Genomic DNA, 71,778 nt, shown 5'->3' on the forward strand with positions numbered 1-71,778 from the left:
TTATTATAGTTTTAAAAGCATTTAAACTTCAGACTCGAACAAGGGGCTCGAAGGTAAAAATACAACTTTAAATACTCTATTTTTATTTGTTGTTCACAAAGTTTGTATTGTTTTTATCATAGAAACCAACCTTAATAGTAATTGATTAATTGTATGAGTAGTTTGGACATTTTTATGCCTCTTAAATTTTAACAAAGAGGTCTACTTGTAAATGTGTAAAAAAATTTAGGGAAAGTGATTACAATTACCAAAATTAAGAGAGGTTTCAACAATGGTGAAAACTTCGGGAGAGGTTTCAGCAACTTACCCAAATAGTAATTGAGACAATTACCTCACAGTAACGCCTCACTTTGTCATTAATTCACTTATTTTCAAGGTTTCTAACCCACGTAACCGACCTGATCAGGATCGGGTAAATCTTAACCCGATCCAACCCGGCCCTAGTTGGTACCTACCCGGATACCCGGATCGAAACCGGTGAACGGTTGAAGCAGTTACAGTTGATCGGAGTCATCGGACATGGCCGGTTTCCGATAATGTACCCCTTCATAGCATCCAACTTCTCACTTCCATTTCATATAATTCTTGAGAGTCAAGTAGCTTCTCAGCTGCGATTTGAAACTTCAAAGTGAAGGATGGATAATGAATTGAGGTATGAGATCGGACAGAGCGCTTACATCAAGCTCGTGCTACATGCCCTAAAGCACAAGACCTCCGCCGTTAATGGCGTTCTCCTCGGTCGTTTCATTAACGATGGCCTCGTTGAAATTTCCGATTCAGTTTCTCTCTCTCACTCATATCGGTCTTCTTCCAGCTCTCGAAGTCGCTCTACTTCAGGTCAGATGACTGTTCTCTACTCACTTGTCTCTCCTTTCTCTAGTTCTCCATCTAGGGTTTATGATTCAGTAAGTTAATCGATGTGCTTGCTTGATTATCAGATAGAGGAGCATTTTGGTGAGCAAGGGTTGAGTGTTGTGGGCTATTATCACGCGAACGAGAGATACGATGATCTCGAGCTGGGAAACGCAGCCAAGAAGATCTCCGATCACATTTGTCGCTACTTTCCCCAGGCTGCCATACTTTTGGTAGGTCCCACTGTGCATTTCTGCCTCAGTGCTTCTGCGTTGGTTTTGGGAATTTTGATCTACTTGGGTTTGATTAGTAGTTGCCAGTTTGTTCCTTGTTGATTTTTATTTTCATTTTTGCAGTTGGATAACAAAAAACTTGAGACAGTACCAAGGGGGGAGATCGGAATCCTGTTGTGCAAGTTAGTTTTATTTATTTATTTTTTCTCTTTCTTTTCCCACTTCTGGTGCCCTTGTTTTCTAGCAAACATATAGACTGCACTGTGCACCTACTTTTTTAATTACTTAGAGATCAACTACTTCTGATGTTTTTGTTTCATATTCTACAAAGTTGGCTTCAGGCAGCATTTTATGAAGTTTCTGTGTAACTTAATACGCATGTTATATGGAGTTGAAGGTCCTTTCTAGATAGCATTTGCATGGGAAAATTGTTGCCTTCACCTTGTAAAGGCATTTATACAATCAAGTAATCAACTTTAATAATTATTGACTTATGATGATCTTTTATACTTACCCCAATTTGTGCTTAAGTTTCTATTCCTTTTGAATGAATCTTACTTTAAGTCATAATAATGCTTTACTTGCCAAGGCAGAGTCAGTTATAATCTTATAGTTGGGATGGCGAAACAAGATTCATGTTGTTGAACCCATGTAGTTGGGATAAGACTAATGATGATGATGATAATGGCCATGCTTTGTTGAATCAATGGTTCTTATTGAAGTATAACAATGAAGGTGGGAAGTATGGAGTCATCATAGTATCTTGAAGGAGGAGGCATTTTCATTAGTCAAATTGATAGTCTACCAACATACTACCTATCCCTTTCAACAGTTCCCAAAGAAGTGGCTTTGAAAATTGAGAAAATCCAGAGGGACTTTTTATGGGCCAAAATCAAAATTCTCAGATCCGACAATGCAAAGAAATACTTTGCTAAGCCATTAACTTCTTACCTCCTTAATCATGGAATTATTCACCAGAGCACTTGTCCTCATACACCACAGCAGAATGGGGTTGCTGAAAGGAAGAATAGGCACATCTTGGAGGTGGCTAGAAGCATTATGTTTCCTCCAATGTACCTATTCGCTTCTGGGGTGATGCTATCCTCACGGTAGTATATCTCATTAATCGGGTTCCTTCCCGGGTCCTTGATATGAAACCCCCTTTTACACTTCTATACCCAGACGAGGAGTTGTTTACTGTTCTTCTTGAAACCTTTGGTTGTAGTTGCTTCGTTCAGCTTATCGGGCCCCATCATTCCAAGTTTGACCCTAAGGCCTCCAAATGCATTTTCCTCGGTTATGCACAAACTCAAAAGGGTTATTGCTGCTATGATCCTGTTTCCGGGAGGAAGTTTGTCTCCATGGATGTCACCTTCTTTGAAGAGACACCCTATTATCCTAGGGTTTCTCCTCAGGAGGAGAGCAGTGAGAGTGGGGATTTGGGTCTTTTTCCTCAGGGGGAGCGCAGTGAGAGTGGGGTTAACACATCTGAGGATGTTCCTTTACCTATTCCATTGGGTGATGAAGGTTGTAATGGTGATGGCTATAATGGTGAGGGTGGTCAAAGGGATCAGGAGTTGAAAGTCTATCACAGGCGATGCAGGCAGGTTGATCCCGGTCATCGGCAGTCCAGGCCAGCTTCAGTTCCTTCTACGGCTCCAGATTCAGGTATTACAGTCCCAGGGCCCACTGAGACACCTTCCACTCTTGCCACTTCCTCTCCTGCAGATGACCTTGACCTCCTTATTGCCATCCGTAAAGGGAAATGACATTGCACCACATCTACAGCTCACTGCATTTCCTAGTTTTTATCCTATGATCGCCTATCTCCCTCTTACAGGTCCTATTTCACTTCCATTGCCAATGTCCCTATTCCCAGAACAGTGCAAGAAGCCTTATCAGTTCTAGAGTGAAAAGATGCAATGCAAGTTGAAATGGATGCCCTGTTGAAAAATAACACTTGGGAGCTAGTTGACCTACCCAAAGGAAAGAAGCCAGTTGGATGTTAGATGGATATTTACTGTGAAGCATAATGCTGATGGCTCCATTGAAAGGTACAAAGCCCGACTGGTTGCAAAGGGGTTCACCCAAACTTATGGTATAGACTACTTGGAGACCTTTGCCCCGGTAACCAACATGACCACCATCCGAGTTCTATTATTCCTTCCAGCAAGTTATTCTTGGCCCTTGTTCCAGATAGATGTTAAAAATGCTTTTCTGAATGGAGACTTACAAGAAAAGGTCTGCATGCAGTTGCCTCCTGGATTCTATGATACAGAGACAGGTAAGAAGCTTTGCCGATTGAATAAGGCATTGTATGGATTAAAGCAGTCACCTAGAGCTTGGTTTGATAGATTCAGACTAGCCCTTGGAAAATTTAGTTATGTACAGGCCCAGTCAGATCATACAATGTTCATTAAAAAGGTGGACTCCTCTTTGACCCTGCTTGCTGTATATGTGGATGATATTGTAGTGACAGGAAATAATAGTAGTGAGATCGAGTCCCTCAAACAGCTCATTCATCAAGAGTTTGAGGTGAAAGATCTTAGTGCACTACGGTACCTTTTGGGTATTGAGGTTGCTAGATCTAAACAAGAGATCTTTATATGTTCTAGATCTGTTGGCGGAAACTGGAAAGTTAGGTGTCAAGCCTGCTGATACACCCATTGAACAGAATCACAAGATCAGTGCAGAGGGCGAGGGGAGCCTCTTGAAGACAAAGTTATGTTCCAACGGTTGGTTGGAAAGCTCCTATATCTCTGTCTCACTCGGCCAGATATCAGTTATGCAGTTAGTATTGTCAGCCAGTACATGCATTCCCCTAGAACTACTCATCTTCTTGCGGCAGAGAGAATATTAGCATACTTGAAGAGATGCCCGGGTAGGGGTATACTATTCAAGAACGATAATCACATGAATCTATACAGATGCTGATTAGGCTGGGAGTGCTGATGACAAGAGGTCTACCTCTGGATATTGTGCCCTTGTGGGAGGTAACCTTGTCTCTTGGAGGAGTAAGAAACAAAGTGTTGTTTCTCGCTCTAGTGTCGAAGCTGAATACAGGTCAATGGCTAACGGAGTGGTTGAAATTCTATGGCTGAGATCACTACTTGAAGAGTTGGGTATTGATTTTGAGAAGCCCTTGATGCTGTATTGTGATAATCAGGCAACTATTAATATAGCTCACAATCCAGTGCAGCATGACAGAACTAAGCATATCGAAGTTGATCGACATTTTGTCCGAGAGAAGGTCTCATCACAAGAAGTGTGTTTCCCGTATATCACATCCAATATGCAGCTCGCAGATATCCTAACCAAGGCTGTACCAAGGAAGAAGTTAAAGGTAGACCTATCCAAGTTGAGAATGATAAAAATCTATTCCCAACTTGAGGGGGAGTGTAGAGAACACTGATGTGGGCCCCATAGCTGTGGTCCCCACTTTGTTCGTAGGACAGTATGTGCAATTATTTGTTTCAGTCATGTTAGTGTTAGTTGGTGGTTAGCTGTTATGGGCCCGAGCGTAGGATCGTGTCACGGGTCGTTCCGCCGTCAGAGCCTCGGACCTTTCCTTGCCCTTGGCCTTGCGTACAGGCCCTATTTTGACTGTCGTGGGGGGTGATTTGTCCAAGAGATCACCGAACTCTCCTTACTTCCTTTCTTGATTGCAAAATTCGATACTTCATTCAGTAATAGCATCTCCTTAAATAGGAGATTACAAGAGGAGGTTTCCTTGTTGGATTCGGCTAGACTAGTCCTAACGGACTCAAACTCCTACTCCTAATTAAACTACTTGCTTTTAATGGTACTAAAAATCCTTCTAAGAAAAGGGGATAAGATAAGGACGAATGGGATAAGGGATGAGGGAAACATGCGTTCCCTTGACGTTTTTGGATAAGGGTGGGCCCACCCTATGAGCTGTCGTGTGGGCCCCGCTCTGCTGCTGCTGCGTGTGCGCGCTCATGGTGCTGCCGCCGCGTGGTGTGCGCGGTGTTGTGCGTGGTGCCGCTGCCGCGCGGTGCCGTGCGCGGCTCAAGGTGCCGCTGCTGCGCGGTGTGTGCGCGCGGTGCGTGCGCACGGTGCCGTGCGCGGCTCATGGTACCGCTGCTGCGCGGCGTGTGCGCGCGGTGCCGCTGCTGTGCGGTGCGCGCGCGCGGTGCCGTGCGTGGCTCATGGTGCCGCCGCTGCGCGGTGCCTACCGTGCGCGTGTTGCTGCCTCAACTGCTGCCGCGTGGTGTGGGTGCTCATAACATCACTCCCCTCCTGGACTACGAGCTTGTCCTCAAGCTCGAGGTTTGGATAAGCGTTGTGGAGGTCGGTCCAGGGGATCCAAGTTGCCTCTGCTGGGGGAAGGTCCTCCCATTCGACCAAAACCTCGAGGGTGCCTTGCTGGACACGGGACCCGACGAGGGCGCGGGGCTGGAGGATAGGTCTGCCGTCCTGCAAAGGGGGTAGGGGAGGTACATGGTCGGGCGGAGTGCCCACGTAAAGCTTTAAGAGGGATACATGGAAGACGTCGTGGATCCTGCTGTGCTCCGGAAGCTCGAGTTGATAAGCTACCTTTCCTATCTTCCTTAAAACCTTGAAAGGCCCGTAGAATTTGGGGGCCAGCTTAGGGGGCCCCCGGCGCCTGAGGGACAGCTGCCTGTATGGTCGGAGTTTCAGCCAAACGTACTGCCCTGGTTCGAAGGTGACTTCGCGGTGCTGCTGATCATAGGCATTTTTCATACGCGTCTGTGCTTGCTGTAAGCACAAGGAGACCTCGGCCAGGAGGGCGTCGCGAGCTTGCAGGCTGCGGTCCACTTCTTCCAGCCGCGTTGAGCCCGGTTCGTAGGACAGAAGGCGCGGAGGGTCTCGACCATACACCACTCTGAAGGGGGTCATTCCAAGGGAGGAGTGATAAGATGTATTGTAGCAGTATTCAGCCCATGGGAGGTACTCCACCCAGTGCCGTGGCTGGTCTCCCACAAAGCAGCGTAGGTACATCTCAATTGTCCGGTTCACCACCTCTGTTTGGCCGTCTGACTGTGGATGGTAGGCTGAGGAGAAGGAGAGGGCCGTGCCTTGTAATCTAAAGAGCTCCTTCCAGAATGTGCTTGTGAAGATTGGGTCCCGGTCACTGACGATGGACTCGGGGAGTCCATGTAAGCAGAAAATGTGGGTGAAGAACGTATGGGCGACCGAGACTGCGGTATAGGGATGGGATAACGGGAGGAAGTGAGCATATTTGGAGAACCGGTCTACTACCACGAACAGTACTAACTTCCCTCCGACCTTGGGCAGCCCTTCGATGAAATTTATGGCAATATCGGCCCATATCTGTGTTGGGAGGGAGAGGGGTTGGAGCAGGCCTGCGGGGTGCAGATTCTCCCATTTTTGTTGTTGGCACACCGCACAGTTCTGGATAAAGTCCCGTACCGAGGCCCTCATGGCTTGCCAGTGGAAGTCAGTGTGAATGCGATGCAACGTTTTCTGAATGCCCTCGTGAGTCGATTGGTGTATGCTGGCGATGATGGAGGGGATGAGGGGGCAATCGGCTAGTAGGTATATCCTCTTTTTGTAAAATATCAGCCCATCGTGGAAGGCCCAGTTTGGGTTAGCAGACCCTGACTGTATTTGTTGGACTAGGTCGTTCCATTCGGAAGACTGCGGCAGTGCGTTCCGGATGTCTTCTAGCAGGGTGGCTCTTGGTTGGGAGATTGCATGGAGGACCATACTGTCTTCCTCTCGTCGGGATAAGGCATCTGCTGCGCCGTTCAGGGATCCTGCCTTGTAGTCCACTCGGAAGTCAAACCCCAAAAGTTTGCTGACCCAATGTTGCTGTGGAGAGGTGGTCAGCCGTTGTTCCAGCAAGTACTTGAGGCTATAGTGGTCTGTCTTGACGACGAAGGGTCTACCCCACAAGTACGGCCTCCAGTGTTGTACTGCCTTGGCCAGGCCAATGAGCTCGCGTTCATAGGCGGGTAGTTTGAGATGGCGGTCAGCTAGCTTGCGACTGAAAAAGGCTATCGGGTGCCCTTGCTGTTGAAGGATGGCTCCTATGCCCGTGCCAGAAGCGTCACACTCGACTGTGAACTCAAGGTCGAAGTTCGGTAGCTGGAGGACTGGCGTGAAGGAGAGGGCTTCCCTTAGGCCTACGAAGGCTGTCTCGGCTGTGCTATCCCAGTGGAATGCGTTTTTCCTGAGCAGGTTGGTAAGCGGGGCTGCTAGCAGGCCGTAGTTCTGGACGAACTTTTGGTAATACCCTGTTAGCCCTAGGAACCCGCGGAGGGCCTTGGCGGACTGTGGCCGGGGCCAGTCCTTAATGGCCTGCACCTTGGAGCTGTCTACCGATACACCTTGTCCACTGATTACATGTCCAAGGTAAAGGACTTGGTGTTCCCCAAAGGAGCACTTGGATCTTTTAAGGAAGAGTCGGTGTTGCTTAAGGAGCTCGAGCACGATCCTTAGGTGTTGTATATGTTCCACCCACGACTTGCTATAGACCAAGATGTCGTCGAAGAAGACTAGTACATACTTTCGGAGTTGAGAGTGGAAGACTTCATTCATCAGAGCCTGGAATGTGGAAGGGGCGTTGCAGAGGCCGAATGGCATAACTAGGAACTCGAAGTGGCCATGATGCGTCCTAAAGGCTGTCTTCTCTACATCCGCAGAAGACATCCTGACCTGGAAATAGCCCGATCTGAGGTCTAACTTTGAGAAGAACTGTGCGCCGTGGAGTTCGTCCAATAATTCATCTGCGATGGGGATCGGGAACTTATCCTTGATGGTTCGGCTGTTGAGTTCCCTATAGTCTACACAAAATCTCCAAGTTCCCTCCTTTTTGGGTACCAACAGAACTGGGGAGGAAAAAGGGGAGTGGCTGGGTCGAATGATCCCTTGCTGTAGCATGTCTGCGCATTGCTTCTCTAGCTCATCTTTCTGCCGGTGGGGGTAGCGATAGGGTCGCACCACGACCGGGTCTGACCCTACAATTAGAGGGATCCGGTGGTCGCAGGCTCTAGGAGGGGGGAGGCCCTTGGGTTCTTGGAAAACAACCGAGTAATCGGTGAGAAGTCTCTCCACATCCGTGGCGTGCGAATTCTCCCCCTGGAGTGCATGCAATTGTGTCTTGGTCCTTGTCCTGGTTCCCTGCCAGGTAACTGGTTTGCCATCCAAGTGGAAAGTCATAGTCAGGGCAGCGAAGTCCCACAGAATTGGGTCTAAGGTGATCAGCCATTTGACGCCTAGGACGATGTCAAATTCGTCCAAGGACAGTACAAATAAATCTGCCCGGAAGGATTCTTTTCCCACCTGAATTTCGGTGTTCCTGCAGATACCGGGGCTGTGCACTCTTTCCCCATTTGCCACGGCTACCTGTAGTTGTGGCCTGGCTTCCATGGGCAACTCTAGCTCGCGGGCCGCCTGATTGCTGATGAAGTTGTGGGTGCTCCCGAGTCCACCAGAATGCGCACGGGTCTCCTCGTCACTAGAGCCTTTAGCTGCATTGTCTGGGAGGTTCTGATACCCGTGATGGCGTGGAGCGAGATCTCTGGTTCAGTTGGTGACGGCTCTTCCTCATCCTCTTCTGTCTCGTCTACTAGAAGGCATAACAGTTTCTTGCATCTATGCCCTGCGGAGTATAGATCATCACAGTTGAAACAGTGTCCCTTCGCGCGCCGTTCTGCCATCTCGGCTCGGGACAGGCGCCTAATGGGGGGTGACACCCTGCTGCTCCCTGTCTGTGATACCGGTCTGGAGGGGTAACCCGGGTGGGTCCTCTGTTCTCTGCTGGGCGCAGGGGTAGACACTCCCGCTGGCCTCGACGGTGCCCATGGCTGGCCGTCTAATGCTAGAGGGTCCCTGAGCGAGCTGCATCTTTCGCTCAAAGGCGCGGGCGAGGTTCATTGCTGTAACCAGATTAGGGGGATGCTGCATCTCAACGTCTACCCTTAGGGGCTCTATCAGCCCTGCTGTGAACATGTCCACTTGCTGATCCGACCTAACTGTGGCTGCTCTGGCAAGCAGGGTTTGGAACTGGCGTTGGTATTCAGCCACGGTTCCCCCTTGCTTGAGATTGATGAGCTCTCCCAGCGGGTTGCTCATCATTGGGGGTCCAAACCTAAGGAGGCAATAGGACCTGAACTGCTCCCAGCTGAGCCCTGGTTCTTCTTGCTCCACGCGGTAGAACCAAAGTTGTGCCTCTTCCGTAAGGTGGAAGGCTGCCAGGCTGACCTTGTCTCTGTCATCCGTGCGCTGGCTGCGGAAGAACTGCTCGCAGCGGTACAACCATCCTAATGGGTCTCCGGTGCCGTCGTAAGATGGAAATTCAAGCCGGCTGTATTTGGGAACAACTGCAGCCATCGGTGCTGCGGCTTGATGTTTGTTGGCTGATCCTGTCCCATCCGTGCGGCGACTGCTGGTAGAGGCTAGCCCTTCCGAGTTCTTATCTTTGTTGGAGAGGAACGCTTCTAACAGGCGACGTAGCTCCCGAACGTCCTCCTTGACCTCTCGGACCTCCATACTGGTTTCAGTGAGCCTATGCTCCAGTTCATGGATTCTGCAAGACAGCGGCTCCTGTTCTCCCATGACGGTTGGCTCTGATACCAAGATGTTATGGGCCCGAGCGTAGGATCGTGTCACGGGTCGTTCCGCCGTCAGAGCCTCGGACCTTTCCTTGCCCTTGGCCTTGCGTACAGGCCCTATTTTGACTGTCGTGGGGGGTGATTTGTCCAAGAGATCACCGAACTCTCCTTACTTCCTTTCTTGACTGCAAAATTCGATACTTCATTCAGTAATAGCGTCTCCTTAAATAGGAGATTACAAGAGGAGGTTTCCTTGTTGGATTTGGCTAGACTAGTCCTAACGGACTCAAACTCCTACTCCTAATTAAACTACTTGCTTTTAATGGTACTAAAAATCCTTCTAAGAAAAGGGGATAAGATAAGGACGAATGGGATAAGGGATGAGGGAAACATGCGTTCCCTTGACGTTTTTGGATAAGGGTGGGCCCACCCTATGAGCTGTCGTGTGGGCCCCGCTCTGCTGCTGCTGCGTGTGCGCGCTCATGGTGCTGCCGCCGCGTGGTGCGCGCGGTGTTGTGCGTGGTGCCGCTGCCGCGCGGTGCGTGCGCGCGGTGCCGTGCGCGGCTCAAGGTGCCGCTGCTGCGCGGTGTGTGCGCGCGGTGCTGCTGCTGCGCGGTGCGTGCGCACGGTGCCGTGCGCGGCTCATTGTACCGCTGCTGCGCGGCGTGTGCGCGCGGTGCCGCTGCTGTGCGGTGCGCGCGCACGGTGCCGTGCGTGGCTCATGGTGCCGCCGCTGCGCGGTGCCTACCGTGCGTGTGTTGCTGCCTCAACTGCTGCCGCGTGGTGTGGGTGCTCATAACATTAGCTTGTTATTTCAGTTTGTTATTTGCTTTATTTGTCATGTAAGTATTAAGGGCAGATCTGTTCTTTCCTCTATGTACTGAACACAACCTATAAATACTAAGAGAGTGGCGGCAGCAGATCAATTAGAAAATTTGTCCCTCATTTCAAACCTTTGTGTTCTCCTGTTCTTCTCCTCTCTTTTCTTCTTTTCCTTACTTTTCTTCTAACTTTTCTAATCTGAAATCCATTAGGATTCAAGGCTGATTGTAGTCTTGATCGCCTACTCTTATCTAATGCAGATTTGAAAAGTAGAATTATTTATTTATTCTCTTAAAATGTACAAGATACTAGCATGGGAAAGGCAAGCTGAAACCACACTTGGTTAATTGGAGGAAGGTGTGTAGTCCCAAACATGTCGGTGTGCTGGGGATGAAAATTTTGTGAACATTCAACAAAGCCATAATGCCGTATTAGGCAAATGGCTTTGGATATTTAACAAGAAGTGGGATAGTTTATGGAGGCAGGTGATCGTGTCTAAATTTGGGATGAAAAACCATGAATAGTACTTTGGAAGGCGAATATCCACATAAGGCTGTTCAGCATCCTATGAGAGATGGGTCACAAATACAGTTTTGTAAGCTGTCTCATGCACCTGCCGCTTAGGGACTTTAGGGCTGTAATCAGGTCTGGTTCAGATTGGATCCAGCCACATCTGAATCCAATCTGTTCTGATATGAAATCTTATTGGATCTAGGGCTCGGATCAGATTTGGGTTTAATTAGAGTCTACTTTATATTCTTTGAAATAAAGAAAAAACAAAAAATTAAAAAGTTGTTTACTTATTAATTTATATAAATATGAAATATTGAATTTAACTGGACCTGGGTCTTAATTGGATTGGGTGGGGCTAAATCCACATCCAATCTAATTATTGTTGAAAAATACAAATCCAATCCAGTAGTATAAAAGGATCATATGAATCTGGAATAATTAGATCTGATGTCAAATTGGGTTTTAGACTTTTGTAGTTGATTGACAGCCCCAGAGGCATTCCCCTCCATATATTTGGCAGTGTGTGACAGAGAGGCTTTGGCCAATGACTGTTTTGAATTTGTGAATGTTGCTGTTGTGTGAAACCCTGCAATTAGGAGGAATCTAAACAACTGGGAATTAGAACCCATGGTCGAGCTTCTGTTCACAACCCAAGGCATCATTCCTCAACTAAGAGCAGATGATAGTAAAGTGTGAGTTTGGGAGAACTCAGGCTCCTAAGTGAACTCCTTTTTTCAAGAAGCTAGACAGCTAGCCTATGAATGACTTCCCTCATAATTAGACCCGGCAAAAAGTTGACCCAACCCAACCCGAAAAAACAGGGTTAGGGTCTCATATTTAGCTACCTTAATGTGAGAATGGCCCAACCCAACCCAACCTAACCCAAAAAAACTGGGTTGGGTTAGGTTGGGTCATGGGTCAACCCGCTGACCTGATTGTCAAAGTCTAATTGGGACTATTTATGCATTGTTAGAAGTTTCCACTCTTTAATTTTTTCTATTTAGTCTTTACTCTTTATTGTTTACTCTTTAAATTGTTAAATGTTCAATTTTTTTATTTTATATTTGGAATTTTAAGGTTAATTCCTTTAACTTTGGCATTTTCATAGTTTTTCTTTATTTTTTTAAAGTTTAGTTATTTTTTGGGATGACCCAGATTGATTCATGGGTCAACTCTAACCCGAACATTTAGGGTTAGGGTCTAGCATTTGATAACTCAACCCGGAATTCAGCCCGACCTGAAATCAACCCAAACTGTCCTGACCCAACCCGAACCCGACCCACCCACACAATTGCCAGGTCTACTCATAATCTCATATCAAGTTATGGCGGGCTCATGTACTGTCCAAAGTTTTTTCTTTTTTGGAGGGGGGGAGATGGACTGTAGTACCAGGAAAATGCCTCACTAAGGGCAGTCTCATTAGGAGATGTATGGCATTGGATAACCCGCTGTGCTCTAGAATTATGAAGATGAATAAGTGAACTGCATCTTGTATTGTTACTTTGCTAGGCTAATTTGGGTACTATCCCTCAGCTTATTTAACTAGAAGGGGTGCTTCCCAGAGTTGGTGGTGCAGCTGTTGAGAGCATGGCAGCTAAGTGATAAAGGCAGAGTGTTGTGGAGAATCTTCCACTAGTGACTTTTAGAATACTTGGGCTGAAAAAAAAGAATGTATAGAAGTCATTGTGTGCTCTTGGTTTTCTACTCATAAGCTGTTGGGAAAAATTTGAGACATCTTCACTGTACAGTCCCTCGGTGTACAAAGGAACTTTTATGCTTTTTTTTTTCTTTTTAGCAAGTATAATATGTCACTGTTAAAAAAAATACTCCACTGTTTAGAAAAAGATCTAACCTATAATATTTTTAAGAAGAAATTGATGTACTTAATCAGTAAGTAAAATTGGAAAAAATAACATGTGGTAGAACTGTGCTGTCACTTCAAAGCTTCAAGCTTTGTGCTTTCAAAATTGTCTTAATGTGTATTCATGGAACATTAAAAATTTCCAAAAAGTGTTGAAGACTGTCTAGTTAGCGATGTTGGGATTCTATAACTTAAGATTAATCTCAGGTTTGAAATAGCTTTCAGCCTTTTGTAGGTCCTACAATGAAGAATGTGGATATAGTTTCTATGGGACATATCCTAACCATCAATCTGAACTACAGTTTGTGAAGTTTGACTTCAGATAGTGGAGAAAGTGGATGGGATTATGCATCTCCTTTACTCCCTTGTGAAACTATTGATCTCTTAAAGGTCTTTTCTAGGAGATAGGATTAGCTGAACATAATAGCTGTTCAGCAGGCTGTGGAACCACTAATAACACTCCACTCCAGTCATAAAATACATGGGGCCCACAACCATTCAACCACTCACTGTGGGATCCATGTATTTTATCACTGGGTCACTGGCGTGGGGTGTTATCTGTTGAGAGTGCAAGGGCATTTATGTCATTTTACTTGTTTTGTATTTGGGTGCCTATTCAAAGGCCCATTTGTAATTTCACTTAACATTCTGCTTTTCCTCAATCACATCAGGTATGACCTAAACATGGGGAATAAAGTAAGACTTTGGGTGGTTGAAAATCCCTAGAGGATCTCATTTCCCTCTTTGTTTGCTTTATCATCTCTTAAGGGTAAACCTATTTTTGACTTCTTAATTCCTTCTCCCTTGCTCTTGGGGTTTGGGTGGAAATTAGGATTCCAGAGAAATGTTAGAGACTTGGAATTGATTCATGTGTCCAATCTCCTTTTGTTGTGGGGTGTACCTTGACTGCAGTAGAAGAGAGACACTCAGATTTGGACTAGTCATCCTTCAGGGATCTTTAGTGTTTCGTCCTTTTTTGAAGCCTTGACTACCCCACAATCCCCTTCTGTCTCATTCCCAGTTAAGGAAATTTGGAGCCGTCCTGTCCCCCCCCCAAAGTGGGTGCTTTTTGCTGAGAAGTTTACCATGGTGCAATCAGCACATGCAAACAGGTGTATCTTGTGCAATTTAGATGGTGAAATTGCCTTTCATCTTTTCATTTATTGCCCCTTTGCAGGTCATATTTGGGAAAGAATTTTTGCATTTTTTGGTTGTAGGTGGACTACTCCGAGAAATTTAGATAGGCTTTTTGATCCATCTACCTTATAGATGGCCAAGGAAAAGGGGGGATGATGTGAAGATGTACAAGGGCTATTGTATTATGGTTGATTTGGGAAGAAAGAAATCTCAGAATTTTCAAAGGCAAGGAAGATGTGTAGATTTTTTTGCTCGACAACGTGCTGGTGAAAGTAGTGCACTGGGTAAAAACAGTGAATTTGTTTTCTGAATTTACTGTTGACGACTTACTCAGAAATTGGAGGGTGATTGCAGGGTCCTTCTCTTCCAAGAAAAAACTTACGCAACAGTGGGATCCACCAACACCTGATTTCCTTAAACTGAATGTCAATGGTAGCAGTATTGGCAATCTAGGCCCTTCTGGAAAGGAGTGTTAAGAAATGATAAGGGATAAATTTTGGGGTTGTTCTCGGGACCATGGGGAAGGAAATTCCACAAAGCTGAGTTGGAGGCAGTTTTGTTTGGCTTACAAAAAGCAATGGAGTTAGGCATTCAGAAATTGGTAATCAAAGGGGACTCTAAAGTGATCCTAAGCTAGCTGAGAGGAGAAGAAAAGAGTCCTTGGTGGTTCAGAAATGAGATAAAAAAAACAAATCAGAAGACTGTCAAAATATATGCAAATATCAATCCTGTGGATTCCTAGGAAGTATGTTGTGAAAAATCAAGTTTTTTATGTTCTTGCTGGACTGAATGCTGATTATGACTTCACCAGGCAACATATCCTTTGTGCTAATATTTTGTCACTCTCCACAGCATATTCTCTAGTGGAGAATGAAAAGAGTAGGAGGAATGCCATGATGCAAGTACCTGTAGGTGAGCACACAACTCTTGTGTCCACAAAACCCAAACAGAGTTCTAGTAAACAGTAGTCGATCAAGACTACAGTCAGTCTTAAATCCCAAAAAGGTTTTGGATTGAGAAAAGTAGAAGGAAAGAAGAAGAAGAAAAGAAGAAAGCAGAAGTACACAAGGGTTTAGGAAAAGAGGGACAGGTCGAATGAATCTGCCGCCGCCACCCTCTCAATATTTATATGTTATGTTCACTAATTGTAGGAAAGGACAGAATTGCCCTTAATGCTTACATGGCAAATAAAAACAATAATAAACTGAAATAACAAGCTGTCTGAAATAACTACCAACTAACACTGATATAACTAACAAAGGTTATATGTGCTGTCATACAAACACAGTGGGGACCACAGCCGTGGGGCCCACATCAGTGTTCTCTACACTCCCCCTCAAGTTGGGAATAGATATTTGTCATTTCCAACTTGCATAGGTCTGCCTATAACTTCTTCCTTGGAACAGCCTTGGTGGGAAGATCTGCGAGCTGCATGTTGGAGGTGATATACAGGAGACACACTTCTTGAGATGAGACCCTTTCTCTGACAAAATGTCGATCAACTTCGATATGTTTAGTTCTGTCATGCTGCACCGGACTATGAGCTATATTAATAGCCGCCTGATTTTTGCAATACAACATCAAGGGCTTCTCATAATCAATACCCAACTCTTCAAGTAGTGACTTCAGCCACTCCATTAGCCATCGACCGGTATTCAGCTTCGGCACTAGAGCGAGAAACAACACTTTGTTTCTTACTCCTCCAAGAGACAAGGTTACCTCCTACAAGGGCACAATATCCAGAGGTAGACCTCCTGTCATCAGCACTCCTAGCCTAATCAGCATCTGTATAGACCTCCACCTTCATGTGATTATCGTTCTTGAACAGTATACCCCTACCCGGGCATCTCTTCAAGTATGCTAATATTCTCTCTGCCGCAAGAAGATGAGTAGTTCTAGGGGAATGCATGTATTGGCTGACAACACTAACTGCATAACTGATATCTGGCCGAGTGAGACAGAGATATAGGAGCTTTCCAACCAACCGTTGGAACATAACTTTGTCTTCAAGAGGCTCCCCTCGCCCTCTGCATTGATCCTGTGATTCTGTTCAATGGGTGTATCAGCAAGCTTGACACCTAACTTTCCAGTTTCCGCCAACAGATCTAGAACATATTTTCTCTGAGAGATAAAGATCCCTTGTTTAGATCTAGCAACCTCAATACCCAAAAGGTACCGTAGTGCACCAAGATCTTTGACCTCAAACTCTTGATGGAGTTGTTTGAGGGACTCAGTCTCACTATTATCATTCCCTGTCACTACAATATCATCCACATATACGGCCAGCAAGGTTAAAGAAGAATTTACTCTTTTAACGAACAATGTATGATCTGACTAGGCCTGTACATAGCCGAATTTTCCAAGGGCTAGTCTAAATCTATCAAACCAAGCTCTAGGGGACTACTTTAGTTCATACGATGCCTTATTTAGTCGGCAAACCTTCTTACCTGTCTCTACATCATAAAATCTAGGGGGTAAGTGCATGTAGATTTTTTCCTGTAAGTCTCCGTTTAGAAAGGCATTTTTAACGTCCATCTGGAACAAAGGCCAAGAATAACTTGTTGCAAGGGCTAACAGAACTCGAATAGTGGTCATCTTTGCTATTGGGGCAAAAGTCTCCAAGTAGTCTATACCATAAGTCTGAGTAAATCCTTTTGCAACCAACCGGGCTTTGTACCTTTCAATGGAACCATCAACATTATGTTTCACAATAAATACCCATCTACATCCAACCAGTTTCTTCCCTTTGGGTAGGTCAACTAGCTCCCAAGTATTATTTCTCAAAAGGGCATCCATTTCAACCCTCCTTGCATCTTTCCAGTCAAGAACGAACAAGGCTTCTTACACTGTTCTGGGGATAGGAATATCAGCAATGGAAGTGAGAAAGGACCTATAAGAGGGAGACAGGCGATCATAGGACAGAAACTAGGAAATGCAATGAGCTGTGGATGTGGTGCAACGCCGTTTCCCTTTACGGACTGCAATAGGGAGGTCAAGGTCATTCGAAGGAAGGGAAGTAGCAACAGTGGAAGGTATCTCAGTGGGACCTGGATCTGATAAGGGGACTATAGTACTTGGATCTGGATCCGTAGAAGGAACTGGGGCTGGCCTGGACTGCTAATGACCAAAATCAACCTGCCTCCACCGCCTGTGATAGACTTTCAACTCCTGATCCCTCTGACAACCCTCATCACTCAATGGAATGGGTAAAGGAACCTCGGATGAGTTAACCTCACTCTCACTGCGCTCCCCCTGAGGAAAAAGACCCAAATTCTCACTACTCTCCCCCTGAGGAGAAACCCTAGGGTAATAGGGTACCTCCTCAAAGAAAGTGACATCCATCGAGACAAATCTCCTCCCGAAAACAAGATCATAGTAGCAATAACCCTTTTGAGTTTGTGCATAACTGAGAAAAATGCATTTGGAGGCCTTAGGATCAAATTTGGAATGATGAGGTCCAAGAATCTGAACAAAGCAGGTGCAACCAAAGGTTCTAAGAGGAACAGTAAATAATTCCTCGTTTGGGTATAGAAGGGTAAACGGAGGCTTCATGTCAAGAACCTGTGAGGGAACCCGATTAATGAGATACACTGCCGTGAGGATAGCATCTCCCCAGAAACGGATAGGCACATTGGAGGTAAACATAATGCTTCTAGCCACCTCCAAAATGTGCCTATTCTTCCTCTCGGCAACCCCATTCTACTGTGGTGTATAAGGACAAGTGCTCTGGTGAATAACCCCATGATCGAGTAGATAAGAGGCCAGTGGCTTGGCAAAGTATTCTTTTGCATTATCAGATCTGAGGATTTTGATTTTGACCCCAAACTGGGTTAAAATCATCTGACGAAAGGTTTGGGTCAGAGCGGGAACCTCATCTCGAGAACGCATAAGGTAAACCCAAGAAAAACGGGTATAGTCATCAACAAACAACAGGAAATATTTGTACCCCCCCCCCATAGAAGGGATGTGATACGGGCCCCAAACATCGGTATGCACAACATCAAAAGAATTACTACTTCTTTTATTACTCAAGGAATAAGATGTTCTACAATGTTTTGCAAGCTCACAACTCTCACATCTCAAATTTGACACATCAATAGACTCAAACAAATTAGGAAAGAGACTCTTCAAAGACCGAAAAGATAAATGACCTAACCGATTATGCCAGAGCATAACCGGACTCATAGACTGAGAAACAAAAGACTTCTTATCCACAGGCTCTTTCCAATGAGAACTCTCTCCAAGCAGATAGATCCCATTCGTCTCACGGCCAGTCTCAATCACCTTCCTCGTCTCCAAGTCCTAAAAAACACATCGGTCAGGGAAAAAGGTTAATGAACAGTTCTGTGTTTTGTAATACTACTGACTGAAAGCAAATTAGTATCAAGTTTAGGAACATGCAAGACTGAGGATAAGGAGATAGTATCAAATAACTTGATGTCACCCTTGCCAGAAATGGGAACAAGGGAGCCATCAGCAATGGATATTTTATCTCTACCAGAAGATAAGTGATAAGTAGTGAACAGTGATGGAAAGCTAGTCATATGGTCATATGCACCTGAGTCTATTACCCAACAATGTTCAGTATTACCTGGAGCTGAAGCATGGTAAGCTAAGGCCCGAGTACCTGAATGAGCAAAGGCTGATGTGTTAGGAGCTGATGATGACTGAGATGACTGAGCTGAATTCCCAACCTCCTTTTCCAACTGTATTAGGGCAGCCCGAACTGCAGCTAAGGTGTCTAGGGGCGTGCCTTTTGTGCCCGATGAGGATGCAGAATCAGTATTCACAACCATATGAGCATTACCTCTTTTATTCTTCAATTTTGCTGAGACTAAATGAGGATGGAGCTTCCAACATGTATCTTTCGTATGCTTGGGTTTCTTGCAATGTTCACATACCAGATCCCGTTTATCTTCCTTCTTCATGTCCCTTTCTGTATCACCCCCAGACTTAGGTTTAACTACCGCTAGGGCTGGGGGAAAGGGTTGATGTTGCATCATAACCTTCCTCTTGGTCTCTTCACTATGCACCAGGGAGTATGTTTGAGAGAGGGTCACACTGTCTCTTGTCAGTATCTGCTGGCTCACAATGTCATAATCTGAATTCAGGCCAACCCGAAATTCAAACACCCTATTGGTCTCGACTTGCTTTCTATGGGTCTATGCATCTTTCGGACTTTCCCACTCAAGAGTCTCCAGATGATCAATTTCATGCCATAGAGATTTCAAGGTAGAGAAATAAACAGAGACTGGTTTCTCTCCTTGTTTGAGGTTATTTACCTCACACTTCAATTCATAGGCTCTAGCAACATTAAGGGGTTGGGAGTAGGTCTCTTTCATTACATCCCAGATCTCCTTGGCTATTTTTGCCCACAAATAATTTCGGCTGATATGTGGCTGCATAGAGTTGCACAGCCATGTCATAACCAAGTAGTTCTCCTGAACCCACTTGGTATACATTGGGTCCTCCTTGAAGGTTCTTTCACATCTCCCAATAGGTAGCTAAGTTTTCCTCTTCCCCCAATAGCCATCATGGCCGATTGGGCCCATTCCAAGTAATTGGATTCGTCAAATCTCACAGTTGTAATCTAAAACGCAGTCTCAGACATATTACCAGAACTGTTGTTCCCAAAGACATCTTCCCCCTGATTTTTGAACTCCATTCTTGGTTAAGAATCAGTTATTAAGAACTATTAGGGCTACTGCAATAGAAAACAACACTTAAATAACTGATCACAGTCAGAAATCTGTATGAGATCAGTTCAGATCTGATCTAAAACCAATCGACAGTCAGAATATAAGCAGTCCGATAACAGTTCTCACCCCCAAAACAGGCTCTGAAGCCGAAACAGGTCTAGAAACCACTTAGAAAACAATGGCTATTTTTGCCCACAAATAATTTCGGCTGATATGTGGCTGCATAGAGTTGCACAGCCATGTCATAACCAAGTAGTTCTCCTGAACCCACTTGGTATACATTGGGTTCTCCTTGGAAGGTTCTTTCACATCTCCCAATAGGTAGCTAAGTTTTCCTCTTCCCCCAATAGCCATCATGGCCGATTGGGCCCATTCCAAGTAATTGGATCCGTCAAATCTCACAGTTGTAATCTGAAACGCAGTCTCAGACATATTACCAGAACTGTTGTTCCCAAAGACACCTTCCCCCTGATTTTTGAACTCCATTCTTGGTTAAGAATCAGTAATTAAGAACTATTAGGGCTACTGCAATAGAAAACAACACTTAAATAACTGATCACAGTCAGAAATCTGTATGAGATCAGTTCAGATCTGATCTGAAACCAATCGGCAGTCAGGATATAAGCAGTCCGATAACAGTTCTCACCCCCAAAACAGGCTCTGAAGCCGAAACAGGTCTAGAAACCACTTAGAAAACAATGGCTATTTTTGCCCACAAATAATTTCGGCTGATATGTGGCTGCATAGAGTTGCACAGCCATGTCATAACCAAGTAGTTCTCCTGAACCCACTTGGTATACATTGGGTTCTCCTTGGAAGGTTCTTTCACATCTCCCAATAGGTAGCTAAGTTTTCCTCTTCCCCCAATAGCCATCATGGCCGATTGGGCCCATTCCAAGTAATTGGATCCGTCAAATCTCACAGTTGTAATCTGAAACGCAGTCTCAGACATATTACCAGAACTGTTGTTCCCAAAGACACCTTCCCCCTGATTTTTGAACTCCATTCTTGGTTAAGAATCAGTAATTAAGAACTATTAGGGCTACTGCAATAGAAAACAACACTTAAATAACTGATCACAGTCAGAAATCTGTATGAGATCAGTTCAGATCTGATCTGAAACCAATCGGCAGTCAGGATATAAGCAGTCCGATAACAGTTCTCACCCCCAAAACAGGCTCTGAAGCCGAAACAGGTCTAGAAACCACTTAGAAAACAATCTGTAATGCTGAAGCAGAATTAGGGTTTTAATCGTAGGGTTAGGAAAAACTTTGTGAGAACATAAACAGTGCTCAGTCGCACCTTCCAAAAGGATTCACAGTCAAGTCTGGCTGTAGGGTTAATGACAAACCCTAAAAGAAAAAACTGATCGCCTCTGAGAAAATAAAGGGGAGTTCAGCCGCTCCTCCTAGATAGGTCCAACCTATCTTTGACTAACAACGATATCAAGGAAAGATAAAAACTTACCCAGAAAACTCTGATCGCTACCTTCAATCGCAACCTGACCCTAATATTGATCCTTTGAACCTTCTCTGATTCTTCCTGATTACCAAAACACTCTCCAAGCTTCTACAAACCTTCAGACAGCTGCTAAACCCTTCTGGTAACCTCCAAGAATCAGCCAATGAACAGTCCTTTGTAAGCTTCCAGCCCTAGACAGTTCTCATGTGGTCGGTTGGACTAGACACACATGAGAAACCCTAGATAGGCTCTGATACCAAGTAGTCAATCAAGACTACAGTCAGTCTTGAATCCCAAAAAGGTTTCGGATTGAGAAAAGTAGAAGGAAAGAAGAAGAAGAAAAGAAGAAAGCAGAAGTACACAAGGGTTTAGGAAAAGAGGGACAGATCGAATGAATCTGCCGCTGCCACCCTCTCAATATTTATATGTCTTGTTCACTAATTGTAGGAAAGGGCAGAATTGCCCTTAATGCTTACATGGCAAATAAAAACAATAATAAACTGAAATAACAAGCTGTCTGAAATAACTACCAACTAATACTGATATAACTAACAAAGGTTACATGTGCTGTCATATGAACACAGTGGGGACCACAGCCATGGGTCCCACATCAGTGTTCTCTACATAAACCTGAAGAGGTAGTTTATGAATATTGCAAGAAGCCGAAGCACACCAAGGATAGGTGTTGGAAACTAAATCCCCACCTAAATCCTAAGAAGTTTAAAATTGGAAAGAAGTTAAATGCTCATGTTGCTATAGCTAGTCATGATTCTCAGATTCATATGCTTGAGGGAAATTCTTCTGCTCAGGAATTTACTCATGACATCTTTGGTGTGATGGAAAAGTTAAGAGGCATCTTACTCCATCTTGAAAAGAGCGAGCTGCCTACATCTGCTGGTTCACATACACCTTCTAATGCCTTTGCAAAATTAGGTACTGCACTTGTGTGTCATCATGCCCCATTCTCTAGCTCTTGGATAATTAGCACAGGAGCCAGTGATCATATGATTGGTATTCCTTCCTACTTTACCACTTATAAACTTTTTTAGGGAAAGGTAAGATTACCGTTGCTGATGGATTTCAGACCCCACTCTTAGGTTTGGGTGAAGCTAAACTTAACAACAACCTTTCTCTAAAATCTGTTCTCCATGTCCCACAATTGCATAGAAATCTCTTATATGTTAGCTCACTTACAAAGTCTCATAATTGTTCTGTAACCTTCTTTCCATCTCATTGTGTCTTTCAGGATCTAAATACGGGGAAGATGATTGGCAGTGGACATGAAGCCAATGGAGTTTATCTTCTTGATCAATCTCCAAAATTAGGGTTAATGTATCAGTCTGAGTCCTGTCATGATGAGAAATTAAGGCCATGTTTGGTTCAATTCTCATTCTTTCTCATTCTTACCCAAGACGAAATTCTAAAATGGACAAGAATGGGCAAAAATAGATAGAACGAGAAAATATTGGTATGAACCAAACACTTTTTTCCTAAAAATGAATTCTTCTGACTGCTAAATGTCCTATGTTGCTTATTTTCATTCTTAAAAAAAAAAACTGTAACGGTATTCATAAACTGCCAACCTAGGTCTCTAAAACTATTGGCATAGATGTTTACCAGTGGATGGCCGATAGTCAATGTCTGTCGAGGCGAGTTTCCACGGTAGTCTGCTAGTACATATGGTTGTCAATTGGACTGGATTTGGTCCAATCTGGTCTAATCCAATATTGGTCCATTTACAAATGGACTAAACCAAATCTAGTCCAAATCCATACAAACCAAGTCCAGTCTAGTCCAAATAAAATGTAAATGGATCGGATTGGGTTCAATCTAATCAAAATTGAATCAAACACCAAAGTAACATGAGAAATCCATAAAATATATAAAAAAAAAACTACAACACCTTCTGCAATCCAATCCAGTCAAATTAAAATGCAAACGAATCGGATTGGGTCCAATTTAAATCCAAAGTGAATGAATATAAGTACTTTCGTAAAAGTACTTTTGTAAAAGTACTTTTATAAAAGTGCTTTCATAAAAAGTACTTTTGTAAAAGTGCTTTCGTAAAAGTACTTTTCATAAAATTACTTTTATAAAAGTGCTTTCATAAAAGTGTTTTTATAAAAGTACTTTCATAAAAGTGTTTTTATGCCAACTTCAGTTTTTACCGATTTCAAATTAGACAAGGGTTTAGCCTCATGATCAGATTATTGGGAATTTGGTTTAGGCCCAATTCAAACTGATAAGAATATGGACCAATTTATTTTGGATTTGCCCAATCCAATAATTATAGCGGACCATCCAAATCCGATTTGATAAGGTTTGGATCGGATTGGATCCAATCCAAAACCAGTTCATTGACACCCCTACTAGTAAACCTCTATGGCAACACTTTTGTAGGCAGAGTTTCCTCAAAGAATGAAAATGAGCAAGATGGGGCATGATTATTTTTCATGCTGTGGGCTACTCATTTTTTGTGCTATGGGGCTGATTTTTCATTCTAAAAAGAATGTGGCCTATGGCAAGAATTTTGTAACCAAACATTCTAATGTTATTCATTCTTGCCTAGAATGAACAAGAATTAAAAGAATGAGGCCTAGAGCAGTGAACCAAACATGGCCTAAGTCAATTGAAATTGTGGCATCACCGTCTTGGGAATGTATCTTTTGGTTCATTGAAGTTTTGTTTCTTAGTCTATTTAAGTCCTTGTCTAGTTCTAGTCTACAATGTAAAGTCTGTCAACTATCAAAGCAATGTAGAACCACATATTTTTCAAGTAACAAGAAAAGTAATGTTGCTTTTCATTTAATACATACCTGGTTATATTTGATGAAGAGTCGTGATGAATTTCCTTCAATTATGAAAAGATTCTTCAATATGGTGAAGACACAATTTGAAAAGAAGATTAAGATTATCAGATCTGACAATGCCAACGAATACTTTGAGAAGCACTTACAAACTTTCCTTGAAGAGGAAGGAGTATTTCACTAGAGTTCCTATCCTCATACCCCCAACAAAATGGGGTATTAGAGAGGAAAAATAGACATGTGGTTAAAGTTGCTAGAGGATTGTCATTTCGGATGTATGTCCTAACTCGGTTTTGGGGGGATGCTGCACAAACAACTATATATCTTATTAATAGATTTCCCTCGCGAACACTTCATCTCCAGTCTCCTCATCAACTCCTTTTTCTTGATGAGGATACCCTCCATCTTCCTCTTAAGGTCTTTGGGTGTGTCTGCTTCATCCATGATATGAGTCCTTCTAGGTTGAAATTTGATTCAAAGTCTATTAAGTGTGTCTTCTTGGGATATTCTTCAATCTAAAAAGGGTACCGTTGTTATGACCTTTGCTCTGGAAAAAGGTATGTGTCCAAAGATGTTACATTCTTTGAGTCTACTCCCTTCTCCTCCTCCTGTCCTTCTATTAAGGGGAGAATGTTAGTGAAGATCAGACTCTTTTAGTATGCCGATTCTTGCTCCAGCTGCAACTGATGTTGTTAATTCGTCTTCTTCTCCTCCCCCTCCCTATGGTGGCAGTATCCTCTTGTACCTCCTCCTTTGCCTCCTATTCCTCGGTCTTGGCACCAGTGGTTCGTCAGACGGAAAAAGAGGATGACTCTAGAGATTGAATGTCCATTACAATCCGGCATCTCAGACTCAGGTAATTTGGATTTTGAACCTGTTCCTATTTCTGATGCTTGTGTTGAGTCTGTTACTAAACCTCCTAGTGTGGATTCTAAACTTAACCCTCCTATTGTAGTTCATAAAGCAAAAGCAAAAAGGACATGTGCTAAATATCCCATCTCAAATTATGTCTCTTATAATACCTTATCTCCCTCTTATTGTGCCTATATCTCTTCCATTGCTTATGTTTTTATCCCTCATAGTGTTATTGAGACAATGCAGTTCCCTCATTAGGATGCTGCTATGAACCAGGAAATGGAGGCACTTGAAAAAAACCAGACATGTGAAATTGTTTCTTCTAGAGGGAAAAGTTCCTGTTGGATGTAAGTGGGTTTACACATTGAAGCATAAAGCTGATGACTCAATTGAAAAGTATAAAGCTTGGCTTGTGGCAAAAGGGTACACTCAATCTTATGACATTGATTACTAGGAAACCTTTGCTCCAGTAGTCAAGATGAATTCAATCCGTGTTATCATGTTTCTTATTGCCCACTACTCTTGGCCCTTGTATCAAATGGATGTTAAGAATGCCTTCCTTAATGGCGACCTTCAGGAAGAAGTTTACATGGAACTTCCTCTAGGAGTAGACATCCTTGGGAGTGAAGGAAAGGTTTTCCATTTGAATAAATCCCTTTAAGGCCTTAAACAGTCCCCTAGAGCTTGGTTTGGCAAATATAGAAAAGCTGTCTTGAAAATTGGCTTCTCATAATCTCAAGTTTACCATACCTTGTTTATCAAGAGAGCAAATGGAAAAGTGACTATGTTGATAGTATATGTTGATGATAGTGTTATCATTGGGGATGATATCTCTAGAATTGCTGAATTGAAGTCTTTTCTTGCTATTGAATTTGAAATTAAGGACCTCGGAAACCTCCGGTATTTCCTAGGGATTAAGGCCGCAAGGTCAAAGAGGGGCATTTATATTTCTCAGAGGAAATGTCCTTGATCTGTTTCAGGAGGTAGGGAAATTTGATTATAAACCAGCTGAAACTCCAATTGGTCTCAATCATAAGTTGGGAGTTGATGATGGAGATGTCCTTCCTGACAAAGGTGTGTATCAAAGACTTATCGGTTGCCTTCTCTACTTGTGTCTGACTAGACCAGATATAGCATATGCTATGAGTGTGGTCAATCAATATATGCACTAGCCTAGATCATCTCATATGCAAGTAGTGAATAGAATACTTGCCTATTTAAAGGGATGTCTAGGAAAAGGGATATTGTATTCTAATCATGGGCATATGAAGGTAGAGGCCTATTTTGATACTGATTGCGCAAGTTCTATTGATGATAAGCGGTCTACTTCTGGCTATTGTAGCTTAGTGGGTGGTAATGATGTATCTTGGAGAAGAAACAATCAGTCATGGCCTTATTGTTATTTTTGATAAAAAGAAAAAACATCCAGTCGTGGCTCGATGTAGTGCTGAGGCAAAGTACAAAGCTATGGCTCATGGAGTTTCCAAATTGTTGTGGATAAAGAACTTGTTGGCAGAAACGGGAGTGTGGATTGATACTCCAATGATAGTATATTGCAACAATCAAGCTGCCATAAACATAGCCTGCAATTCTGTTCAACATGATCGTACAAAGCATATAGAGGTTGAACGACATTTCATTAGAAAGAGTCGCCAGTTGATAGAACGACATTTCATTAGAAAGAGCTTGGGCATAACAAATATCTATGCTCAGCTTGAGGGGGAATGTTGAGAGTGTTTTGTATTTGGGTGCCTATTCAAGGGCCCATTTATATTTGCCTCTTCTTCTTCTTCTTCTCAGTGCAAATCAGGACCCATTTATTAAGATTTTTAAGTGTCATTGTTCCTAGTAACTTACTCTCATATATTCATTATTGCCAGTTAAAGGTTTTTGTGGGAGCCGGTGCATTTTGTAGAACTTCTTTATTCCATTAACTGGTCCATCTAGAAGGAAAGGAATAGGTAATTTTTGAGAGGAAAAACCTCTTGGAAGGTCAATTGAAAGGGGAGATCAAGATGTTGATATTCTTTTGGAAATTTCTGCAGTGCACATCATTTTTTTTTCTTCAAAACTTTTTTCTTGATCGAACTTTCACTAGAAAAAGAATAAGAAATAATACAATAGATTGAAGAAAGGAGGGGCCATTGCTAGGTGCAATGGTAAAATCTTATGCTGACTAGTGTGAGAATGTGGGCCTTGAATCTAAGAGTGGTCACTCACTCACTTTCTGCAAAAATATGCCAAAGCTTAGGTTCATATCCAGTTCACCCCTCCCAAGTCCAGGGATAGCTGGGACCAAATAAAAGGCAGAAAAAATAGTGCCAGCCCCTTGGGTAATTTGTTACCCCAATTTGTAATATGTTAATACATTGGGACTGGGCCTACCATGACAGTGTACAATTCTATACAGGCTACATCTTCTGTGCAAGCAGCAGGTTACAAATCAATCTTTCCTTACTCATGTCATCTATGGCTTCCAAATTGTTCTTTAGAGCCTTGTTGATTTAAAACTTTTATACTTACTGTTGACAGATGTTATTGTATGTACTGTACACAGATTTAGTGCCCACGGGGGTATTTTTGTAATTTCTATACCACTTGTGTTGTACGGCCAGTATAGTATAAATACAAATGCTTCACTCGCATGAAGCAAGTTCTCTTGAGGCTTTAAGTCCGCCAACCTCTTCTCTCTTCTTTCTTCTCCTTCCTTCTTCTCTTCCTCTTCTTTCTCTTGCTCAACATGGTATCAGAGCGGAACCGTCCAGGCCTGGAAAACAACCAGCCGAGGTCACTATATTCCTGATGTTCGAAGGCAAGGAAGAGAAATCATTCTCCAGTGTTGCAGTTAGTCTCCAATGCCAAATAGAATCAGCTTGACTGTTCAACTTCCTAGCGCAGAAAAGGGTTCTGCTACGAAGTTTTTTTTCATCCTCCAGCCCAGGTGCTGGTATCTGTAGTGGCTCGGCTGAGAAGACTGTAGAAAACTATCACCTGGTGTACGAAGAAGGGTTCTGGCTTGCAAAGAAGATGGTGTCCAAGAGTGTATTGCCTATCCACTGTTCGGGTGACCTGGTACTCAACTGAAGTTTTTTTATTGTTCTCTTCTTGCTCTCTTCAATGGACTGTTAATGCCCTAAAATCTGAGTAGGGTGACTGTTCGGCTACATTTTTTTTTCTCTTCTCTTGTGTGTTGCTGCTATTCAGCTACCCTAAGTAACTGTTGATGCCCTAAACACTCGGTGACTGTTCGGCTGCCCTGAAATTGGTATCATCCGATTAGGTGTGTGGTGAACTACCACTTTGTATTTCTATTCCTACTGAGAAGTTGCATGAAAGTTGTAAAACTGTAGGTCATTCAGATCTGGTTACACTGCAAGCGCAGTGTTCATATGTTGTTCTGTGGACTCCTACAAACTGTAGGTCATACAAACTAGTACTGCAGCTGCAGTGTTTGTGCTTGGTTCTCTGTGAAACCGAAAATCAGCAAGTGCCTAGTTGTGGACTGTAGCAGCTCTGTAAGGCAGTGTGCCTTGGGTTTTGTGTACTCCTAAACCTGGAATCATGAATAGTGAAGATTCAGCCACATCCGGAATCTCCACAATGCTGAATGGAATGAGTGGGGGCAGTGACCTATCCTTCCCTATGGCTGTTGTTCCTCTTGATAGGTTAAATTACCTAGAGTGGTCAAGAGGGATCAAGTTATACATAACTGCAAGGGGAAAAATAGGCTATATAAATGGAAGAATCAAAGAACCACCTTCTGGAAATGCTGAACATGATAGATGGGATCAGGAGAATAGTATGGTTATGTCGTGGCTCTTAATCTCTATGCAACCACAAATAAGGAAGAACTTCATGTGGGCTGAAACTGCAAATGAGATATGGGAACAGACAAAATCCACATATTCTAAACTACGACACTATGCCAAGATCTATCAACTGCAAGCAACATCATCTACTTGTCAACAGGGGGAGAGAAGTTTATCAGTTTATTACTCTGACTTGACCTCTGTTTGGAAGGAGTTGGACCATTACCAGAATATTGATTGGAAGTGTGATGAAGATACCAAATTGTATAAGAAACTCGTCTCACAGCAAAGAGTGTTTTCCTTTTTGCATGGTCTCAATCCTATCTATGAATCCATCAAAGTACAAATTCTCAGTTCTAAGGATCTTCCATCAATTCAGGAGGTCTATGCTCTTGTCCAGTCTGAAGAGAGCAGGAGAAACTTGATGAACAACACCGGAGGGGATGCAATTGTGTTGGCGGCAAAAGGGGGTGCCTCTACTAGTGGTGGATCTTCTTCCAGGAGAGGGGATCTCCAGAAGAAAACAGAAGATAAGGAGAAATTGTGGTGCACTAACTGTCAGAAGCCCCGGCACACCAAAGATACTTGTTGGGATCTTCATGGGAAACCAAAATGGGCTCAAGATCTGCCTAAGAAGCAAGGCTTAGATGTAATTAAAAGGCCCGGGCAACAAGGTACCAAGAAACACCACATGGCCAACATGGTTACTCGGGAGAATCAGCCCTCCACTTCTACTGTGACTCAAACACCACATGGCCAACATAGCTACTCTGGATCTGACCCAAGGGAGGATATTGTAAACTCCTTTCATGACCATCTGGAGCTTTATGGTAGAACAATTCGCCAAATGGATGCTCCTCCCACAACCTCATTTGCATCCACATCAGGTAATCCTGCCACAGCTTTCCATGTTGCTTCTCACAACCTTGACTCTCCATCATTGATTCTGGAGCGTCAAAACACATGACTGGTATGTCCTCTTCCTTTCAAACTTATCACCCTCTTTCCGGAAGAGATAAAGTGAGACTAGCTGATGGATCATACACTTCCATAGCTGGTCAGGGAACTCTCTCTCTTCCTCTCGACCTTACACTTTCTGATGTTCTTCATGTTCCAAAATTTCCTATGAATTTGTTCTCAGTCAATAGTGTTATAAATTCCTTAAACTGTTATGTGACATTTTTCCCTTCCTATTATGTGATTCAGGATCTGGCCTCGAGGAGGACGATTGGTAGGGGACGTATGGTTGATGGACTCTATATGTTGGAGAATACGGCTGGCCTTCATGTTACAGAGTTTATGAGTCAGTTCAGAAAGAGTAAAATGTATTTGTGGCATTGTCGCCTGGGTCATTTGTCTTTTGAGTCCTTGAAAGTTGTTTTTCTAGAACTATGTAAGTCAGTGCCTATTTCTGGTTTCTCTTGTCAAACATGTCAATTAAGCAAACATTGTAGAACTCATTTCCTTCAAAAAAATAGTAAATCTGAGTTTCCTTTTCACATTGTGCATTCTGATGTGTGGGGCCCTGTTACCTTACCTTCTGAGAGTGGCTACAAGTATTTCATTACTTTCATTGACGATTATTCCAAATACACTTGGGTATACCCAATGCGAACCCGTGAGGAAGTACTAAAAATTATCCAAGATTTTCAGCGAATGATCTTCACCAAATTTCAGACCGAGATACAAATATTTCAGTCAGACAATGCAAAAGAGTTTTTTCATAGTGACCTCACGGAGTTCTTTGCTTCACATGGCTCACTTCATCGGAGCTCTTGTGCCCGCATGCCACAACAAAATGGTATGGCTGAACGGAAGAACCGACACCTCCTTGAAGTGGCACAGGGTTTACTACTTCATGTGAATGTTCCCAAACGATTTTGGCTTGAGGTTGTTCTTTGTTCTACATACCTCATTAACCGAATGCCCTCTCGTTGGTTAGAGTACAAAGCCCCGCATCAGTTTCTCTTCCCTAAGGTCCCTCTTCTTTCTATCCCTCCTCGTGTTTTGGTTGTCGGTGTTTTGTCCAAAACCTATCTTCCACCAGGGGGAAATTGGACTCTCGTGCTATCCTATGCATATTTCTTGGCTACTCATTCTCTCAGAAAGGGTATCGTTGCTTTGATCCTGTTTCTCGGAGATTCTATGTCTCCATGGATGTTACCTTCTTTGAAGATGAGCCCTTCTTTCCTGTTTCTCCTCAGGGGGAGTGTAGGCATGAGGAGAAACTGGTTCAGCTTCCTCCTCTTCCTAATCCTTCTCCTTCTCCCCCTTCTCTTCCTGATCCTCCACCTTTCCATGTTTTTTCTCGTCGTCGTAAAGGCCAACCAAGTTCAAGAGTTGTGGAGAATCCAGAAGTTGTACCTCAAGTGCCATCAAACTACTCGGGGGAAGATCATACTCACTCAGGTAACTTGACTCCCAATGATGGTCCTGACCTCCCTGTTGCTAATGATCTTGACCTTCCTATTGCCCACAGGAAAGGTGTTAGGTTGTGCACCACTAAATACCCCATTTCCAACTTTGTTTCTTATGAGGACAATCTCACCTTCATTTTGTGCCTTCCTTACCTCCATTGACAGTATCCCTATTCCCAAGAATGTGGCAGAAGCTCTCTCAGTACCAGAATGGACAAATGCCATGAAGGAAGAAATTGATGCTCTTCATAAGAATGGCACGTGGGAACTTGTTGATCTCCATAAGGGAAAGGATCCAGTTGGATGTAAATGGGTGTTCACTGTTAAGCACCGGGCTGATGGAACCGTGGAGAGGTATAAAGCTCGTTTAGTGGCAAAGGGGTTTACTCAAGTATATGGAGTTGATTATGCAGAAATCTTTGCCCATGTTGCCAAAATGAACTCTATTAGAGTACTTTTCTCTCTTGCTGCTAATCTGAATTGGGATCTACATCAGCTCGACATCAAGAATGCCTTCTTGAATGGTGACCTTAAAGAGGAAGTTTATATGGTTCAACCCCCCGGTTTTCTGGCTCAAGGAAATGAACAGAAAGTGTGCAAGTTAAAGAAGTCTTTATATGGGCTGAAGCAATCATCAAGAGCTCGGTTCAGCAGATTTCATACTGCAGTTCAGCAGAGGGGATACAAGCAATGCCAGTCAGATCACACACTGTTTGTGAAAAGGGGAGAAGGTAAAATGGCTGCCCTAATAGTATATGTGGATGACATAATTGTTACTGGTGACTGGAAGGATGAAATTCAAAGTTTGAAGGGTTTTCTTGCCACTCAGTTTGAAGTGAAAGATCTAGAACCTGCCAAATACTTCCTTGGAATTGAGGTTGCCCGATCAAGAAAGGGTATCTTTATCTCCCAAAGGAAATATGTCCTAGACTTACTTAAGGACACTGGAAAGATTGGGGTTAAGCCAGTTGACTCTCCCATTGACCCCAACCATAAGTTAAGTGACAACCAAGGTGAACCTCTTAAAGATGTGAAGCAATTTTAGAGGCTTGTAGGGAGATTGTTGTACCTCTCTAGGACCCATCTAGACATAGCATATGTTGTTGGTGTCCTCAGCCAGTTCATGCATGCACCTAGGACCACTCATCTTGAAGCAGCAGAGAGGATACTGCGGTATCTTAAGAAGTTCCCTAGTGCTGGCTTATTATTCCAGAAGCATGGACATTTGAGAGTTGAAATTTATACAGATGCGGATTGGGCTGGATCTCAAAGTGACAGAAGGTCTACTAGTGGTTACTGCACCTTTGTAGGAGGGAACCTTGTTACTTGGAGGAGTAAGAAGCAAACGGTGGTGGCTAGATCCAGTGCTGAAGCTGAGTACCGTGCAATGGCACACGGAGTAGCCGAAGGTATGTGGATAAAGAATCTGTTGGGTGAGTTGGGTTTTCTAGTGGACAAACCCATGACTCTCCTCTGTGATAACAAGGCAGCTATAAGTATTGCTGCTAACCCGGTACTATAAGATAGAACAAAGCACATTGAAGTTGACAAGCACTTTATCAGAGAGAAAGTCATCACAGGCGAAGTTTGCACTCCATATATCAGCTCTGAAGACCAACTAGCAGACATCTTTACAAAAGGGCTAAACCATTCCAGACATCAAGATCTCTGTGACAAGTTGGGCATGATTGATATCTATGCTCCAACTTGAGGGGGAGTGTTGACAGATGTTATTGTATGTACCGTACACAGATTTAGTGCCCGCAGGGGTATTTTTGTAATTTCTATACCACTTGTGTTGTACGGCCAGTATAGTATAAATACAAATGCTTCACTCGCATGAAGCAAGTTCTCTTGAGGCATTAAGTCTGCCAGCCTCCTCTCTTCTTTCTTCTCCTTCTTCCTTCTTCTCTTTCTCTTCTTTCTCTTGCTCAACACTTACCAAGGTTAAAAGTATGAATATGATGTGCCCCATATTGGGCAATCATATTGTACCTTTTGATGCCTGATATGAAGAAAAAAAATGAGAGTTTTGGTCAATACAAAATGCTCGATACGCAAATTCTATGCATCAAGTGTATTGATACTTTGAACCATGGTCTTGACCAAAACTCTTGTTTATTTTTTTGGTGTTAGATTTTGAAAGGGGCATTATGATATTGTCCCTTAACATGCAAAATTATTAAAATCTGCTAAATCCCTTTAAATAGTGTATTGGGACCATAAGATACAATACAATATGCCTGATATGGGATGTATAATATCAATATTTTGACCCTTGGATTTCATATTGATCATAGCCGTTCCTTGTCCTTTCAGTTCTTTAGATCTAATTAAAAAGGAGGAAGAGGATTGTGACCAATCCAAAAAGAAACAAAGCATAAAGAGGATGTATGGGTGGGGTATATAAGCCAAACATTGCAACTTTCCTCGCTCAGGGCAGGGATAAGACATCAATGAGTTAATGGCTTTATGCTGGGTAATTTCATTTGCAAGTTAGCAATTAAATTGTTGGTTTGGCTTGTGGAATTTAAATTGTCCAAAAAAAAAATCTGGTTTGCCTTGTTCTCTTAGACTATATAGTGTGCTAATTCATGGTACTAAGCAAGGCATGTGTTATTGAACTAAACTGATTTTTTTTGCTCCCCATGGACCATCTTTATACGAGAGATGCATCCAAGAGTTGGAAGCAATCTGGCTCTGATGGAAATAGCCGCTTGACCATCAAGGAGTCCTCAGCAAACATACTCTTGTTGGATTATATTTCATCTGAGAAATGGAAGGATATTGTAGATTTTGATGACCACCTTGATGACATTAGCAAGTAATTATTCTTTCCCTTATCATTCCTTGCCGTTTATTTTTTTATTATAAAATCCCTTGCCATTTTCATTAAGTAGGTAATTTGTCCCATTGCCTTTGGTCTTTCCGTTGCTTCAAACTTTGATGATACTGTGCTTCTGAAATTTTTATTTTGTGCTTGCAGGGACTGGTTGAACGAAGATCTTTTCAAGTAGTACACTCGAGCCATTTTTTTAAATGTCTTCTGCTCTTATTATCAACACTGCAAATTGTTTGCTGCATGGGTTTGCTTGTGCTGGATTGGGAAGACATAATGATTACTGACAAAGCGAGAGTTATTACAGGCTTAACGGAGCTCTTGGCCTATGTGGAGGGAAAGCTGCCTAAGAATGTTCTTGATCAGAACCGGTTGTATATTTCCCTTCCTTTAGACAGTAAGCCCAGAAAGATGATCTTCTCTATATCAAACAGCGAGTGGTGGCATTGATCCATCATTTTGAACATCTGTGCTCTTTCAATATTTAAGAATTAAGATGCAAAAATGAATGAAATGCTAGGAAGTTACCAAAGGAACAAAGGCAAGTAACCTATGGTGTCGCTGTGGGCTTTGATTAGTTCTGGATTTGCAGTTAGCTGTGTTTTCGTACCTTTTCCTTCAAACCAAACACAACCTTTAAGTGTTGGATGTCATGGTAGTCATTGCCCAATTGGTGTGGTTTTACTAGTAGTTTCCAAGCAAGTTTAGAAAGTTGAAGCCATGGGCCCCCTCTAGGTCAAATACGATATATCTTGTTTTATCCTACACATGCACGATGTACGGGAAATGTTATCACTGTCGACAAGGAATTATCACACACCGGATCCAGACATTGTTCTTTACATCGTATTGTAAAGAAATGGAAGGATAGTGAATTGTTCTTTACATGTTATTACAATGGGGGCATGTTATGCCAGTCGGATTGTTTAATGAGCTTGCTGCAAGATGGACATGTATAATTGGCAACAAAACCCAGTCATGAAGTAAACAAATTAGTGGTCTGGATTCTCTCTGTTACCAACCCAGGATCCCATGTTTCTTTCCCCAGTCCCCAACCTAATATGTTTTACTACTACTACTACATTGTGAAACAGGTTTTGGTGCAAAAGACGAGTCCGGGCCATCGTATTGGAAAATCGGGTTGGAGATTGGAGGTTGGTAACTTGGTATGTCAATTTATAGGCAAAATTACTAGGGCATTTATCACAGAAAAAGAGATTTTTACAATGAAAGCAGAATAGAAGCAATAATTAGATTCTATGATTCTATCCTAAAAAGACTTTATTTCCTTGCTGAATTCTTCAAAATACGTATTTCTCCTGTCTGCTGGGTGGGACTCCAGAGTCTGGCCCCTTTCCCTACTTGGTCATTTCTTTTAGCTCTGTCCCCTCAATTTTCAGGACCTTTAAACGAGTCATTTCCTTTCCTCCTTTTTATATGTTATATATAAGAATTAAATAATCGGTCAAATTCAGATATTTACCAAATAAGTTTAAGTTATATGTGAGTTTGACCAATTAAATATTTGAATTATCCGAATTCAATTCAATTGTGTCTAATCTTAAATTCAAAATCAGATTTTCAAATACCATTGGCACCCCTAACTGAGGCAAAATTATATGGAGGTAACTGACCATTTAATGTCATTATGCCAAAACCCCATTTAATGTGGGTATGGAGGTGTACAAGGACGTTCCTTTGGAGTGCATGGTTGTAACAAGATACAAGAAGTTAACCCCCATCATGAACTTGTTTCAATGAGAATGACGCATTGGATTGCCACTAGAAATGGATTCAAAGAAATTTCCAGTAATTTCATCTTTAATGGGGGCAATTTTTACTAGCTTTACTTAACAAAGGAGGCTATCTCATATATATAGTTTGCACCCAGTAGTGGAAAGGCCATGTTCAACTTAAACAGATGTGCCCCAAGAAACCCAGATGAGCACAGATGAGTTATTGATGGACAAGTTCTTTTCAGTTTAGGCAAAATTTTTAAAGTATCCCTATGAGTTAGGAAAATTGACTAACTCTACCTTGACTATATCCTTAAGTTTTCTAATAATTGTCTAAAACCTTCCTTGCTGTTAATTTTTTGTCCACTCCGTTCATATGTGACATCACGTGATTGATACATTTTTTAAAATTTCTAAAATACCCTTTTATGATTCCACTCTATCCTGGTTTCCGTCTCCACCTCCATCCGACTCCGGTTCCGATTCCGTCTCCCTCTCCCTCTCTCTATCTCTCTTTTCTTTCATCGTCTCCATCCCCAACCAAATGCAGATCCCCTCCCTCTTCTCTGACTTATTTGCTGGCCAAAAAAGTCGCCATCAACTCACATCTAGAAGTTCATTCTTCCCACTAATCTCCTGGTTATCCGATTCAACATTGTAACTCAAGGGCAAGCGGTCCAAGACAAAGAGTGATCCAAATCCTTTAATTTGTTGCATCGTCTCAGGATGAAATCTCGACTAGGTAAGGCTAAAATCCTAATAGGTAAGCTCCATTACTTGCTACATTTCTTCCATTCATCTCACCACAATAGTCATTTATGTTTGTTTCGTTTAATAATTGGTCCATAATTGGTTGTGTCCTTATTAGTTGATGTTTAGAACGAATATTTTGTTATGCTAATCAAATGGATGTGCAAGTGGTGATTTGGAACAATTAGGTCGAGGTTTCACTAGCATTAAAACAGAGAGCGAACAAGGAGGGGATGGCGATGAAGACGTGAGATTTTTCTGAAACAGTGGCGTTAGAGAGAACTAGCTACTACTGTGACGGATTCAAAACAGTTGTTGGAAGAAGGTTTAGGGATTGGGCACCAATGGATGCCTATGAAGCTACAAGGATTGTCTTCCTGAGAATACCATGGGACTTCTCCTTATTCAAGATCACGGAGAGGAGATTATCTGGGACTTTGTGGTCCTAAAGGAACTGGGACTTTCCACAAACACCCCGTCGACGCCATCATCTCCATTCCTCTCCAGCAGCTGCTGCTTTTGCTGTAATGGTGGGGATTAGTGGCTGCTCTGGTTCAGTTTCAACAGTGATTGTGGAGAAAGAATAGGAGCAGTGGAGATTGAACAAGTGTAGGAGGGTAAATTTGAGTGAAAATTTGAGGCAAGTTTCAATGTTTTTTTGTGCACTCAAATCATAATTCAAATGGATTTTATTTTGAAATTTTGAAAAATATGTTATGGGCCCGGGCGTAGGATCTCATCACGGGTCGGTCCATGGGGAGAACCTCTTGCTTCCCCTTGCGCCTTCCCTTGCGTGCAGACCCTATTGTGGAAAACCGAATGGGTTATTTGTCCAAGAGACCACCCGAACTCTCCTCACTCTTCTCTTGACTGGAAACTGAATGCCTTTATTTCAACTCATAGCTCCTTAAATAGGAGATTACAAAAGGGGATTCCTTGTTGGATTCGGCTAGGCTAGGGTAATCCATATCAAACTCAAACTTCTACTTCTAAATAAATTACCTACTTCTAATGGTAACACAACTCCTACTTCTAGTGGCAAACAGAACTCTTACTAAGAAGATAAGGATAAGGGATGAGGGATAATGCAGCTGGCGGCGAGTTGGCAAGCAGAGTTGTTGTGGCAAGATAAGTGTGGGCCCACCCTGCTGAGCTGTCGTGTGGGCCCCTCTCTAGTGCTGCTGCCGGATGGTGCGTGCATCTCCTAAGTGCTACTACCGGGTGGTGCGTGCTGCTGTGCGTGTTGTTGCCTATGATTGCGTGCGTCCATAATATCACACCCCTCTTGGACTACGAGCTTGTCCTCAAGCTCGAATTCAGGATGGGTGTCGGGAAACACCGTCAAAGGAATCCCAGATAGGTGGAATGACTTTGCCCTCCTGGATCAGGTTCCAATGAAGGGGGTTCATCCTCATCTTCCTCTTGTTTCACCAGGAGGCAGAAAAGTCTCTTGCACTTATGCCCTACTGAGTAGAGTTCATCGCAATTAAAACATTTGCCCCCTCGCCCTGCGTTCTACCATCTCAGCCCTGGACAAGTGCTTAATAGGGGGTGTACCGGCGCTGCTCCCCACACTAGATGCTGATCTGGAATTGGTGCTCGTCTGTGGCTTCCGTTCTTGGCTGGCTGCTGGATATGGAGCCATTCCGAGTAGTTCCGGGGATGCCCATGCTGATGGAGGCCGCCCCATACTGAAGGTTCCGTGGCTGAGTTGTAGTTTGCGTTCGAAGGCGCGTGCTAGGTTCATGGTTGTGACCAGGTTGGGAGGGTGTTGCAACTCCACGTCTACTCTTAGGGGTTCTGCTAGCCCCGTGGTGAACATATCGACTCGCTGATCTGTGCAAACCGAGGTTGCTCTGGCGAGAAGGGTTTGGAACTGGCGTTGGTATTCTGCCACGGTTCCAGTTTGCTTGAGGTTGATTAACTTGCCCAGCGGGTTGCTTGTCAATGGTGGTCCGAACCTGAGGAGACAATATGGTTTAAACTGCCCCCAACTGAGCCCGGTTTCTTCTTGCTCCAGTCGGTAGAACCAGAGTTGCGCCTCTTCTGATAGGTGGAAGGCGGCCAGACTGACCTTATCTTTGTCATCAGTGCGCTGATTACGGAAGAACTGTTCGCAGCGATACAGCCATCCTAACGGGTCTCCGGTGCCATTGTAAGATGGGAATTCCAGCCGGCTATACTTGGGAATAACTGTGGCTGTCGGGGCAGCGATCTGTTGTTCGCTGGACGTCTCTGCCCAGTCCGGACGTCGACTGTTTGTGGTGGCGGTTCCCTCAGAACTTCTTTCCTTGTTGGAGAGGAATGCTTCCAGCAGGCGTCGCAGCTCCCGGACATCATCCTTGACTTCACGAACCTCCATACTGGTTTCTGCGAGCCTATGTTCCAGTTCGTGGACCCTGGAAGACAGCGGTTCCTGTTCCCCCATGACGGTAGGCTCTGATACCAAAATGTTATGGGCCCGGACGTAGGATCTCGTCACGGGTCGGTCCATAGGGAGAACCTCTTGCTTCCCCTTGCGCCTTCCCTTGCGTGTAGACCCTATTGTGGAAAACCGAATGGGTGATTTGTCCAAGAGATCACCCGAACTCTCCTCACTCTTCTCTTGACTAGAAACTAAATGCCTTTATTTCAACTCATAGCTCCTTAAATAAGAGATTACAAAAGGGGATTCCTTGTTGGATTCGGCTAGGCTAGGGTAATCTATATCAAACTCAGACTTCTACTTCTAAATAAATTACTTACTTCTAATGATAACACAACTCCTACTTCTAGTGGTAAACACTCTTACTAAGAAGATAAGATAAGGATAAGGATAAGGGATGAGGGATAATGCAGCTGGCGGCGAGTTGGCGAGCAGAACTATTGTGGCAAGATAAGAGTGGACCCACCCTGCTGAGCTGTCGTGTGGGCTCCTCTCTAGTGCTGCTGCCGGATGGTGTGTGCATCTCCTAAGTACTGCTGCCGGGTGGTGCGTGCTGCTGCCTATGATTGCATGTGTCCATAACAAAATAGTAGAGGGTAAATTTGATACTATATTGTTCTCTGTTAGTGCTTAATGACTAATAGGGTACTTTAAGATTATGTAAACAGTAAGGATAGACTTGGTCAATTAGCTAAACTATAAGGGTAATTTATGCTTTCAATTTCTTAGGTGCCCTGACGCAATGAAATTCTTTCCAGCATATTTATTTGTTGGTGACTTGGTGTTACTTCAAGGCTTAAACTTAGCTGCTTTTTCATTAAGTCAGAATATAACTTAGAAGGAGATCGTCGAATAGTAATTAATTGGATGTCCTTTTCTAAACTGGTCCTTGAGAATTCAGATTTATGAGGTAAGTAGCAAGAGTATAACCGTACAAACTAACATATTCAATAGCTCATTCAAGTGTGTTCCTTAATCGACTAATGCCCTTGCTGACCCATTAACAAGAGAAGGGTAGGAAAACATTATTTATTTATTTTTGGGTGGGGGTGGCTACTCCCCATGGATCGGCAAAATCTTTCTTTTTTTTTAACAGCAGAGTTTATTCTTATTATTCTAATAAAATCTCTTTCATTTTGTCCCTATCGTCTCCATATCAAGTCCTAGTTAATCAACAATTGCATTCATATATGTTATTGGGGATCAATGTAAGCCAGTCACAAATGTATCACTAGAGATGGAAAAAAAAACTTTGAGTACAGTATATTACCATGTAAGTGGTGGATCACCTTTAATGGAGAGAAAAAACAGGTCATTGACAAGGCTAAGATTTTACATAAAAATACATAGAAATTAGGTTGATAAGAAGTCTTCACACGTTATGTAATTCAGGCCAGTTGCCGATCCAAGGGTTAAGTCTAACACTTGGGGGGCTTTGATCAAGGTCTTCATTGTTTGTACCTTCAACTTCCTTGGTAAGCTCTGTAGAACTTATTGATACCCTTCTCAAAGCAACTTCAACTTCCTTCAATGTAGCTTCTAGGCCATTCTTTGCCATCTTGAACACTTCTTCTGTCACAACGGCCTTTGCTGCAATGCTTACTATTTCACGATAGATATTACAATAGCGAAGAGAATAGGGATCATAACAATCAGATTGGATTTCTTCGCTCTGGTTGTCCACTGTAGGCCCAGACTTGGCATCTCTTGTCCACCTCTTCAATATGTATTGAGGTGGAATACTATGAACATCTGCAACTAAAAATATTTTCAATATGTGTTTACATAAGTAACCTGCAACTTCAAACAACTGGCAGCTGCACTTCGCATTACTATTAGAGCTATCAAATGTAACAATACACCTTGCTTGCTCATGATCCCTCTTCCACACACTATAAGTGAACTTTGAGCCACTCTCTTCAATTTTTTCATGACGAAAGTTAAGACCTTGTACCAACTCATCTTGAAACTTGCGGAAAATTGTTCTTGTATAGACTTTGGCTGCCTCCTCTTCTATATCCATACCAACCCTCAAAACTGGATTTTTATGGTTTGTTTCTAAGTCTTCATCAATTTCTGCTTGTCTTCTAGCTACAACAACTCTACCATACTGCTTAACAAATTCACATATTGGCATATTCATTTTGAGGTATCCATCAAAATAAGCATTTATGCTTTCAATATGTTGAGCATTGCACATGGATGCAGAAAATGTATTATGTCTGTAGATTGATGCCCACTTTTCTCGCTTTTCATACAACTTCATTAGCCAAAGGTTGCCCCTTAAGCTGTACCTATCAAGCATATTTTCCCAGCTAGACTCAAACTCCTCAATTGTCTCCCCACCATACAAGCAATTATTGAAATCACGAGCAAATCCACTATTAGCATTAAATGCATAAGGTATGTACCTTGCAGCATTCTGCATTATGTTCCATAAACAAAACCAATGACGGGCACTTGGTAAAACACATGATATAGCTCCTCCTACTGCTGATTCTTGGTCAGTAAGAATTACCTTTGGTTGTTGACCTCCCATTGTCTTCATCCATGTTTCCAGTAACCACACAAATGACTCTTCTGTTTCATCAAAAAGTAATGCACTACCAAATAATACAGTCTGATAATGATGATTAACCCCTACAATTGGGACAAATGGCAAACCATACCTACAGATGCCATATGTTGGATCCAAACAAACCACATCCCCAAAAAAATGGTAGTCCATCCTCGATCTAGCATCAGTCCAAAAGAAGTTTGTCATTTGGCCATCTGAATCAACTTGAATTGAATAAAAGAAAGAAGGGTTGTTTGTTCTTTGGCACTCAAAATAATCAAGTATAGCTGAAAGATCTTCCTTTTGAAGATCTCTCTGCCGTCTTGTATTCAAGAAATTTCTTGCATTGGAATTGGCATTACGACTTCCTCCAGCCTCAAGAGGCATAAAATTCATCATAAGACCTGTTTGAAGTCCTGTGGAGTGCATGCTTTTAACTACTTTCCCTTGGTCTTCTGTTAGTTTTTGTTGAAAATGGAGCTTGTCCCTTTTGTTTGGGGAAGTCAAAGGATGATTATGCTCTTTTATCACTTGACTGACAACCCATCTATCTCCCTTTTTTCTTCTTATCCACATCATTGCCTTGCAACCTGTTCTTGATTCTGGCCTTAGCTTCTTCTTTTCTTCAACTCCTATTGCTTTTGCATTACTGTACCCTTGATGCGAACAACAAAAGCAGCGGCCTATTACTTTGCCAGTACGTTGGGATTTAGAGGTTGAATGTTTCCGTGTACTAAATCCCATCTTTCTTGCATACCGAATATAGAAGACATGTGCATCATCTTGAGATTCAAACTCCATACGAACAGCTGGACAAAGCTCATTATTGCCATCTGAGCCAACAGTATCTTCCTCATTTTTTTTAGAAATAGCATCTTCAACTAGCTCATCATCTTTCTTTTCCCTATCTTCTCCTTCTTCCTCTTCAGCATATTCATGGTTTACTTCAGTTCCAGCAAAGCAGTTATATTCTTCTTCATCATTTTGATACAAACACAAACCCTTGTCCATGCCTTGGGTTTATCTACAAAAGCAGCACATGCAATGTCAGCCCTAAATGTAATAAAAGTACAAAGTGGCCACTCTCAGACTTGAACCCACCTCCTCATGCTTGTCAGCCCCAGATTTTACCATTACACCAAGCAAAGGTCTCCTCTTCAGAAAAAAAAGGATTAAATAATAGGGGTCCCATTTAAATCTAGAAGTGTGTTGTTTCCCTATCCGAATTTAATCACAAACCAAATATAATTTTGTTTCATAAGTACAGAGAAGAAAGGCTTTTAAGATTTACTACATGGATAGTAGGTCCCCCAAACCATAAATAGAACTAGCAATGATGGAGCTGTGGGCATCAATAATAAATAGACCTGACATTTTTGAGAGTGGCATTTTCGTCGTTGAGAAAGGTTGGAAGTATCGGTAATGATTAGGGGAAAGGGGATGATTGCTGATCGGAGTTCTTGAGGTTGGTTCAAGGAGAAGGTGAAAGGTTTGTGCAGAGAGGAAGATGTTGAGCTGGTTTCTGGTAGGTGTAAAAAGGTAATCTCAAATACTGGTGGAAGCTGGGCTAGTGGAACCAGCAAGTGACATTTGCAGGACAAAGTAGTTTGATTTTAGTAGATGAGAAAGTTGATGGGAGTTGAAAAGGCGTAGACGGGAAAAAGGTTAGAGATGGTGTGGAAAGTGAATCTCTTGTTCAGAAGGAAAATGTATTTGGGAGCACTTTGTAAGAAAAAGGACAAAACAGGGCAAAAGAGATGACAATATAGGCTTTAAAAGTTAGAGAAAGCAAGGTAATTAGCAGTAGTAGGGATTATAGGGTGTGTGCGGACACCTCATGTATTCAAGTTGCGGCGGCAGTAAGGTTATGCGGTTATGGGGGAAATCTAATTTTAGAAGAAAATAATCCAAGCAGTAGTGGAAGAGAAGCTGTGGTAGTTGACAAGGATAGAAGCCATCTTCCAGTTGTAACATGGTACAAGTTCTTAGAGTTTTGCAAGAGTGCCATTTCAATTTCTGTAATATTGTTGCTTTTGGTGATAAATGGAAAAACTAGTGTTTCAATCAGACAGATACTACTACCTATCCAAAAAAAAAATCAGACAGATACTAATACACAGATGGCAGGACTGTGAAGCTCCAACTTTCAAAGACATGAAAATATAAATCATACTTGGGTCTGTCTCGTCTGATTCAATGGAAATAAAATGTGTGTAATTTGCTTAGAATTAGAATGAAATGGAAGACAACTGAAACCCAATAATAATTTGATATGGGGAAAGAAAATACATGAAGTATTAGAACTTAATAGTAAGATAAGGAAAAAAAACAGTGTCTGGTTGACTAATAACTAATGATTCATCTCTGTCAAAACCCAGAAAAAATAATGATATAATCCTCCTAAACTTGCAAATGCAGTATCTGGTTGAAAGATGCTTATAAACTGCATAAGCTCCCAAGAGAGGTCAGATGACAAAAGATGCTACCAAACCCTTAACAGAGATTTTCCATAAATTTAGAAGTGCTTTTAATCCACAGTATTCAACAGACACAAACACAATGCAATTGTTGTGGACAAGGTGCACATAAAAAAGGGGGCTATAGAGGTTTCTCAATATTGTCAATTAAGTTACATCCTGATCCTTATACTTTTTTTTACTAGAATTGAAGATCTCTGTCCATGATGTGTCAAAATCAGCAAAGGGAGAGTGGATAAGCTAACTAGAAGGATAAATTTGCAGAGGAAAATCTTTTCCATGTGACTAAAATAATTTTCTTTAATGGTGCATTCTTGATGTACATATACTAAGGTAATATTCAGTCATATACTAAGGTAATATTCAGATAGGAAAGATGTACATATAACAGGATAAATTCACAGTTCAATAATACATTCATACTTTATAACACATAGGAAAGATGTACATATACTAAGGTAATATTCAGTCATTCTCCTCTTATGTAGCCACAATCCCCCATGCTTTAGATGTTTAAGATGCCAAAAACAGAATGGGGGGAAGAAGTAAATTTAGTTGCTTGAGCTATTGCATGCTTGTTAGATGTGGTATTGTAGGAAACCTGTCAAATGATTAATGCTTTTATGTTTTCATGTTTTCTTTAAAACCACATTTTGTATTTATATTTTCTTCATGATTTAATTTTCACATTATTGATAAAAAAAAGGATTTAATTTTCACACTTATTCGAAACACTGAAAGGAATTTGTAGTATTCCAGACTCAGATATTTAGGATAATTCGATTCAGTCAATTTCATCTCTTCCAAGCCATGGCTTAAATATACGTTTTCTCGATTATACAATCAAATGTCCACAATTCTCCAAGATAAAAACTCTCTTCTATTTAAAATAATAATAATAATAATGAACTCAGACATAAAGCTACTTCTACCAAAAGACAATCATGTAGAACAAGTGAACTGCAATATTTCATTGCCAAATCATATAGTGTAACCATTTGAAATAGGATGCATAAATTTCTTCAACAATCATCAACTCAATGAAAAAATAGTGTAAAGACAAACTTGGAGTTAAAATTATAGCAAATAACACCAGATCTTCATAATTTTGAAAATAGTGGTTATGGAACAAAATCCATCTAAGCAAAAGTAGACTAAAAGAAACGAAACTAGAGGTACCTACCAGTGACGACTCGATAGTCGATACTGATAAAGAAACCCCACGATTTCCTTCTGAAGCTTGAGAAACAATTCTACAGCCAATAAACTTATCCTCTCCTATTCATCCAACAAAGTGGATTCTCAGCTGTTCGTACCCAACTCCATCGGCCACTGGAGACTGAAATCAACTCACTTTGTTGAAACCAAACCATTTCTTTTCTGGGTTTGAAAATTTAAACACACAGTAAAATTTAATGGTAAATTACGAAAAAATCACATTTTCATGAGAGAATCCAAAATTTTAGGGTTTGTACAGTAGACACAGAATTTCCTGCGATGCAAAAGAGAAAAAAAAAAAAAAAAAAAAAAAAAAAAAGAAGAAGAAAAAAAACAAGTAGCTCACAAGGTAGACATATAGAAACTATAATACATACCCTCGTGGAGTCAAAAGCACATCCGTACAACTTGTGTCCATGCAACTTCGTCCATGGACTTCAAATAGCTGATGCAGAGTTTCTGTTTTTAGTTCTTGAACAAAACAACAGAACGAGAAGGAAAAAGGTAACGATGGAACTCAGAATTGCTAAATGGACGCGCACACTTCCAGTCGGAGTCCAAGCATTCTTCAAACAAGACATCCCACGAGGACCGGATGTACCCAGCTCCAAAGTTGATCAATATTCGAAATCGAATCAAATCTTACCCATCGGGTTTTGATTGCGCAAGCATCGGATTCGGGTATTAGATTCAATACTGTCAAGCTTGGACCGGACACAAAACCATTTTGTCTTGGGTCGTGGGTTGAACAATCCGACAACCGGTTCAACTTACCTGATAAAAAATCAGTTGATTGATTAAGGGTCCGTTTATGATGCCGATTCCAACTGTTTAATTGGGTGGAATTGAAATCCATCCTGATCATGCACAATCCGGTCGGTCTTAGCTGTCAACGATCTTGCCTCTGAACTGAGTGGCAAGGGACCTGAAACGGAGGGGGTGAAGAAGCTCCGGGGAGAACCCGGCGTAAGGGCTCCAAAGCTCAAGTTAGAATCTTTCAAAGGCAAGATAAGCCAGATAGCGCAAAGTTAGCATACCTCGTTCTTGGGGGGTAGGGAGCCTTTTATAACCACCTCGTGCACTCACTTCCAGACTTCTGTCAGATCGGGCATGATTATCTCTGAGCTCCTGCCAGTTCGGATGTCATCCCCTCTGGCCGGACAGAACCACCACTGTTCCTTTTGTCGGAGCCGTCTCTGCGGCTGGTGACGTCGGTGGCAGGAGGTCGTTTGAAGTGCGGCTGTCAGGCGTCAGATCCCAAATCAGTCAGGTGCGCCGCCCTTGGATATGGACGTCCTCGGTGTCAGGTACGTTTGGTCAGTCTAGTGTTTCGGAAGCGAAGTGCTGGAGTGGCGAGCGAGATGTCTTGAGTTCGGTTTGGGGAGTGTTCCGAGCTGCCATGGGCCAGCTCGGGTCACGGCTTTGTGAGGCTTAGGACCCGAGATAGTTCGGGCTCCTTGCAGGGAGCTCGGGTTCTTAGTAGGGAGCTCAGGTTCTTAATAAGGAGCTCGGACTCCCAGTAGGGAGTTCGGACTCCTAGTAGGGAGCTCAGATTCTTAGCAGGGAGCTCGGGCTCCTACTAGGGAATCCGGTCTGGTGGAGTTCGGGCTCAGTAGTGAGCTTGGACTTTGTTACTTTCGGTGCTTGTTTTGGGCGCTCTGCTGCCCCGAGTTGCTTGCTTTTGCCACGTGTCGGGTGATTGCGAGGTCGGGCCAAATTTCCCTTCATCAATTGCCCCCCACTCCCTGTGACAAGGGTCCTGTCTTGGCGCGGGGAGTTCGTAAGGTAGCAGGAGGATTTTGGTCCGTACTGAGGGCGCTCGCTTTAATTTGATTTTCAAAAAAGGCGCGCGTTTGGGAGACGTGACGATAGCCGTTCGGGGGTCGTGCTACAGATGCTTTTATTGCGAGGAGACGTGCGCTGACACCTTGTCAGTTTCGAGAAGATGCGTGCTGACGCCCCATCATCTCTGACAGGACGTGCGCGACGCCTTGTCAGTTTCGGAAAGACGTGCGCTGGTCGGCTTCAAAAGACGTGCGGTCAGCGCGGCTGTGGGCCGTTGGATTGGCTTCGATCTGGGCCGTCGCTTTCCGGCCGCTGTGGATATAAATAGCGGGGGGGGCAGTCCTTGCTACTGTACCTCTTGAGCTCGCACCTAAGTTTCAGTTCGCGTCTAGGCTCTTCAGCTCGCGTCCCAGGTTCCTTGCTTGTTTGAGCTTTCGTGGTCTACTTCAGTCTTCTTCCCGGGTGAGTGCTCTTGGAATCCCGTTTCATTCCCTGATGTCTAGGTCGGAGGGTTCAGACAGTTCAAGCGGGTCTGATGCAAGTTCTACGAACCAATTTGCGTCCCCCAGTAGTTCAAGTGAGCCCGATGTAGGTCCTGAGGAAGAGGTTGAACCGACAGGCCGAGGTGCCTCGGGTAGGTCGGCGTCCACCTCCTGTCGTGGCCGGGCTTTAGATCAGTTCGGCCCTTCGACTATGACGCCTGAGGGACTTCAATCCCTCATAGACTACTACAACTTGCCCGGGGAGCACGCCTACTTCATCCCTACGGGTAGCTTCCCTTGGGAACACGGTCCTGATGAGATCGTGATTTTCCGAGACCAACTCGCTGCGGGGCTGCGACTGCCTTTCCATCCTCTTCTCGTCAAGGTTCTAAACCACTTCGATGTGACGGTCGGCCAGCTTCACCCGAACTCCATTAGGAATTTAGTGGGGACGATCTCCTTATTCTGTGACGAGAACTTTCCTTTGGATTTGGAGATTTTTTCTTTTATTTTAATGCTGAAAAAGCAAGCGGGTCCCCTTCCTGGGCGTAGGCAGGCATACTACCTGTCTCCTCGCCTAGGCTTCAAGCTCTTACACGGACTCCCTAATAAGGTCCCGGCGTGGAAGCGGGACTATTTCGGGGTGCGAAGTGCGCTGGGGTGGCCATTTCAGACCGGCTGGGGGATGGCTGCTCCCGACTCCGGCATCACACTCGATAAAGAGACGGCGAAGGGCCTCCGGTAATGGGCACGGCTTGGGCTGGAGTGTCAACGGTATCTGACAGAGGCCAAGCTTATTGCTGCTGACCTGAGTTCGAGTAGGTTCTTCCCCTAGCGATCCTGTCTTGCTCTTCTTTTACTTGTTTTACTGATGCCGAACTCCTTTTCGCAGGTACGATGGACTCTCGAGGGACTCGAGGTGGGCACTTGTTCTAGGGCATGAAGAGGAGAAAACGGGTGGCTAAGCGAGCTCGCACCGAGCCACCCTAGGGTGCGGAGCCCGAGGTACCGAACTACCCGGCGGAGGATCAGCCTATGGAGCCCGAGATGGTTCCTCCTATGCACGAGCCGGCGAAGGCTCCTTATGCCGAAACTACTCACACAGGGGCTCCCGCTTACTCCGAGTATGCCCATACGCGAGCTGGGCCGTCGGGCTTGGAGGCCCCAGGGGACTTCAGGAGTGTGCTGTCGCCTATTCACGCTCTTCAACGGAGTAAGGAGGCCATGTTTCCCGAGGAAGTCGCGGTGTGGACCGAGCTCCCTCTGCACCAAGTGGCCTGCCGTGCCGTTACCCATGCCATGGTGGTAAGTGCTCCCTTCTTTAGAGTTCTTCGGCCTTTATTCTTCTATTCGTTCCTTTGATCCCTTGTTTCCCTTTGGTAGGTGAACTTTTCTATTCACGCCTTGGCGAACCAGGTGGAGAGGTGCTCAAGGCAGGCGCGAGCTGCCGAGGAGGCTGCTCGTCTCGCGCGGTCTAGGCAGGCGAGGTCTCAGAGATGCTGAGGCCATGGGAGTGGTGGTGAAGCATATGGCGGAATTGAAGCTGGACCTACAGCATCAGGTCGAGTATCTTCAGGAGGATATCAGGGAGAGGACTCAGATCTTCTCTCAAGGCATCAAAGACGCGAAGAAAAAAGCTGTTAGTGATTATATTGCTTCACCGGATTTCGATGATCTGATGGTGGACTCCTACAGGAGGGGTTTCAAGCTAAGCCGGTGGATGATCCGGAATACGTTCCCCGAGCTCGATACCAGCGCCATATCCACTTCGCGCATTACTCAAGAGATGGCTAATGCTGCGGATGCCGAACCGGACTCCGAGGGGGAGGCAGGTCCTTCGAGTGTTGTCGAAGTGGCTTCTGATAATGATGAAGTATCCCATGACTTGTAAAAGATGAAGTGGCTTTTGCTTTTTTTTTTTTGAATGTACACCTTTATCTGAAATGAAATGGCTTTTTTGTTTAAGCGCTGGTTGTCCTGTCTTCGAGCTGCGTTTTTTGCCGAACTGACCATTTCGGTCCTTTAGTTCATTTTTTACCTCGGCTTTCGGGTACTTGCCTTGGTGGTTTATAGGTAGTATCTTCTTAAGTTGACAACGTTCCATGCTCGGGGTACTTGTTTTCCTTCTAGGGTTTCGAGCTCATATGCCCCCCCCCCGAGTGCTTTCTTTACTCTGTAGGGTCCTTCCCAATTTGGTCCAAGTTTCCCTACGCCGGGTTCGGGCACCATGACCTTACGGAGAACCAGGTCGCTGACGCGGAAGTTCCTTTTCTTTACTCTGGCGTTATAGTACCGAGCTACCTTTTGCTGGTAGGCCGCAGTTCGGATGTGCGCGAGGTCTCTCACTTCGTCCAGTAGGTCGAGGTTGGTGCGTAACTCGCCCTCGTTTGTCTGTTCGTCGTATGCTTCTAGTCGCAGCGTAGGTACTTCGATTTCCGCCGGGATCACCGCCACGGTGCCGTAGGTGAGGTTAAAGGGGGTCTCTCCTGTGGCGGTTTTTTCCATTGTTCGGTGAGCCCATAGAACACTTGGTAGTTCGTCTGCCCACAAACCTTTGGCTCGGTCTAATCGTGCTTTCAGTCCGCGGAGGATGGCTCTGTTCATTACTTCTGTTTGGCCATTGGCCTGCGGGTGTGCGACCGACGTGAAGTTCTGACTAATTCCCATACTTTGGCACCATTCTTGGAACTTGATATCCTCGAACTGTTTGCCGTTGTCGGAGATCAATACCCGAGGTAGCCCGAAGCGACATACAATGTTCTTCCAAAAGAAGTTATGTATGTTTCGGGCTGTTACTATTGCTAGGGGTTCAGCTTCTATCCACTTTGTGAAGTAATCTACTGCCACCACTAGGAATTTTCTCCCGCCTGTCGCTGGTGGGAATGGTCCCAGGAGGTTGATGCCCCATTGGGCGAAGGGCCATGGACTGGTGAGGTATTTGAGGTCGGCAACGGGCTGATGGTGGATGTTGGCATGTTTCTGACATTTGTCGCATTTTCTAACGAGCTCGATTGCCTCTGTCTTCATCGTTGGCCAGTAGTATCCTTGTCGAAGTGCTTTTTGGGCGAGGGCTCTACCCCCCAAGTGTCCGCCGCACAAGCCTTCATGAGTGTCGCGGAGTACCAGCCCGGCTTCGGCTGGGCGCAAGCATCGTAGGTAGAGGAGCGTGTAGGATCGTCGGTACAACCGTTCGTCTATCATGACGTATTTGGCTGCCTGGCGCTGCACCCTCTTGGCTGCGTTGCGGTCCGCGGGGAGGGTTCCGTCTAGCAGGAAACTCGCGAGTGGGTCGATCCAGCTCGGCTCTGCTTCAGTGACGGGAGCGATCCCTTCTGCCCCACCGAGAATGCTCGGCCGAGGTAAGTCCTCTACGTACACGGTTCTCATGGCGTTGTGGCTCGTGCTAGCTAGTCGAGACAGGGCATCGGCCTCAGCATTCTCTAACCTCGGGATTTGCATGATGAAGTGTGACTGGAAGTTGAGCAAAGCCTCCTTTACCTTTGCCAAGTATGCAATCATTGTGAGCTCGCGCGCTTCGTATTCGCCTGTCACTTGGTTTACCACGAGCTGGGAATCACTGCAGATAACTATGTGCTTTGCTCCAACCTTGTGCGCTAGGTTAAGCCCGACTATCAGTGTCTCGTACTCCACCTCGTTGTTGGATGCCGTGAACTCAAAGCGTAGTGCGTATTCCAACTTTGTTCCGCTCGGGCCGCGTAGCACTATTCCAGCCCCGCTGCCTTGCTGGTTCGAGGAGCCATCTACGTGAAGTATCCAGGGCTCCTCATCCCAGTTCACGCTTGATCTAACCAGGAGGGATGCTACACTGGCTGCTACTTCATGGGGTTCGGACTCGTTTGGCTTGGGAACTCCGAGCTCGCCCGAACTGGGGATCTCAGGCTCGACCGGCTCAGGGGCTTTGAGGCTAAACGTGCATTCTGCGATAAAATCTTCCAAGGCTTGGGCCTTAATGGCAGTTCTTGGCTTGTACTGGAGATCGTACTCGCTGAGTTTGATGGCCCACTTCGTCAGTCGATCGGAAACCTCGGGTTTGAGTAAAACTTGTCTCAGAGGTTTATCGGTCAGGACGATGACGGTGTGAGCCTGAAAGTACGGGCGGAGTTTCTGTGCTGCTATCACCAGTGCATACGCTAGCTTTTCTATCTGTGGGTACCTTGTCTCTACTCCCTGCAAGATTTTACTAACATAATATATGGGCCGTTGGACTCGATCTGCTTCCTTTACTAGTACCGAACTGACCACCTCGTCGCTAGCCGAGAGGTACAGTTCTAAGACTTCGCCTTCTTCGGGCTGAGCTAAGGTTGGCACACTAGCAAGGTAACCTTTTAGCTCGTCAAATGCGAGCTGGCAGTCTTGGGTCCACTCGAACCCTTTGCCTTTGATTGCTTTGAAGAAGGGTAGGCAGCGATCTGCTGACTTGGACATGAAGCGGCTTAGAGCGGCTATGCGGCCGTTTAGCCTCTGAACTTCTTTTACTTTCCGAGGCGGTCTCATATCTAGGATGGCTTTTATCTTGTCCGGGTTGGCCTCGATACCACGCTAATTGACAACGTAGCCTAGGAATTTGCCCGAGGCGATGCCAAAGACACATTTGTTGGGATTCAATTTCATGCTAAATTGACGCAAGATTTGGAAGACATAATCCAAGTCTTTTATTAGTTCTTGTGAAAACCGTGTCTTGACGACCATGTCATCTACATAACACTCTATCTTCGTGCCAATCAGGGGCCGAAACAGCCTATTTACAAGTCTTTGGAAGGTCGCCCCGGCATTTTTTAATCCGAAGGGCATGACCTTGTAACAGTACAGACCGAACTCGATTATGAAGCTGGTTTTTTCCTCGTCGGACTGGTCCATCCGGATTTGGTTGTAGCCTGAGTAGGCATCCAGGAAGCTTAGCAATTCATGTCCCGAGGTCGCGTCCACTAAGCGGTCGATCCTGGGGAGGGGGAAGAAGTCTTTCGGGCAAGCTCGGTTCAGGTCGGTGTAGTCGACGCACATGCACCACTTGCCGTTCGCCTTTTTCACCAACACAGGGTTGGCCACCCAGCTCGGGTAATGGACTTCCCTTATGAAGGCTGCCGCGAAGAGCTTCTCGACTTCCTCGTCGACCGCCTTCCAGCGTTCTGGGGCTAAGTTCCATTTCTTCTGTCTAACGGGTTTGACTAAAGGGTCAGTGTTAAGTTTGTGAGTTATAAGGCCAGGGTCAATACCGGGCATATCGGCCGCGGACCATGCAAAAATATCTAAATTTCGAAGTAAAAAACTTACCAGTTCGGTCCGTAGGGGTTCTTTGACGGAAGCATCGATCTGGAGTGTGCGAGCTTGGTCCGTGGGCGAGGTTGGAATCGCGACTGTTTCCTCTGTGGGCGAGGCTCGTTCCTCGCCTTGTTCCGCGGGCCGCTCCAGATCGAGGTCGCCGGCTGCCTTGGTCTTTTCCTTTAGGGCGGCAACGTAGCACTTGCGGGACTCGAGCTGGTCGCCCCGCGCTACCCCCACACCGAAGTCCGTAGGGAACTTCATGGCCAAATAGTAGGTGGAGACCACCGCTCGTAGGATATGCGTGATCGGCCGCCCTATTATGGCATTGTATGGGGAGGGAGTCGCAACCACCAGGAAGTCGTGGTTGAGTCTGATCGCACAAGGCCACATGCCGATTTCCACAGGTACCGTTATTTTTCCGAGGGGCCTGACTTCCTCTCCGCTGAAACCCACCAGGGGAGTGTTTGCGGGCTTCAGTTCGCTCCTCGGCAGCTGTAGCTGATCAAACGCTGATTTGAAGAGGATGTTCGCCGAGCTGCCCGAATCTACGAGTACGCGTCTGACCTCGAAGTCGTTGATCCTTAGTTTAATGACAAGCGCGTCATCGTGGGGGTAGCGAACTCCTCGCGCGTCATCTTCCGTGAAGAGGATTGGTTCTTCGGTCTTTGGCCTTTTCGGAGGGTTCTACTCCTCGAGGACCGCTTCGCGAACTAAAGTCCGGGCTGCTGCCGAGGTACACCCTGCTACCACCGAACCTCCCACAATTACATGGATGGTTCCCCGAATTGGCCTCTCTACCGGAGGCTATCGCTGCAACGGTTCGGCAGGCCTACTGCTAGATTCGGGGGAGTCCTTTTCATGCTCGCCCGGTCGATCTGCTTTATTGTTATTATTGTTGTGCTGTACAAAGTTTCTCAAGTATCCGCGACGGATGAGCCCCTCTATTTCGTCTCAGAGATTATTGCACTGCTCGGTACTGTGACCATGGTCCCTATGGAAACTACAATACAAATTCTTGTTTCTTTCGTTCGGATTTCCCTTTAGGCGAGGTGGCTATTTCACGTACGGAGCGTCCTTGATCGTCATTAAGATCTCGGTCCGCCTTGTGTTCAATGGCGTGTAATCCGTCCGAACTAGTAGGGGAGCTCGGAACGACTGGTTCGGTTTTGGGTCCCGGGCCGGGTTTTTTCGGTCGACTGAGTTAGAGGGCTCGCCATCCCTCTTTCTTTTCTCATTTCCACCCTCGGTTCGTTGGTTGATTTCTTCCTCCGTCCTCATGAACTTGTCCGCGAGCTTGAGAAATTCGGCCACGATCGCGGGTTGGTTAGCTACCATGTGCCATTTGAACTCTTTGTGCGTCACCCCCCTTTTTGCTGCCGCGAGCTGCACCACGGGGTCTAACCGCGGTATCTATAAGCATGCTTCATTGAATCGTTTGATGTAGCCCCGTATGGGTTCTCCTTCCCTTTGGACTACCCCGAAGATGCTTTCCTCTGCTCTGGGGCACCGTTTGCTAGTGACAAAGTGTGTAGTGAAGACCTGCACGAACTGAGCCCAGCACTTTATCGACCTGGGGGCCAGGTTCCTGTACCAAGTGCGGGCTACCCCCCTGAGGGTGGTGGTGAAAGCCACGCACATGCATGATTCGCTGGCTCTGGCGAGGTGCATTTGGGACTGGAAAGCGTCAACGTGGTCGTTGGGGTCGAAGGACCCGTCATACTTGTCTAGAGGTGGGATCTTGAAATCTCTGGGCAAGGAGACTGCCAGGAGTTTTGACACAAGGGGGGAAGGAACTGAGAGAATCGGGGCAACTTCTACCTCGTCCGAGCTCGTCTCGCCTTTCCCTCTGAGATCTGACAGGACACGGGTGGCGGTTCGTCGACTTCGCCGGCGCCTTCGCTGTTGAGTGGGCCTTGTATTGGCGCTGCTGACCTCTGTGTTGCCGAGCTCAATGGGCCCGGAATGCTGGTAGTCCGTTGCTGCCAGTGCGCGGAATCGGTTTTCCGTGAGTGGGAACTCCGGTTTGGAGCCCCGAGGTGCCGATCTCGCGGGCGAGGTTCCCAGCCTGCGAGCTGCGAGGCGGGGATGACTTTTCTCTCTCCTCGGCCTGGGGACGAGGCCTGGCTGTTTAGGGGGTTCTGGGGCTTGGAGGCCTTTCCTCGGTGGGGGCGCCCATCTTGCGGAGAGGCCTTGACCGGCTTCGGAGCAGGGTGGCGAGGTGGAAGTAGTGGTTGGTTTGGTGGCAGTTGGGGAAACTGCTGTTGATAGTGATACTGGGAGAGGTTGTGCAACACTTGGTGCTGGTGAAGCTAGTGTTGCTGGAACTGTTGCATCTGGGCTTGCATTGCCCGCATGCACTGCATCAGGTCGTCCAACCGGTTTTGGCTAGCTGCCAAGGGGACGGCAGTTGGTTCAGCGAAGGTAGTCTCGATGGGGGGAGGAAAGGGGATGTTTGTGGCAGGAAGGTTTACAGGCGCCACTACTTGTGGCGTATTCAAATTGGGAATTCCGTCCACCGAGAGGGGGATGGTGAACTGCCCAACGCACACCACGGGAACTTGAGGCTATTCCCCGGTGGTGTTTGTCTCTGTGCCGCATCCGGCGTTGCTGGAAGAGGCCATGAGTGTTGAGTTTTTCAAAGAAGAAGAAAGGGGTATGAGAGTTTGGAGGGAGGCCTTTTGAAGCGTTCCCACAGACGGCGCCAATTGATGATTCCCAATCCGGCCGGTCTTAGTTGTCAACGATCTTGCCTCTGAACTGAGTGGCAAGGGACCTGAAACGGAGGGGGTGAAGAAGCTCCGGGGAGAACCCGGCGTAAGGGCTCCGAAGCTCAAGTTAGAATCTTTCAAAGGCAAGATAAGCCAGATAGCGCAAAGTTAGCATACCTCATTCTTGGGGGGTAGGGAGCCTTTTATAACCACCTCGCGCACTCACTTCCAGGCTTCTGTCAGATCGGGCATGATTATCTCTGAGCTCCTGCCAGTTCGGATGTCATCCCCTCTGGCCAGACAGAACCGCCACTGCTCCTTTTATCGGAGCCGTCTCTGCAGCTGGTGACGTCGGTGGCAGGTGGTGGTGGCAGGAGGCCGTTTGAAGTGCGGCTGTCAGGCGTCAGATCCCAAATCAGTCAGGTGCGCCGCCCTTGGATACGGACGTCCTCGGTGTCAGGTACGTTTGGTCAGTCTGGTGTTTCGGAAGCGAAGTGCTGGAGTGGTGAGCGAGATGTGTTGAGTTCGGTTTGGGGAGTGTTCCGAGCTGCCATGGGCCAGCTCGGGTCACGGCTTTGTGAGGCTTAGGACCCGAGATAGTTCGGGCTCCTTGTAGGGAGCTCGGGTTCTTAATAGGGAGCTCAGACTCCCAGTAGGGAGTTCGGACTCCTAGTAGGGAGCTCGGGTTCTTAGCAGGGAGCTCGAGCTCCTAGTAGGGAATCCGGTCTGGTGGAGTTCGGGCTCAGTAGTGAGCTTGGACTTTGTTACTTTCGGTGCTTGTTTTGGGCGCTCTGCTGCCCCGAGTTGCTTACTTTTGCCACGTGTTAAGTGATTGCGAGGCCGGGCCAAATTTCCCTTCATCACATCCCATTCTTATTCCAAGTGAAATGGCATTTCCTCATTTGAGGGGATGACCATTCCCTCCCCCTCACTTAAGAATGAAATCTCATTTCAACTGAATCCAATTTCCATTTTAATTCTTGTATGATCCAATCAGATTATAAAAATAGATTATTCTGATTTTAGTTCAAATTATAAACCAAATGGACCCTAAGGCTATGTTTGGTTTGAGGGAAAATGTAGGAAAAGGTAAGGAAACTTATACAAGATTTGTAAAAATTTCTCTATTTTTCTCTTCCTTTTCCTACTTTTTCCTTTTGAACCAAACATAACCCGTGTTTTTGGTTAAAATTATGGAAAAATCTGTGAAGCCCAAAAGACAAAATACCAGAAAGAAAGAGTTTGACCAATTAAAATCCCTATAAATTTTGAAGAAAACCCACCTGACTGCTGGTTGCCACCGTTTGGTTGAATGGTCATCAAAGTCAACCAGTCTACATATTTCCGGATCTGATGTTCCCACGATAGTGTCCATTCCAGGTCTGGCAATAATTGGATTAGATTTGCCTTAATTGGATGATCCGGATTTGGACAAAGCGTTATCATTTGCAGCCTTAGAATGCTTACCGTTTCTTTTGTGGATGTGGGGCAAGTTCAATTGTGTAACCTGCTCTGTTCAGTGCAGGTTTGAACCCTCCCCTGATGGGATGGGTTTATGGGTTTGAAAGATCACAGTTTGAATCCATGAGAACATCAGTTTGGGTATTCGACAATGTGAATGATTTTTAAAGCAAAAACAACTGCGGTATCAGCAAATATATATGCATTGGTTTTGTTGACATTGACATGGTGAGATTGGCTTCAGTCGGTGCAAGTCCGTGTTCACGCTGTTACATTCGGAATATCTTCCCATGAAATAAAGTATAAAAGTATGAAAATATTTCCAATGCAAGACTGTTTGAAAGGACTTTGCACTAATTGAAGCTAAACTCTGATATGGTAGATCTTTTTTTTTTGTCCTAAAAAACAAAATCATTCATGTTGTGAAACATCCCATAAAATTATTTAGAAAGGGAAGGACATTTGCATTTGCAGGTTGTGAATATCCTTCCTACGTAATCCGTGGTTCAAATTTTGATTTAGAAGGGAACGGCATTTGCAATTGTGAATACTGAATACCCTTCCTAGACCATCTCTAATTCAAATTTTGAAAGTTGAAACCCGAAAGTAATTTCAGGATTTGTAACACCAAGCTTTATTCCGTGTAGAGGGGCAGTCACCTTAAAATTTTATTAATAAAAACCGCAAAAGAGTAGAAAATATAGGGGAGGATATAGCCTACCTTGCCCCAATCCCAAACAATCAGGGGTGTCAATTGGACTGGATTTGGTCCAATCCGATCCAGTCCAATGTGAGTTCATTATAAATGGATCAGGTCCAATCCAATCCAATGAATATTTTGGACCAATTCGGACCGGTCCAATTCAATGTCTGGACCGTCCAATCTGTTCAAATTCATTTTGATTTAGATTGGCTTTGTTTCAAAACCTGGCCCATTGATACATATATTCTTATCTTATATCAATGGACCAGATATTGGCTTAATCCAACCCAATCCAATATAAATTTGTTATGGATGGACCAGGTTCAATCCAATCTAATAAATATTTTGGACTGGATTGGTCCAATCCAATATTTGGACTAAATGGGGTCCAATCCAAAACTGGTCCATTGACACCCTTACAAACAATACAAAACTCTCCCTCACCAACTCGATCCGACCCTTAAGAAAAGAAAAAGAAAAAGAAAAATTTCTTTGAATTTTGCAACATGTAACACAAAACATGTTGATGTTTTGAACCTTGGGGTTAGGTTCTATTTGCAAAGTGACAAGCAATGGCTGAGTTAATGTTTTTTTTTTTTTTGGTAAAATATGACGGGGCTAATTTAAGTTGCATTATGGGTCAATTTCAATACCATGCCCTGTGTTTTCAAAAGCCGCCTTCTACCCAAAAAAAAACACCAACATCTATCTAAATGTTTTTGACCTCTCCCTTAGCCAATTTTTAATTTGAAAGAAACTAAAGAGAAACGAAAAAAATTGAGAGAAAATTCTTAACAAAATTATAAAATTCCTTAAATTTTTCATCAATTTTCTATTTCTTTTTTATTTTTTATCAAACCAAATATAACCTTTAGCCTCAATTTGGAAATAGCACAAATACAAATATGTACAGTATAAATACATACAAAATATAAGGTTTTGCACTCTATATATTTGTATTTTGTATTACTTTCCAAACTGAGCCTAGGCTGTATTTTGGTTGCGTTGCAACAAATACAAATTAATAGGTATAATGCAAATACATACAAAATGCAAGGTTTTGCATTCTATATATTTGTATTTTGTATTACTTTTCAAACTGAGCCTAGGCTGTGTTTGGTTGCGTTGCAAATCTCTCTCTCTCTCTCTCTCTCCCAAAAACTTAAACTCTCCTCCTAAAATTTCTCCCAAACTACCTCTCCCACTATCCCCCACTTTCTCTAAAGTTATCTCTAATTCCTACTCATCTTCTAAATTATCTCTAATTCTTATTTATCTCCAAAAGTATCTCTAATTTAGTAGAGAGTTTCTCTCCAAAATTTTCTCAAACTTAGTAGAGAGTTTCTCTCCTAAATTATCTCTAATTCCTATTTATCCTCTCCCCTACTTTTTATCTATATCTATCTAAAGAAAAGTTTGGATTAAAAATTTAAGAATTATTTAAATATTCTAACAAAATTATATAATAACTTTAAAATATTTGTCAAAAACATAAAATTAATTTTATATTTTTACAAAATATATCACCAAATTATGTACTAACAATTTAAGTTATGCTTTTCTAGATTATCATTTTAAATGTTTTTCAAATATTTCATAATATGTAATAGCTTTAAGTAAATAAATTTCAAATAACAAAAAAAATTAAATATTTTATAGATTATTTAAATATTTAAATAACTAAATATTTATCATAACTAGATTTTAAATAGTTAAAATAACGAAATTATATAATAAATTTAAAGATAAATCTTCAAAGTAGAAAAATAATTAATACATAATATTGAAATTAATAATAATTTACTATATTACAAAATTAATAATGAAATTATATAATAATAGTATAAATTATGATTTTATGGATAATTAAATTCACTAAATAATTAATACTTTAAACTTTAAATATTTTACATATTATTTAAGTATTTAAACAAATAAATATTTTAAATAACAAAATATTTAACATAATATTGTAAATAACTAATTTCAATTATATCAAGTAATAACTTGAGAAAATAACTTTAAAAATATAATATTTATTTATAATAATTTTAAACTCTTAATCTGTACTTATTATATAATTATATATACTAAAATTAATATTTATTGTATTTTAGTAATTATTTATTGTTTTTTATGCTAAATGTATTTTCAATGATTATGTATACATTTTTTTTTGCTATTTAATAGAAAACTTTTAATAATTATTAGAGATTAAACTACTATTATTGAAAACTTTAAATTTAATTTATTGTACTTATTGTATTTATTATATTTTTGTTATAACTTATTGATTAATTTTTATTAGAGATTAAAATATTATTTGAGATTATATTATTTATTGACTAAGTTAATATATTTTTGGTACTTATTGGTATTTTTGTAATTATTGTATTTTTTTCATTATCAATATATTTTCAATAATTGTGTATTTTCGCTATAAATTTTCAATAATTATTGGAGATTAAAATATTCTTATTTATCAGAGATGAAACTATTAATTTAGTTGAAATTATGAGTGTTCGTGAGTTGGTTCGGTTCGGTCATAGGCAATTTGGCCAACCAAATTGACTTGGTTAGGTTGGGGAGTTGGTCAACTAAAACCAATTGACCTTTTGTGAAATCTAACCCACTCAAATTGTATCAGTTTGGGTTGATTTTTTTGTTTGGTCAGTCAATTCAAAAGATTTAAACTTAAAATTTTAATTTAATTTTAAAAATTATAGTGCAATTATTAAAAAATATATTTAAAAATTAGATTTATGATATAAAACATTTTAGACTAAGAAATATGAGAAATATTAATATACTTTTCTATATAAAATATTAATATATATCCATGGTTAGGTCGTTCAATTTTGGTTGGTTTACAAATGATCAAAGTGAAGCTAATCCAAATTGGTCGAATTGGGAAATTTTTTAACCAAAGCCGACCTAAAATACTAGAAAAACAACTCTAATCAAGTTGATCGGGTTGGTTGATTTCATCAATTTGATGAATAAACCTAACTGAAATTAATTATTTATTTTTGTATTATAAAAAATTTATTAAAAATAGTATATAAAATATGAATAATTATTAATTATTTAAAAATTAAAAAAATAAAACAATTGTGTGCTCTTATGTGTTTCTATTAGGATCATTTACTAGAGCACACATTTAGGGATGGCAATTTTCCCCATCCCCGATGAAGACCCGACTTCCCCGACCTGATGGGGACGGGGACAGGGATGGGAATTGCTTTGACGGAGCGGGGGAGAGGAGTGGGGGCGGGGACGAGGATTAATAAGAATCCCCAGTCGGGGCGGGAGAAGGGGCAACCCCGATTATATATATATATATATATATATATATATATATATATATATATATATATATATATATATTAAATTTTATTTATATTAAGAACATACGTTAGCTAGTAAATCAAGAATCCCGAAATGATGGCAATGGCTACAAACGCTCAAACCCACCAATTCAATATTTCAGTAGTCAGTAATCCTGAACCACAATACCACTTGGATATGCTTCAGGCTCGTTACAGACACATCATGTAAGGTAACAAACACGTCACAATTCCATTGCAATCCACGAGCCAAGCGCACTAGCGCAGATCACCAATCTGGAATTGAATGAAGAGCTTAACAATAATGATCCAAATATCCAATCCTTGGATCCTTGGGTCAAACCTAAGAAGAAGCCAAAATTCTGAAGCTGTTAATCATGTGCAAGCAAACAAAAATGGGTCAAGTGTATCTTGAACACCAAAATCCATTAGCTATGTTCGTTCTTTATATTAAGAAACCCTTCCTTATAAATAGCGCAGAGTCATTAAGGCTATGTTTGGTTTGAAGGAAAAGGTAGGGAAAGGAAGGGAATGACAGGGAAACATGTACAAAGTTTGTAAAGGCTTCCTTACATTTCCCTTCCTTTCCTTGCATATTCCTTCAAACCAAACATAGCCTAAGTTCTAGTTCTGAAAAGCAGGCCCAGAATTGGGGTCCCCAATTTGCCATCGGTTCCAAAGTATTTTGGTTCATATTTGGGTTGCCAATTGTCATTGCTGACAATAGTGAATGGCCATGTGACAACTCAACAAGCACCCAACAGATAACTGTCAAAGAATATAATAACCACCATAAATTCGTGACTAACCACAAAACTTGTCCAAAAAAGCTAAACTGCTATTCACAATTTTCATGTCGACACATTTCCCACAAAAAGCACAAAAGCGGCAGATGAAACTCTGTTCCCAGCTTCACAGGAAATAGCCAACCGCCACAATTGGATGTAGGAATGCAAGTCCTACTCAAGATCTGTCAACATCTTTTTGCTCCTGGTCTGCTGGTTCTGATTTACACAGAGTTTTCGAAAACTGTACATACATAAAGAGATGGACAAGTTAGTTTAACCAAATGAGTTGGGATCGGCTGCCAACAAAACACGTTCCAACACCCTCCCAACGTGATTCGACAAATTGGGATCTGCTCCTCACAGATCCATCCCACCGTGTATTGAGAACATCTTCCCATGAATAACACAGGACAGATGTTCCCAATGGGACTGTGAAATCTGTGAGGTGCACTCTGTGAGGAGCAGATCCAGACTCTGATTCGACACCGTACATCTCATCATGAGACTGGGACCCGCCAGATTGAGACGCACAGTGTCCGATCATGTTGGGAGGGTGTTGGGATGTATTATCGCAGGTGATCCGGACTCCGACAAAGAATCCAGAAACTCCACATTCAGACTGGAGCTGAAAGAAAAGGAAATCCAAGTTAGAGAGAAGGTAGACGAAATGAAAGCGAAGGCAATAATTAATTCACCTAACTCCGAAATTGAACTATGCACAATTTCAATGGATTTACATACTTACCGTTAACTTATCCAAAACTCATTTCAAATGACAAAACTCTATCAGAAGTGACAGGAAATGGGAAGAGTTTATCTTTTGAGGCTAGAAAGCTTCTCAGAAAGAAAAAAAACAAAGGTCATTATGCAATGTTGGTTCCAGCTATTTGGGGTCTTGGGAGGGGTCGACTTGATATGGTCCTAACCTTTGGCATTTTTTTTAGAAAGTCTTAGCAAGTGCAATTGGTGGTTAATACTTTTGCATGATTTCATCGAAGTGTTTGAAGTTGAATTCAATGCCCTATAATATAAAGTTGGTAATAATGTGTTACTGGTCAATGCTTTAAAAGCACAAGGTGCATGAAAAGCGCAAAGGGTTTTTGGTCCCCAGGGTGTAAGGCGCAAGATGAGGTGCGCTTTTTTCAAGCAAGTTGCAAAGTCTACTGGCTTAAATTAAAATACATAAACCAGTTTTTCAAACCATCATTGACCTAGGTGGTATTCAAACCGTCACCTGATGTCAATTCCAATCTAGTTTAACTCAAACCCAGGAATTGGTCAATAACTGTTGACTTAGTACCGGGTGGTTAAACTGCCAACCTGTTTGACCTGAACAACGGGACACAGGTCACAAATTAAATTATATACTATTTTTTTAGAGGAGGTAAAGTAAAATAATTGCTATTCCGTTGCCGGGAATTGAAAATAATCACATCATATACTTTTTATTTTTAGGTTTTATTTTTTTAATAATACTCATATCTATCTATGCAAGTAGGGTCCAAGAAATATGTATTTATGAAAGTATATTTTCTACAACAATAATTACACATAATTCTATTTTCTGCACATTTATTAATTTATTATATACATATAATGTGCAAAACCCTTCAGAGGCCATTACTTTGTGCTCGGTGGTTAGATAAGGGTGATTCTTTTTTCTTCGTTTTAGAAAACTGTGTTCTATGCATTTTTGGACTATTTTTGCCCAAAAAACATCCTTTTGACCTCAAATATGAATTTTAGCTTTCTTAATTTATAATAAGCTAAAATTAAAAATAAATCACCCAAAGCCCAGATGGAAAAACGGTTCAGCCTACAGATTGGTTTTTAAACATCAGCATAAACATGACGTATAAAACATATTGAAAGTAAAAATGTAAATATAAAACCAAACATCTATCTATACTATATAAAAGCAGATACTTGCCTTGGTGGTTTTGGTGCAGGACATAAAACTTATACCTTACTCTTTACTTCCATTCATGGATAGCACGTGCCTCTACACTAGTAGCATATAAAACATATCTAAGCACTTAATAATTCAGCATCCCAGTACTTATAAGTAGTTAATGTGATGTTAGACATTTTGCATTCTTAATTCTACGAGTCGCCCTCTATACTAAGCCCCTTGAGACAAGCACAAGCAAGTCCATCTCAAGGTGCAAAATTCTTAACCTGTATATAGAAAGATTTGTTGTATAATTTTAATTGTAGTTCTATCTTTTGAAAAATACATTGTATTAATAAGGATGAGAAAACACTAGCAAAAATGGGGGGTTTCTACTCCCACCTGGCTCGCTTGCATTCACTCTGAGACCCCCCCTGTAGGGAGGGTTCGAACGGATGACCCGTTCTAACAACAAAAATTAAAAAAAATAATAATTAACAATAAAAAAGGCCAAAAACCGTTGGACAGATCGACGGTTCGACTGTCCGGATCAACAAGTCATTGACTGGTTCAACAGTTTTTGGCCAGGGACCAGGTTTGGGGTAAAACGGAACCAGTTGCCTAGAAGGTTCTCGGGCCGAACGGTCCGACCATCCAGGTCAACGATGGTTCAAAAACCATGGGTTACGCATGGACCTAGGCAAGGCATATGCTTAAAATGCACCTCTCGTGTGCACCTAGGCATGCCTTCTAAATCACAAGTGCTAGTCAAGATGTTTGACCAAAAACCAAACACAATGGGGAGCTTAATGATGCATGAAAAATAAATAGGTGTGTCTTCCTGATACAATGGGCAAAAACCAAACACCTAGGCATGCCTTCTTGATACAATGGGCAATATCCTGTTCAATCTATGAATACCTTAAATTTCAAATAAGCCGAAAATAGGTGTGTCAAGTAGGTTCCCTTTACTTTTGAAGGTAAAAATAAAATTTATTAAAATAAAAAAATGAAGTCACAAGAAAGGTGATCAGGAGTAGCCTAAGAAAAAAAGGAAAAACAACTTCTTATCCACCAAAGCCTCAATCCACAAACTTAAGCAACTCAACCAGCAATGATAAACCACAAACAAACTCATCAAGTCAAGGAACAAATAGAAACTCCCCCAAGTCAAATAAACAATTGAGACCTCTAGAAATAACTCCCTAGAGAAAAAAGCCCCAACTTCAAGCCATGACACCAGTCCAACACCATAAAAACTAGAAAGCATCTTCCAACCACCACATCCTCTATGCCACTATTCAGCTTCTGAACTGATCTATACATTTTTGTGTCTTCTAAATTTTCTTACTGCATTTGGTGTTTTCATACAAGCTATTAGATTTGTATGTCTGGCATTGATCCTATCTAATTCAAATTTATCTGCTTCTTTCTCTTCACCTTCATTGCATACATCCCTTGCTCCTGCTTCTATCTAATTCTTTGAATGTCTTTCTTCCAAACTCTTCACACCCCCCCCCAAAAAAAAAAGATAAAAAAAATAAAACACAGACCCAATGTCTTACTATCCCCCACTTGTATATTCACAACCTTTTCGATTTCAATCATCCTTCCAACTTTGTGAGTTTCACCCAAGATCACTTCATTCAGACTATCTTCCCTAATCCCAGCTTCCTCTTCCTCATTAGTTATGGATTTAGCTTTAATTTTGTATTTTTGCTTATTTTCATATACTACGTTTCCAATCTTTCGGCTCTCCCCAACTTCAACCACCCCTTCATTCAGCAATCTTTCCTAAGATCCCACCACGAATTTCCTCCCCTATCTCACTCATTCCATTCCCAATTCCCATCCTGTCTGTCATAACTTTGGCCCCTTTTGTCTGTAGCACCCTTTCATCTCCTGCCTCAGGTCTCTCAAAATTTCATCATTTGAAATTACCCACTTACTCTTTTCACTTGCCTTTCCATGTTCTTCATCTTCCTCACCCTGGAAATTGTGACTTCCCCTATTCGCAGTGGTCTCAGGTTAGAATTTTGTCAAAATTTGAATGGGCCCTGACCCAAAGCCCGATGTTTTTTTTATTGGAAACGGTAACTTCATTGAATAACTTTCTAGATTTAAGTACAGCTTTCAACCCCCAAGTAGGTGTTGAGCCCCCAGTTATCTTTCTTACAAAACTGCCCAGAACATACTCTCCCTCACAGTCCCTTGTTTAGCCAACGTGTCAGCTAAACCATTAGCTGATCTCCTTGACCATTTGAAGCATGCACCAATCTCCCTTGTTATATTGTGGATTTCCCTTATGGGCAGTCTATAAATCCAAGCTCTCAACTTACCAGATTGCAACCACTCAATCAACAATTTAGAGTCTTCCTCAATCTCAATTTGGTGTAACCCCAACTGTTTTGCATATCTTACACCTTGAAGTAAGGCCATCACCTCCTCTCTCAATGAGTCCCCGACTCCTATTGATCCTGAAAACAAGGCCACAATTCCGCCATTTTCATCTCTGAAAACTCTTATACCTGAAGGGCCCGGGTTACCTCTTGAACTCCCATCAAAGTTCAATTTCACTCTTTGTTGTGTTGGTGGGGACCACAATTCCTGCACAATAAGTTTCATGGAAGTTGTAGAAGCCACCACTTCCCAATTCTTGTAAATGTCTTCAGCTGAGAAGTCTTTAAACAAATCCAAAGTTTTCAACCAATGAATAATCATAATAATTATCCTTTCTAAAATTGCCTCCTTGGATTTCTCCACGCCTTTAAAGATTCTATTATTCCTTTCTTCCCAAACTGACCATAAGATAGCTGCTCTTGTGGCTCTCCACATTAATCTTCCACGCCTCTTCGGTTGCCTAAAAAAGCTTGGGTCAAAAAGGCTTGCCACATCTGGGGGAGGTGTCCACCTACAACCAAAGATAGAAGAGAACCAAATCCAAATAAAGCATACAAATGGACAAGAAATCAATAGGTGTGTGATCGTCTCACCAGATCCCAAGTAGAGGCTACAAACACGGGGTGATAGGCAAACATTTGGCCTTTTTCTTTGCAACATATCTAGAGTATTGATTTTTTGGATAAACACCTCCCAAAAGCCCGAACTTTTGGGGGTACAGGTTGACACCAACTCTCCTTTGAAGGAAAGCTCTTTACAGGGTTTGATGATTGAATGAGGATATAAAAAAAGGAAGAGCAAGTGAACACACTAGAAGGGGAAGGTTTCCAAATTCTACTGTCCACACAAGATTGATCCAGGTAAGTTGACCCAAAGCCCGATGTTAGTCCCCCTACAATGAACTTATCATGTTAGTTTAATCACCAATGAACTAGATACTCTAAGGCCTCATTTGTTTACAACTTTGTAACTTACCCGGATAAGTGCACTTACCCAAGTAAATATTTCCTGGGTAAATTCATTTACCCATGTTATTTTTATTCCCAGGTAAGTAACTGAATGATATTTTATCCATAAAAAGTTATTATTAAAATGGGCAAAGTTGTCCCATTATGTTTTATAAAATTTCCCCTCAAGAGGGAAAGTTACTTACCCACTTGGGAGATGGGCAAGTTTTACCCGGGGAAGTGGAGCTGCTTTTACCGTGGGGCCCACTACTAACTCCCCCCTATTTAGCGGTAAACGAACGGGGCCTAAAATTTTATGAGCATCATCTAAAAGGTGTATATCATAGTTCACCAATAGAACACTTCAACAAATGGGATAATGCAATTGTCAGGAACAACAAATGGAGCTGTTTTTAGTGTGGGACCCACTAATAAATGCAAAAAGAACATTGTAAAGTTGATCAATGGGAAAAAGATACCCATTGACCAACTCCCCCCCCCCCCCCGCCCACCATTTAGCGGTAAGCAAACAGGACCTAAAATTTTATGGGCATCATCTAAAGGTGTACATATCATCATAGTTCACCAATAGAACACTTCAACAAATGGGATAATGCAATTGTCAGGAACAACCATTTAATGGATCCCAACTAGATGCTATAGCCCATTCCAGCAACTAGAATAATCCTGACATGACCACCCAAACCTGCACCTTCTTTGGAGATAGAGTTCACCATTTCAGTCAATCCAGTAACACATTTTGGTTATACCCATTGAATGAGGTATCCTGCAAGTGGAGGACCCAACTACTTTGTATGTGAAATGCATGTAAATACCTATTTATAGATGGTAATTACTGGTTTACAACCACAAAACCAGACTATAGGTGTAGATTATAATTAAAGTAACATGCAGAAAATACATGAACCAAGGGTTGGGAATTGGAATATAAAACAACAGAATGAATAGGATTACCTTGCACTGAAGGCTTGTTATCGTGGATCTGAGTACTGTGTCCCCAACTATCAACCTCAACTTCTTAACAAAATCATCCCGATTAATCATTTTGTGCTGATAATATATACCAAAAAAAGAGAAGAGAAAGAGACATCAGAAAATTATCAAGCTGAGGAAAATAAAATAATCTAAATAGTTCGAAGACATACCCTAAATAGGTCATAATGCTTATTAACTAGCAACATATCATTAGCAGGCACTTTATTTGAAATAGCATCAAACAACATGGGAAAAGGCATCCAGGGGGATTTGGGAGTCTTTGAAATGCTCGAATCAAAGACAGGAGCCTTGTCCTGAGATCTCTTTACTGAATCTCCAAATGAATTATGGTATACCGCCTGAGGAAAGAGTGAAATATTAAAATGAAAAACATGAAAACTTCACAGAAAGTAAAACTCAAAATTCCCAAGTAATGCTTTCAATCCATCATTGACCAAGCCAATCAGACTGGCGCTCCAGTGTCCCAGTAACAACTCCAGATCAGGTCAACATCTAACTTGTCATATTACAAGAGAACTGTTGACTTGGTCAATGACTTGTCACCCAGATAATTTAACCACTGGCCAAATCAACAACCCATTTACCAGGTTATCAGGTTTTTTTATATTTTTTGGGGAGTTTGTTATTATCAGGATGTTACAGGTTGACCCACAGACCAAATGACAGAATGGTAACCCATCCACCCAGAAGGAAAATCAGTTCAGCCTGTGGGTTTTAAAACAGTGATCTGTCTCTACACTGCAATTAGGACCAACCAAAAGCAACCAAGTCTATCCAGATCAAACGATCCACCCACCTGACCTATATATATGAGTTCCCCTGTTTCTACCAATAACCCTAGCCCAATCTTCTAAGGTAAGGACAAGTTAGTCCCACTTTCAAATTTCAATAATTAATCTTTTGCTAAACTGGTTTAATATTTTCAGCTCCAAGAAAGCAATCTTTAGTTTTAGGAGACCACATCCTTCCTATTAAAAGTGGATAACCAGTCAAAATATGGGAACTAAAGTCCATCAAACTAGTATTTCTGCACAATGCACCATGCAACAAGTAAAGGTGCATGTAAACTGGTATAGATAGATATGCGGAGGAGGGGGTGAGAGAGTGAGAGAGATTCTAAGAATATGCTTACAGAATTAAGTGGAGAGGAGCCGATTTGCATTTGAACTTGACAACAAGTAGAATTTGTTTCACCAGACACATCATATTTGCTCTGCCTCTCATTTCCAACAGCATGACCTGTAGGAACATTAATGTATACCAGTGGTCAAAGACACACACACACACACACATAAACAAAAAAAAGAAAAAGAAAAAGAAAAGATATGCCAATATTTGTATAACCCATGTGGTAAATAGCTCCTAAACTCATTGATCCATATAGTTAAGGTAATAGCACCTCTTGGATGAGCCATAGATACAGACTTGTAGCTGAAAAGTTAACCAATATCTACCTAACCAATTAACCATACAAGTACTTGTCAATGTCTTAAGAGTAGTTAATCCATCTATAGGCAACAATATTTTCAGTGCATGCTCCTCCAAGCAAAACAAAGTAACCCATATCGAGATGATGGGTCATTTATAATGTTGTATGGTATAGTGTTCTGGATCATCCTCCACAAAGTTCCTAGGAAACAAGGTATACATAACATACATACATAACAAAAAAAATCAATTTAACCAGAGAGAGAGAGAGATGGCAATATTTGAATATCTATGTGGTAAATAGCTTCCCTCCTAACTCATCAATACATATAGTTCAAATGTAGCAAATCTTAGATGAGATATAGATACAGCTTATAACTGAAAATTTTAACCAATATGTACCTAGATAATTAACCATACATGTACTTATATAAGTCTTATGGGTATAGTTAATCCATCTATAGTGCATATTCCAAACAAAACAAAGTAACCCATATTGAGCTGATGGGTCATTTATAATGTTGTATGACATAGTGTTCTAGATCATCCTCCTCAAAAATTCCTAGAAAACAAGGTATTCCATCAAGAAATAAATTGAAATACAAAGGAAAAAAAGAATCACCTTTAACACTGGGAGGCATCCTAAAACAAACAACATACTCTGGATAGATGTGAGTGTTCGCATTCATGCTCCACACAGTATACTGACTTGGATTTTCAAGATCGTCTACGCCATTGTCAAAGTTTTCGCTACTAGGATGGAACTGCTCAGATCCAGGATGAACAAGCTCCATGTTCCCCATTATAACACGACAAAACATCATATGTTGTACCCCATTTTCGTCAACATCACAATAATTTGCACTGAAAAAGAAAGAGAAAGAGAGGGAGGAAAGTCAATTATCCTCCGCAACCACATTATCAATAAATTTAGAAAACATAGATGAAAACTATGTTTGAGAATTCAAGAGTAAGGTTGCATCTGATACTGCTCAAATGAGAGTTGAAAGTGGAATGCTAAAAGATTCCAAATTTTAATAATGTCTCATTCAGCATTTTAGCAATTTGAGAGCTACTTAATTGCTGAATGATGAAGCACGGGTATTGGGCGTTGGGATGATTGTTTTACCCCAAAAAGTTTTATCGTATACCAACAATAACCCTGGATTTAGGTCTTTTTTATTCCTTATTATGTTTCCAGCATCTATTTTAGCAGTTATTAAATGGCTCTTCTATCTATTAACACATTTCCCACAAATGTGCTGATGTGAGGGTTAACCCCATTTCAACAGCTTCAGCAGTTCTAACTCAGATTACCATAGATTGAAAAATGATTTAAAATTAGAAAATTAATCCACAATAACTTCCCATCAATAAATATAGCAAAGAACCCAAAACATAAGTGGCTGACTGATAGCTACCAAATATGTCTACCTTAGTTACACTCCCAAGAAAATGAGCATCTATATCACTAGTTCATTGTACTACCTTTAACTTCCACTTAGCAATTTAATTTTTTTTTCTCTTTTTTCCTAATAGTAGTGGAATTGACAAATATTAATTGCATATTTATATAGTTATACTCCCAAGGAACACGAGTATCTATATCACTAGTTCATAGTACTACCTTTAAGTTCCACTTAGCAATTTAGTTTTTTCTCTTTTTTCCTAATAGTAGTGGAATTGACAAATATTAATTGCACATTTATAATTTTCATATAAACAAAAAAGTTAATCGCTCCAAAACTGAATTTCCACCTGATAAGTGAATAATTTGCTGATGAAAGATGAACACCAATACCATATACAGGCTTATGCTTAGGCAGTCCATTTATACCAATCCCATGCACCATAATCCTAGACACTGCCTCTCTAGAGGAAGCAAGCCAAGCAAATCGAACATTTGCTTCACCACGATACTTCTTTGTGATTTCAAGCTGCTTCTGGAAAAGCTCAAATCGAACCTGTGAAATACTACTTGAGCAATGATAAACCTCAAGTACGTCCTTTGCATCAATCATCGAACCCATACCCATAAGGAACGTGTGTTGCACAATATCATTAGACAACTCTCCATGCATTGCTTCATACACAGGATTTTGTGAAGGAGAAATTTCAACCAATTGCTTATTTTCTCCAAAGCGTTCAATTTTTGCTTCTGATTTTGCATCACTGCTATCATGTTGTTCAAGCTCATAATGCCTTATAACAGGTTTTTCTTCAACTTTAAGTCGCTTTACATGAGTATTTGATTCTTCAGTACCTTCTTCCAGACCCAAGCTATCAGCTCCAGTAATTTCAATTTCAAGTTGCAACTTGAGTTCACGGGTCCCATTTGGCTCTTGATATAAAATTCTCTGTTCATTCTCCAAATCAGGTTGAAAATTTGCATTTACTTCCATATCACCAGAAAGCAATTCCGGAAACAAACAATTACCTGCTTCATCAATCCAAGCGATGGGTTTTTGTACACCTGTTTTCAGATCAACCTCAATCATGTGGAAAAAAT

General features: G+C 42.5%; 3 protein-coding genes across 13 annotated transcripts in view; 1 reads left to right on the forward strand and 2 right to left on the reverse strand.

The window, feature by feature from the left end:
* The first annotated feature begins 504 nt into the window (after positions 1 to 504).
* LOC104588827 (ER membrane protein complex subunit 8/9 homolog) lies at positions 505 to 34,398 on the forward strand. Of its 4 annotated transcripts, none has more exons than XM_088896087.1 (5): positions 505 to 837; positions 939 to 1,085; positions 1,209 to 1,267; positions 33,347 to 33,851; positions 34,014 to 34,398. In XM_088896087.1, the coding sequence occupies exons 1-4, from the start codon at positions 724 to 726 to the stop codon at positions 33,435 to 33,437; spliced, it is 411 nt and encodes a 136-aa protein (XP_088752213.1). In that variant the 5' UTR covers positions 505 to 723; the 3' UTR covers positions 33,438 to 33,851; positions 34,014 to 34,398. The 4 variants fall into 4 exon arrangements, with proteins under 4 accessions (XP_088752213.1, XP_088752214.1, XP_088752212.1 ...); XM_088896088.1 differs by having other exon boundaries at positions 546 to 837; positions 22,386 to 33,851; XM_088896086.1 differs by lacking the exons at positions 505 to 837; positions 939 to 1,085; positions 1,209 to 1,267 and having other exon boundaries at positions 8,508 to 33,851.
* A 5,575-nt stretch (positions 34,399 to 39,973) lies between these two features.
* On the reverse strand, positions 39,974 to 45,613 carry LOC104588829 (protein FAR1-RELATED SEQUENCE 5-like). Of its 3 annotated transcripts, none has more exons than XM_010246937.3 (3): positions 45,407 to 45,613; positions 44,995 to 45,150; positions 39,974 to 42,358 (listed from the first exon to the last, which is right to left on the reverse strand). In XM_010246937.3, exon 3 carries the CDS (start codon positions 42,343 to 42,345, stop codon positions 40,150 to 40,152), a length of 2,196 nt encoding a protein of 731 aa, XP_010245239.1. In that variant the 5' UTR covers positions 42,346 to 42,358; positions 44,995 to 45,150; positions 45,407 to 45,613; the 3' UTR covers positions 39,974 to 40,149. The 3 variants fall into 3 exon arrangements, with proteins under 3 accessions (XP_010245239.1, XP_010245238.1, XP_010245240.1); XM_010246936.3 differs by having other exon boundaries at positions 44,995 to 45,191; XM_010246938.3 differs by lacking the exon at positions 44,995 to 45,150.
* Positions 45,614 to 61,563: 15,950 nt separating this feature from the next.
* LOC104588830 (inactive poly [ADP-ribose] polymerase RCD1-like) overlaps positions 61,564 to 71,778 on the reverse strand; it is a 13,248-nt gene continuing 3,033 nt past the window's right edge. For 3 of the 6 annotated variants that reach the window (XM_088896089.1, XM_088896090.1, XM_010246943.3), the window contains 6 exons: positions 71,028 to 71,778; positions 69,892 to 70,133; positions 68,974 to 69,080; positions 67,991 to 68,179; positions 67,800 to 67,895; positions 61,564 to 61,827 (listed from right to left, as the gene is read on the reverse strand). The exon at positions 71,028 to 71,778 is cut by the window's right edge and continues 511 nt beyond it. In XM_088896089.1, the coding sequence (XP_088752215.1) occupies positions 61,762 to 61,827; positions 67,800 to 67,895; positions 67,991 to 68,179; positions 68,974 to 69,080; positions 69,892 to 70,133; positions 71,028 to 71,778 (1,451 nt within the window). In that variant the 3' untranslated portion in view covers positions 61,564 to 61,761. The other 3 variants (XM_010246941.3, XM_010246942.3, XM_010246940.3) reach the window with 1 other exon arrangement.

This window comes from Nelumbo nucifera, chromosome 1 (genome assembly GCF_055504915.1).
Source record: "Nelumbo nucifera cultivar China Antique chromosome 1, China Antique-T2T, whole genome shotgun sequence".
Taxonomy (NCBI): Eukaryota; Viridiplantae; Streptophyta; class Magnoliopsida; order Proteales; family Nelumbonaceae; genus Nelumbo; species Nelumbo nucifera.

What these genes read in the sequence shown, in the direction of transcription:
- LOC104588827 (XM_088896085.1), top strand. Translation starts at nt 29,574, where the DNA reads ATGACTGGTATGTCCTCTTCCTTTCAAACTTATCACCCTCTTTCCGGA.
- LOC104588829 (XM_010246938.3), bottom strand. Translation starts at nt 42,345, where the DNA reads ATGGACAAGGGTTTGTGTTTGTATCAAAATGATGAAGAAGAATATAAC.